Source organism: Cupressus sempervirens, chromosome 5 (assembly GCF_028749045.1).
Source record: "Cupressus sempervirens isolate cs-2001-9-10 chromosome 5, ASM2874904v1, whole genome shotgun sequence".
Classification (NCBI taxonomy): Eukaryota; Viridiplantae; Streptophyta; class Pinopsida; order Cupressales; family Cupressaceae; genus Cupressus; species Cupressus sempervirens.
In genome coordinates, this window is record NC_143122.1 from 318682911 (window position 1) to 318754999 (window position 72089).

The following is a 72089-nucleotide window of genomic DNA, read 5'->3' on the forward strand; positions in this document are numbered from 1 at the left end:
CTTAATAGAATTTGAATATTACTACAAAAAAAAATCTTGTTTAAATTTATTATGTTATATTAATAGACATTTTATTTCATTTTAATTTTAATTATCATTAAGATTATAGCTTTTGGTAGATTTGGGTATGTGCATAGGACATTGTTTTTTTAAAGTTTTTTCCATGACCCGTGTCTTAATATTTGTGAATTGAAAAAGCAGAAAAAAGTATTTAAATGTTTATTTACAAATTAGAATTTAGTAGACAACCAAAAAAGTTTATATTACAAATATTAGATTTAGTATTTTCACTTAAAAAATATAAATAGTGAACAATTATGTGATTTAGACTACTTTTAATCATAGGTATTTCAAATTACATTAGCTCACATTTTATGTTCCTCTATTTTTTGTTCGTTTTTCAATATGTTTAATTTTTCCCTTATTTTTCTTTTTCTTTTGTAGTTACTACTTTTTGATTTTTATGATTAGCTCTAAATCACTAAAAAACATGACCCAAAATAAAATAAAATAAAATAACATACTAAAACATAAATAAGAGCAAAACAAACCGTATATGATAAATTAAATTTTCACCATTAAAATATGGATCTTAAAATACTTTATAACCTTTATAACAAATTATTATACCCATCTAAATAACATATTGCCCCATATCTTTTAAATTTTCTTTCTAGAAAACATAAACTTAGCAAAAAACAAAAGAGTAGTATTGTCTGCGTTCATCGTGGACACGAGGCAAGGGCAGTTCTTTGACAGGCCTTCGCTAGAAGTTTTTTCTTTACAAAGACCTAGCTTATTCCTCCATATATTCAGAAGAAAAACTGCAGAGCCGAGCAACAACATAATTTATCGGCAATATTTCTTCCATACCCAAATCAATTTAGCTCATTGACAAATCGAGTGTAAGCTTCAACTACCCCAAAAATGGTGAGTTCATGCCCTCTTTCAGATCTTTATAATACTTTTATCCTAAATCTATTCGTTATATAGATATCTAAATCTGCACATGTCTCTTTTCTATTTATTTTCATAATCTTTCTTTGTGTGTCTTTGGGTAGGACTAATTGTCGCTCGCTGTTATGGCGATCTGCAGGTATTGTTGGAGACAGATCCCTTTTTGACTGAACTCACAAAGATGTATGAAAGAACAAGGGAGAAAGGCTCTGTTTGGGTTACGCTCAAAAGATGTAAGCTATGTTTACTCTGGATTTCGCTATATGCTTCTACATCTTACATTGATTGGATAATTGCAGATTATTATATATAGTTTGTTTAATATGGCTAATTAAGCATTTTAGGTGAAGAAAGATTTTGGCCATGACCAAGTACACCAATTTAGTGTGTGCGATCAACTTTATACAAACATTGCTCACGGGGATTTTTTTTACATATTATTTGAAGCTCAACAAACCTATCTCCTTAAATTCGAACATGTGATTTTAATTATGGAGTGCACATGCCTTGATCAGCAGGCAAACTCAGGCTTTATCCTTTGAGTAAGATACACAATGTCCACCAAAAGACGTTTTCTTAATGTGGGTTATGTTCAAACATATGTCATATAAGTCATATAACAACCTTGTCCGAACTACGCTGAGCAATGCATGGTTTGTTTTAGGTTGGTCTAGGTCACACTCTTTCCGGCATATCTCATCGTCGGTGCAGTACAGGGCAACACTTATGAACTGTTTTTCAAAATTGAATGACACTTTCTCATAAAATGTGCAGTTTATACTACATTCGGGTTCAATATGATATCATCTTGAAGGCTGGCAACATGACGTGCACAACTTATTCGAGGAGGATAAGATCAACCATTTCTCATAAAATGTGCAGTTTATAGTACATTCGGGTTCAATATGATATCATCTTGAAGGCTGACAACATGACATGTACAACTTATTCGAGGAGGATAAGATCAACCAAACTGCTATTTTTTTGGTTATGATTTGTAAGAGAAGATTAAACATGGAGATAACTTAAGGCTGTGAGCTTTGTCTTGGTCCCTTAGACTGTTTGGTCAAGTGGATGTCATTAAAATCATTCAGTCATTTATTTTATCATTTGGACCAACTTTTTTATCTAGAATTTTATCATTTAGATTTTCCAACTAGCAAGTTTCTTCCAAAACGTACACATGTTAGTAGCAAACTCTATGTTTTTGATAAATTTGCCCGGCAATCCTTAGTTTTTATATTACTTGTTGAAGTAAGAAGCTTACATTCCGTGAAGTTTTAGAATTTCCATTTGTCTGAACAAGGTATTGGCCCCTTTTAACATACCAAGAATTTGAGCTTGAGTCATACTACTGCGAATGCTTTAGGGATCATCACACCACAACTAGCTTTATTATTATTATTATTCATTAGTGAAATTCTATGCTGCTTTCCATAGATGTAAAAATCGCCTGAGGAGATTAATCGCCTAGGCCTGAAAAAGTTTAATCGGGAAAAATCGGAAAAAAATCGGGGAAAAAATTGGGAACTAAAAAACCACTAAATTTTAATAAAAAAATGCGATTTTTTTACAGAATTCAATTTTTTTTGCATCTAATGACTTAATTACTAACAATACATAAGAAACAATCATGTTTAGATATATATCAATGCAAAAAGAGTTATTAATTGGTAAATTACTAACAAGTAAGTAGTGACAAGTTGTAAATTACTAACAACTAACAAGTTCACAACACATGAGAAGTATTCTCATAAATAAAGTGTCAAATGTAAAGAGTTCAAATAAGCACATCAACATGACTACAAATAAGTACAAATGTCAAATACAGGACTACATCTTCCTCTTCCCAGTCACTTTACTAGCGAGTGCGGGAGAGGGTAAAGCTCTAGAACTAGAACCCCGCAGGGTTTGTGCCCGTGTCTGTGTCTGTGCCAATGCAGGAGATGGTGTAGCTATAGAACTAGATGTCGGTATCTCCACATTCGCTGCGCGCAAGATGTCAAGGTCCTCTGCAGTAAGCTCAATGTCATCATCCTCATCATCGCCCTCCTCGATGTCATCCAAATCGATGTCATATCCAGTTCCACCCCCTTCCTCCTTCGCAGCCTCCTCCGCGGCCTCCCTCTCCAAATTGGAGATGTCCTCCTGTGTAAATAAGGGAGCCTGCTCTTGTGCCGTCCAATCATAATAAGGATCTATCTCATCCAAATCGATTGGCCCAGGCGGATCTTGTTGCGCCTTTTTCATGCGCAATTTAAGATTATATTGCACATAGACCATGTCATTCATCCTCTTTTGGGACAACCTGTTTCTCTTTTTTGTGTGGATGGCCTCAAACAAACTCCAGTTGCGCTCACAATGTGATGCGCTACAAGGCTGTGATAGGATTCTGAGAGCAAATTTTGCAAGATTTGGAGTGCTTGCACCCCAAGTGGTCCACCAAGCCACTGCATCACAAAAATTGTACAAGTTAGAAAATACTAATAGACAACAAAAAATGAAACATAAATATTAATTTAGCATTTGAGATTCAGAAGTTTGCAAATGTATTACCTGGGGTTTGTGTAAGCCTTGCTCTCTTGCAGAGAGAAGTGGAGAACACCTTGCCTCCTGCTGAAGTGAAGATCTCCTGCTCAGCGATGATTTTATCTCTTGTTTCCTCGCTGGTTACCATCTTTTCGACGCACTCACTTAGGCCTCTGATGACCTCTCCATCAGGATCTGCATATGTACCATCAGCCCTAAAACCAAAAACCAAAAACAAATAAGTCTTCCAATTTTAGTACACACCCAACACCCTACGAAAGCAAAATGAACTCAAGTCTTTGTTAACTTAAATTTGAGTAAGAATGAGCTTACAGTATACCTAAAACGTGGGTTGAGGAAATATCCTGTTGCATAAATGGGTTGGTGAAGCTGATTATTCCACCTTCTATCAATGATCTGCCAAATGGGTTCATATTTGATGCTTTCCCCCTTGTAGTAATTTTTGACAGATTCTTTGGCCTTGTCCATGGCCTCATATAGTTCACCCATTGGCGTTTGGTCTCCATCAACCAAACGCAAAACTCTGACTAAAGGCTCAGACACCTGCAATATAAATTTGAAATTAGTTGACAAGTTACAAAATTATTATTTACTTGAGTTACAAACTTAGTATGTTATAAAGTTGTAAAGTGCAAACTAAAACTTAAAGTTTTGTAGTTACCTTTACTATTTCATCAGCCTTATCTTCAAAATATTTATCAAACACAATCCGCACAACATTCTCTCCTTCACTCTTCTTTGAAAATGTGGAAGCAAGCCATTTTTTGGAAACAAACATTTGCTTCAAAGAAGCCAAATTATCGAGAATGCTTTGCAATGTCAAAAAAATCGTTGCAAACCTTGTGACGGCAGGCCTGACAATTTCTTTGCCATCAGTGTGCTCTTTCATCAGGCTAAGGACCCATGGGTGATTGTATATGTATTTTGTCACCCGCCTTGCATCCTCCACAATTGGAGTGACCCACTCAAGTTTGCCCATGTCCTCCAAAAGAAGGTCAAGGACATGTGCTGCACACGGGGTCCAAGAGAGAGTGGGGTGCCTCTGCTGTAGGAGTTTTCCTGCCAATTGTAAAAGCAAATACTAATTAGTTTCCAACTTTTCAAATATATCAAACTATTAAAAATTCTTGTTGTGAAATTCACAATGCACATGCAACATAAAATTACGGTTTACCTGCTGATACATATGCAGCAGCATTGTCTGTGATGATTTGCACCACATTTTCAATGCCAATCTCTAAGACCATATTCTCCAACATCAATGCTAATGTCTGAGCATTTTTTACCTTGTTGGAGGCATCGATTGATTTCAGGAACACCACATTATCATTACAGCAGGCCAAAAAATTAATTATGGTCCTGCTCTTCCCATCCGTCCACCCGTCAGAAAGAATGGTGCAACCAAATTTTGTCCATTCTTGTTTCTGTTCCTCAACAAATGCTTTGGCCCTCTCAACAACATTTCCAATAAGCCTACAAAAACAAAATTTAGTTATGTCTTAGATTCTTAGTAATTTAAAATTGATTTAGACTTTAGTAATCAACATTCTAATTTCTAGATAAATTAATTAAAATTTAGAACTAAGTAAAAAGTTAAAAATTAAAAGGAAATCGAGTGTAATAAAATTATTCGCTTACCTGCCACCCAACACAAAACGAGAAGGGGACTTGTACCCCTTTCCTGCAACTGTCAACCCTGTGGCCAAAGCCTCCCAATACGGACTGTCAACAACACTAATAGGAAGGTTGTTGAAAACCCAGAAATTTGCTAGTGCATTGTCCAACTGGTCATGGACCTCCTTATTCCATCTAGTGGCCTCTAATGAAGGTTGTGCACCAGGTGTGTGCCTCGTCACAAAATAGCTCCCTATCCCAGAAGCACCTGCTGATCCTGATGGTGCGGAAGTGCTAGGAGGTGTAGGAGTGGGAGTGGGAGTGGAACTCGTGAAAGAAAAAACACCCTATTTGCGGACACGCGGCCCACGATAAGAGCCAGCCATGCTCTCAATGGCTGCCTCCTCCTGAACATCAACGAAACTGCCCTGGGTCTCTGCTATGGCTGCCCTGACATGCAATTTATTCCGCTCTCTTTGCAATTTTTTTTGCTCTCCAGCTGCGAGCAAGGCATTTGCAAACCTTTTTATTTCTTCTGTTGTATTCTCACAAGGATTTGTATCATGTTTTGAGATCCCTGCGATGTGATATTTGAACCGGTAAATGCCCCCGGATATTACTTTTTCACATCGAATGCAAATCACTTTGGTTGGTTCATCAGGTGCTTCATAGGCATATTTCCATGCTTGATCTCTCGCATTCTTTGGCCTGGTGCCAATGTAGCCTGAGGGGCATGGAGTCAATGGCCATTTGTCTGCCATTTAAAACTGCTGCGGGCTGCCTACACATACAAACTTTAAAAAAAAACTATAAATAAATTATAACAAGATCAAAATTAACAGTTAAACAAAGAATTCAAGCAACATTCCAATAACAGCACCAATAAATTGAAATCCAAATAACATTCAAACAAACTAGCTGCTAGGGTTTCAAATTTTTTTAGAAAGGGCAAATTTTTAGCATAAATTCGATCTAGAATGGAAAAAAATGCAAATGAATGCATTTAATCTTGCTTACATTCATCAAATGCATTCCTAACTAATTAGGAATGTATTTTTATCCATTTACATGCAAGAAAAAAAAATACAATCTCTTGCAAAAACAAAAAACAAAGATTCAAATCACTTACCTAGTAACGAAGAAATCGAATCAAAAGGCCTCCAAATGCACTTGATTCTGCCTATTTCTTGCCAAGAACTCCTTCTCTATCCTCTCCTCTCCAAAACACCCTAAGCAATGTAAAAACATAATGAAAAAAACGTGTTTTTTCGTCACTTTATGTGACTGCCGGGCGCGAGCGATTTTTTGCAAAAAAATCGCGATTTTTAGGCGATTTTTTAGGTGATTAATCTGCGATTTTTTGGAAAAAATCTGCAAAAAAAAATCGCGATTTTTGGGGCGACTAAATCGCCGGCCCCAAAAAATCGCGATTTTATCTCGTATCGCCGATTAATCGGCGATACTCACATCTATGCTGCTTTCTATTAACTAAAAAGATAATAATACACTATTCACCAAAAAATTGTGGGCAGTATAAAGGCACGCCTTCGAAATCAAAGCAGGACCAAATTTAAACAGGATACAAAAGCTTACAAAGGGAAATATAATTAAAATTTAAATCCACTAAGTGGAAGAGCAGCACTTTTAGGAGGGGTATCATGTCCATCAGGTTTACCCCATACATCAGTGGGGTAGGCTTTTCATGAGTAGGCTCTCAGCTTGTCAGAGCAGCAGCCTCCTGGCCTTCAGCTGGAGATGACCAGCTGGAGATGACCGAACTTGTCCGAATTTGGCCGGTCAGGGCTACCACACTTCAGCAAAGATTTACAAAAAATAAATAATAGAAAATATTCTTAAAATCAAATTGCTGTCTTTTTGGATGTAATGTCCCCGGCTAGGGAATGCCTGTTTAACATGCGTCACTACACCTTATTATGCAGTATTGTGCCTTAATTAAAATTATTAGGCTAAAGATAGCGAATTTGTTCATAATATAGTCCACAATTATATTTAGATCTCATCCTTACTTCTTCCCTAACCCTAATCAAGGATGGAGATTTACTGTCATAGGGTGCTTGAATCCACCTCCATAGATAGGCCCAAGGGTTTCATGAATGCCCGTCAATACCACCACTTGGTCCAAGGGTTTCTTGAACAGCCATCAATACTACCACTTGGGTGTCGCCTAATTTGGGACATGATTACTCTGCCTCTCCCACAAATCAACCTATCCTTCTGTTGGCTCACTTTTCAGTGTACCCACTTTTGAATTTTCCCCGTGTCGACTAAATATCTTTTAACAAATTAATATGGATTAGGTGATGTTGTTATTCTTCTCGTAAGAGCTTGTCCAAAAAGAGCACAGCAAGTGGAGGTTATGCTTACTTTCTATGAATGCACTAAGAAGGAACAGATAAATGGTTTGACTCTTTTGGATACATACTCTTTATATCTTATTGAAAGTTGGGTACCTACTCATGCATATTCTAGTCTAGGCTTTGGAATGCCACTGGCACTTATTGAACCGATGACCACTTTTTGAAAGGACAAATTTTAATGGGGGTTAAGCTAATGACCTAGATACTTATTTGTTTTTCAGTCAAGCATGCCTAGAATTGATGCCAAAGACCAGCACTCAGCCAGACATTACCCATATTCATAAATGGCAGACTAATAGCTTATCTCTGCTTTACTGGGGTGTATACCACCACCTTTCAGTCAAGAAGCCAAGGATTTTTTGACAATACACAACACAGAGCATATTGGAGAATGCAAGAAGGGGAAATTAGCTGTGTGTGGGCTTGATTGGTCGGTGTATAGCAGCATTCAAAAGACACTTAAGGACAACCTGACCATTTGAGTTTATTAAAAGAAGGTGTTGTTTATAAATTTATAGTTTATACTTTATAGTAATGCAGTTCCAGTAGTATGAAGAACTGGAGGTTTTGCTGACTTGGTTTTTGATGTAAATCATCAACATAATAATGTTTAACAAGGAAATGGTCATGTATCACAACTGCAAGTAATGAAATGACAGGCTTCAAGTTCGGGTCAGCAGCATGGTTATTAAACCACCCCAAAGGCCTGATATGGCTCGAGAATCTGCAAAGTACCCGACAAACACTTCGTAAGGATATTTAACAAACTTTGAAACTTGGCGCAGTCAGTGGGTTGGGCCCTCCCCCGAACTCTGGAACCAATATAAAGTTATGAAAGTTCATAAAATTTTCTTACCACCCGACTTCATTCCAAAATTACTCTCAGGCCCGTTGGACATTTTCATATGAATTCATGAGGAAAGTATCAAAATTTATCAAGCAGATACAATCAGCAACGGTAGAGCCTGATTCCACAATCTTTTGGTGTTCCCCTCCGATTCATGCCAAAAACAGGAATGCTCCAATTGCTTGATTTCAAAAGCAAATTTGTCACGAGGAATATTTCTAAAGAAATTAATGAGTTGAATCTAAATTATTGACAAAGAATTCTGAAGTGTTGCCCAGTTACTGATTGGTGGACCCTTCCAGAAGAAAAGTTATCTACAGGGTAAATGGGTGATCTCATTCCTTGGCCTGAATACTGCTAAACAGCACAATCAGTGGAAATGTCTATTTGGAGGACTAGATTGGGAAGGGAACTTTCCCACATCTAATACAGATCCATAAACGATGGGCAAAGTAGGCATGTGCTTTCATCCTGATCGGGACCATATTGTTACAGTCAGGGGACATGCTCGTTCACAAGGTTTTTCCGACAGCCAAATATTTCTCCGTTTCTTTGTCAATCAAGAACTAATTCCCCCAAGACTGTTCATGAGTTCCGTTGTGCAGATCCTTGTCCTGGCATGAATAAAATTCTTGCAGCAGAGGCAATCTGCAACTAATTTGAAATGCCTTTACATAATCAGTAATGTACATTGTAGGTAACGTTAAAAAAAACCTACATTGTGCTTAGTGGCATACAAACAGTCCATGTACACCTACAAAGTAGCTTGTCAGATTTCTTACCGATTCATTGAGGAAGACACAAGGGTGATCTTAATACAGTTGAGGTCCTTGTTCAAGTTCAATATTGACACATTTGCCAATATTGGGAAAATAGGCTTTGAGTTGTGTATGGGGATATAGTTTGCAGATACAAGTCATATATTCTTTCCAATGAAGATCATCATGATGCTTGTTGTGGGATATTGAGGGCCTCCCTGGGAATAATGCAGGAGTTTTCAGAAAAGAGTTTGATGAGTAACCTAAGTTCATTAAAAATGGTGATGTTGGATTTGTTAAAATGCTTTCGTTGAAGTCTATGGTTGTGAAAATTCTCTCTGAACACCCACCAGTGTTCCATTTTTTCTGTGAATGATAACACTTCAACATACCAGTTTGATGATAGCAGGAATGTGTGCAGAAAGACAGATAATTATAAATGCCTATGTTCTGAAATAACAATCAGGTCAGACATAGTACTCTGGCTGGATAAAGAGAATCTTTAAAAGAAGACATGGAGGCCAACTTTATGGTTCAACATCAGATTTGATAAAGAACTGTTTATAAGCTCACTTTTCCAGGTGGAAACTATAATTTTTGCCTTGAGTGACGCTGTAGGTGATTGCAAACCAATTTTTTTCTTACAGTTGAATAATTCTTTTCAGCTTATACTCAGTAACTTATTTTCCTATTATAAAGTCCACCTGGATTTATCCTAGTGAAATGAGATATTCTAAAAAAATAGTTATAAAGGGACTCCCGGAAAGTAAGAAAGATATAGATGAAGAAATTGTGAAAAAAGGGGAGACCAAAAGACAGGTTTCAAAGAATCAGTTATGGGTGTGATCATTACAGGAATTTTGGGTTTTGAATTTCTGTTGATTTTCCCAATCTTTTTATGGGTGTTGGATGAATGGACTTTGTGTTATTTTTCTTTATTGCTTTCTAATTAAGAATCACATCTGTATCATAGCTATGTGCAGGTATTAGTTTCTTTTTCTGCATTCTGGCTAAAAGCATACCCCAAATCATAAGAGGGAGCTGTTCCTCTAAAATTCGGAGGACAATCATCCATTCAATGGAGATCTCTCCAACTGTAGGTTTCTAGTTTGTCTTTCATTTTGGGCAATAATAGTCACCTTTAAAGGTTATTTTTAAAAGGACCAATCTGCAAGCTAACACCTTCCAAAGGCATTGGAGAGGGATTAAGGAATTGGCTATTTATATATTAATAACAGATATATGATTCTCATTTCTCTTTTTATTATCTGGTACACAGTGATTCTTTATCTTAATAGAATGTAGATATAGTACTCTGTAAATCAGAATTTATATATATATATATATATATATATATATTTCAGCATACTTTTCTGTTGTATGATGCTTGTCAGCCTTATAATATAATTTATTCCCTGAGATGAATATAAACTGATCTATTTTTCTGGGATTGGTAGCCAATGTGTTTATATAAACTCCTATCCAAACCCAATGTGTTTATATAAACTCCTATCCAATGCCTCCCATAAATGATTCAGAATGCCCTCTTATATCTTTTATCTGGAGTGATGAATCCTGTCATATAATTCATGACTCTCCTTAATCACTTATCTTTCTTATGCTTAAAAGTTAAGTGCATTGTTTCATGACAATATTACTAATCGCTGCATATGTAATCCAGGTGGGTTTATTATCTCGATTACCATGCTTCATACCTTTTCATTTATTATCTCTATCAATTACCATGCTTCATAACTTTTCATAATTCAATCCGTAAATAATAAACTCTCATTGATAGGTTGAGCTGTAGCTGTCACTCATGGTATTATTAATCAATTCATTGCATATCTCTTTTAACTGTCAATTAGCTAGTCATCTCCACTAAAATTAATAGCCGTCTTCTATCCATAAGATCTTCGACATTCGCTGTATACAAAACACAGCTCTAGTAAGATCGATACTGCTGTTAATTAGTCTGCTTCTATTTTGAGCCTTTAGAATGGCAATGGCAGCTTTATATATTTTCCATCTCTGCCATGTGATTTATATTGTTTCCTTAAGACTATGTAGTCAATGCTAATATTCTGCCATAGTTGATTGTTTGTGGTATACTCCATATAGCCCGAAATAATGGATCTCCTAACAGATATTAATCTTTGTATTAGACTTTATACATATAAGCCTATGATTCTGACTTTTTCACTCCTTGACATATTTCCCAAACTTAATTAACTTCTAGTTATTTAATATATTATATTTTATTATTATTTATCTTTTTTTTTGGTATTTTAAACTGATTATTGTTATATATCTAAGTTACAGGTTTGGTTTTGGGTTCATGTTCGGGTTTGGGTTTGAAGAACTGGTTAGCTGATACAGTGGAAAATTGACATGGGGTTCAGGTTTGTTAGTACAATAAACATGTAAAAATTCTACATGCACACATGTATGCAGCCTAGAAGCCTGAATTAAGATTAGAATGCCACATAGTATCATAAAAACAACAAATAAACTATAGACATGTAATCATAGCGTCATATCTATTATCATCATCAAAATATCAAAATAATAATATTGAGTTCAAGTATCATTGTTTTGACTTTCAATAGTTGGAACTTTATATTAAGTTTCGATCATTTGATGGATTATCTAAATCTTCATCTTCTTCTTGCATTAGTTGATTCATAAACAGTGACAATGCTAATGGGATCAGCTGCACCAATAACATATTCGCTTTCTAAGTTGTGACTCATAGGTACTGACAATCCTATATCACAATACGATCTTGAGTTAAGATCTGCCAGTACACAGGATAAAATCCAGAGAATGATTAAATTATTCCTTTATTCAAGTTGTGACTCGTAGGCATAGAAATGTCTACATCACAGTGTGATCTTGAACTCATCCAAATCTGACAGTAGTTCTTTATTGTTCAATACATTATCTTAGAGATCGTTATCTCTCATAATGTCTTTTATACAAGTGTTCGTTATCTCAGAGATCATCACCTCGTAGATAATGAATACAAATGGTGAAGCCCATAAAGTCAATAGCCTGACAATAATAATTTTAACACAAACTAATTTTATTAATAATTAAAGAATACAAATGTATTATAATTCAACCATACCAAGTCTTTTTCTGAAGTGATCTATCTTCACTTGAGAGAGAGGTTTGGTAAGAATATCTATTGTCTGATCTGTAGTGCAAATGTATTCTAACTTGACAGTTTTCCTGTCCACCATATCTCTTACATAATGGTAAAGAATTTCAATATGCTTGGACCTGTCATGAAAAATTGGATTCACAGAAAGCTTGATGGAACTCTGATTATCACAATGAATAATAGTGGGATTCATGGGTTGACTAGATAATCCCACAAGTAACTTTCTAAGCCAAACTGCTTCTTGAGAGGCCGTTGCTGCTGCAATGTATTCAACTTCTGTGGAACTCTGTGCTATTGATGCCTACTTTTTGCATATCCATAATATCATCCCTGAGCCTAAACTGAAATAGCATCCAGAAGTGCTTTTTCTATCAGTAATACTTCTAGCCTAATTTGAGTCAGTGAACCCATTTTAGTCCAAGTCAACTTTCTCATACTTGAGCCCAAGGTTAAGAGTGCCTTGTAAGTATCTCATAATGTGTTTGATTGCAACTAGGTGAATTTCCTTTGGTTCACACATAAATTGACTTAAGGCATTAACAACATAGCAAATATCAGGTCTTTTATTTACCAAGTACATAAGAGACCCAATCATCTATTTGTAAAGAGTAGAATCTATGGAAAGTGATTTTACTGTTGCTTCCTTAAGTTTGTGTAGATTAGTCTCCCTTGGAGAAGACATTTTGCAATTCCACATTCCAAATCTCTTCAAGATGTCTAATGTATACTTTCCTTGATTAAGTATGATGTTGTTAGAGTTTTGACATACTTCCAGTCCTAGGAAGTAATGGAGTCCTAAATCTTTCATATCAAATTCTTTGATTAGATCTTTCTTGCATTGATCTATAAGATGATCATCACTTATTATTAGTAAATCATCAACATATAGTATCAAAGTTATCATATCATCTTTATTTCTTTTATAATAGAGATTTGAATCAACTTCATTCTTAGAGAATCCTAAACTAGTGAGATATGTATCAGTTCTTTCATACTATGCCCTGGGAGCTTGTTTAAGCCCATAGAGAGCTTTCTTGAATCTGCAAACAAAGATTTTAGGATTATGAGTTTCAAATCCTTCAGGTTGTTCCAAATATACCTCTTCTTTAATCTTTCCATTCGGAATTGCTGTTTTTACATCCATCCGATGTACTTTCCATCCCTTTGATGCTGCAATAGCTAGGATTGCTCTTACAGAGGTGTATCTAGTAATTGGAGCAAAGGTTTCTTCATAATTAATTCCCTCCTTCTGAGAGAATCCTCTGGCTACGAATTTGGCTTTATATTTTTTAATGCTACCGTCAGCAGCATGCTTGATTTGAAATATCCACTTAGAAGAAACAACAGATTTTCTTTCAGGCCTCGGAATAATTTCGCAAACATCATTCTTAATAACGGATTGGTATTCTTCCGTCATAGCATCCTTCCAAGCTGTATTTTTAATAGCATCTGAAACATTGGTTGGTTATGATTTAGATAAATCACTCATGTTTGCTGCATAGCTAGAAAATCTTTTGGGTCTTTTGCTTTCTCTGAAGGTTCTAGATGGTGCAGCAAAGTCTTGTGCTTCCTCTACAGTCTTAATAGCCCAAAGTGGTCTTTTCTTAGGATTTTGAGTTTCCTCAAGATTAAGATTTTGAATTTCACCTTCAATTTCTTCAATGTTCTCGCTCTGAAACTCAGAGTCATGATTTTCTTCAAAACTAGGTATATGTGTAGGATCTTCAGAACTTAGGGCTCATTTGAATGCTAAATCTTCTTCAAATATTACATCCCTACTAAGTTCAATGTTTTTCTGACCAGGTATGTAAATTCTATATGCTTCAAATGTTTGACTATACCCGACAAAAATACTTTTCCTCTCGGAGGGTTCTAACTTAGTTCTCTTTTCTTTCGGAACATGTATGTATACTAGGCACCCAAATATCCTAAGATGACTTATATTTGGTTTAACCTTAGAAAAGACTTCTTTAGGAGTGTTATCTCTAAGGTGGGAGTGAGGACTTCTGTTTTGAATATAGAGAATAGTACATGAGGCTTCTGTCCAAAGATAATATTCTAAATTTTGATCAAATATCATAGTGCTTGCTGTGTCTATAATTGTTCTATTCTTCCTTTCTACTACTCTGTTTTGCTGTGGGTTATAAGGAACAATATACTCCGTCTTAATTCCTGCTTCTTTACAAAAATCTTTAAACAAATTTGAAGTATATTCCCCTCCATTATCAGTCCTAAGAGTTTTAATTTTGTGTCCTGATAGGTTTTCAGTTAAGGATTTGAGTTCTTTAAATCTCTTAAGGATTTCTTCTGATTCTTTACATTTTGAGAAGTAAATCCATGTTTTCCCAGAGAAATCATCTATAAAAAGTATATAGTACCAGAATACTCCAAGAGAAGGAATAGACATAGGGCCACTTAAGTCTGAGTGGACTAATTCTAAAACATTGTTAGTTTTTCTAGTGCTATCTTGAAATGGACTTTTGGCGTTCTTACCTAGAGCGTGTAACGCCTCGCCAAGGGACCCAAAAGAATTAACCTAAAGTTTTACTAAGTTTGCTAAACATTTTTTAAAAAAAAAGTAATAATGTATAACATACACATCAAACACATAGTAGCGGAAGCAATAACATGTAATCATCAACAAACATACATCACAAGTTACATTCCTTAAGGATCCCAAGACGTTGAGTCACATTTAAATTTAATTAATTCTAAGTCTAACAACTACCACATACATATGAAAGAATAATCAGAAAGTCCAATGTCCATAATATACATTTGCTCCGAATGCCTCTTGGCAAATTAATTCAGAATGCTCAATCATCCATTGTACATGTCACAGGGTATGAAATGCTTAAAAGAATATACATATGTAAAGATAAAGATACATCATCCTCAATCCATGATACAAAGTACAGTAAAATAAATGAAATCATATACCATACATGATACATCCATCCATCATAAAAAATATAAACATCCAACATGAAATACAACTATCCATCTATCATAAAACACAACTAATCTAAGTGCGTGGTTCCTCCCAACCATCAATAACATCATTAGACCATCATGGGCCCTAGCCATCCCCCACGCGTAACATCCCAAGTCACCGAAGAGATCATCGGTAGTATAGTAATAGGGACATCACTCCTAAAACATACTACCTTATATGCATAAAGAAATCTAACATGCTACCACATACGCATAAAGAATTATATATAAACAGTGACAATATATATATTTATTTGTTTAAAATATTATTATTATTATTATTAAAAATAATAATAATAATATGCTTTTACACATTTTGAGAAGGCATTGTTTAAATGTTTTAATTAAATATAAATATCAATTTAAAAATATATTAGCATTGTCACTGTTTATATATAATTCTTTATGCGTATGTGGTAGCATGTTAGATTTCTTTATGCATATAAGGTAGTATGTTTTAGGAGTGATGTCCCTATTACTATACTACCGATGATCTCTTCGGTGACTTGGGATGTTACGCGTGGGGGATGGCTAGGGCCCATGATGGTCTAATGATGTTATTGATGGTTGGGAGGAACCACGCACTTAGATTAGTTGTGTTTTATGATAGATGGATAGTTGTATTTCATGTTGGATGTTTATATCTTTTATGATGGATGGATGTATCATGTATGGTATATGATTTCATTTATTTTACTGTACTTTGTATCATGGATTGAGGATGATGTATCTTTATCTTTACATATGTATATTCTTTTAAGCATTTCATACCCTGTGACATGTACAGTGGATGATTGAGCATTCCGAATTAATTTGCCAAGAGGCATTCGGAGCAAATGTATATTATGGACATTGGACTTTCTGATTATTCTTTCATATGTATGTGGTAGTTGTTAGACTTAGAATTAATTAAATTTAAATGTGACTCAACGTCTTGGGATCCTTAAGGAATGTAACTTGTGATGTATGTTTGTTGATGATTACATGTTATTGTTTCCACTACTATGTGTTTGATGTGTATGTTATACATTATTACTTTAAAAAAAAAAAATGTTTAGCAAACTTAGTAAAACTTTAGGTTAATTCTTTTGGGTCCCTTGGCGGGGCGTTGCATATGCTCGAATGATCTTTATTCAACTTAGGTAAACCAATAACCATCTTTTCCACAATCAATAAGGCTTTGAAGTTTAGATGTCCTAACCTTCTATGCCACATTTCGTTTATATCAGCAGCTTCATGAATTAAGGCTTGAATAGGTTCTATATTTAATTCATACAAGTATCTCTTTCTTTAACCAATCAATTTTGATTTCTTAAATAAAGAGTTCTTAGACCAGGTCATTACTTTATCGTCCATTAATTCAACCTTATGTCTATCATCTTCAAGTGCTGTAACAGAAATTAGATTCCTCTTGATTCTTAGTACATAGAGTACTCTTTTGAGATGAAGAGAAATCCTCGAATTCATTTTCAAGGTGCAGTTCCCAATTCCTTTGACAGAATGAGTGGAATTATCACCTATGGTAACTTCGTCATTAACTTCTTCTCATATTGAGTCTAGTACTTCTTTGTATCCTGTAATGTGTCCAGATGATCCACTATCAATACCCATGCTTTGCTTGATACTTCATTTGAAATTGCCGAGTACAATACACATTTCTCATGATCATAGTTTTCCTAGTAATGTTTGTACAGTTTACTTGCTGCTTTGTATTCTCAGGGCAATTAGATTTATAGTGTCCAAATTTTTCACATTTGAATCATTTCATTTTGGATAAATCTTTCTTAGGTTTGTCTTTCTTTGATTACCCTTCTTCTTGCCTTTATAGGAATTTGTGTTGAGGACATGAAGTTTTTTATGTTCAGTTTTTAATTTCCCTCCTTTCTTGAGTTGCCTAGATTCTTCTTGAAGGCAATCTCCTTTAAGTCTATTGAAGTCTGAAAGTTTGTCTCTAGCACTTACTCCTTGTGAGAATGTTTCCTATGACTTCGGTAACCCATCTATAGCCATAAGTGATAGCTCTTTGTCTTCAATTATGGTCCTTATACTTGCAAGTTCATCTCTTAGACTAGCCACCCTTAGGAAGTATGAATTCATAGATTCTCCCTTCCTTATCTTTATATGATTTAGTTGCCTTTTTAGTGCAAGGGTTCTAGTTGCATTGTTAACCTCATATGCATTTAATAATGCACTCATCATATTAAATGCTGTCCGATGTTTCATTAGCGTAGGTAGTATTTCATTTTTAACTCCATCTAATATGATTTGCATGGCTTTCTTGTTTCCTTTAATCCAGATAGTTTTATGAGGATTAACATTAGGTTGCTTGGATTCCTTATCAACAAACTGTATTACATCATTATCTTCAAGAATCATCATAATTTTGAATTTCCAAGTAACCAAGTGTTCTTTTCCATCAAACCTGTCTCTGGGTCTAATTGCGCTAGCCATTGAAGGCAGAAGGATGTTGCTAGATATTTTAAATCTGATTGTCAATTTGTAGAGCCTAGGTTTGACTACCAGAGCTCTAATACCATGTAAGTTTTCTACAAATTATGATCAACCAAAACTGATATAATGCCTTTAATCTTGCTGAAGATGGTCTTTAACTATACTAGACCGTATATAAACTATTCTTGGAGTATGATGTATTGTTCTGAAAATATTTTTATCCCTGCTATAAATCGCATAAAGCAGCAATGCTAGAGGAGCAGACTTATTGTATTTCGCGTGTCCTTTATCGACATTCTTACCTCATATATATATAGCACCCAAGAGGCATGTCCTTAGAAAGGACATGACTCTTCCCAAGTCGGCCCTATATATAAACTAATAATTATATTGCCAAGATCGGTGTCTCCCAGGATTTACAATTAGTTAGTAATTATACAAAATATAACTATGCAAATAGAACATTATTAAATGCTCCCAAGGAAGGCGCCGATTAGGTTAATCATATAAGGTTATTAAGAGGCCAATCATTTGTAAGGATCTTCATGTTTTACTAGATCTGTACGATCTGCAGTTCAGATTAGTATGATATCAGAGTTATATAGAATTAACAAGCTGATACAGCGAAAAACTGAAATGGGGTTTGGGTTTGTTAGTACAAACAAATTGTAAAAATTCTACATACACACATGTATGCAGCCTAGAAGCCTAAACTAAGATTAGAATGCCACATAGTATCATAAAATCAACAAATAAACTATAAACTTGTAATCATAGCATCATATCTATTATCATCATCAAAATATCAAAATAATAATATTGAGTTCAAGTATCATTTTTTTGACTTTCAACAGTTAGAACTTTATATTAAGTTTCAATCATTTGATGGATTATCTAAATCTTCATCTTCGTCTTGCATTAGTTGATTCACAAACAGTGACAATGTCAATGGAATCAGCTGCACCAATAACATATTCGCTTTCTAAGTCCTTAGATGCTTATTACTTGCTCACTGTACAGAGAGCTTGTTTGTTTGTAATTAACGTCCTCCTTGAAAACTGTTATAAAAGAGCTTCCAACTCCCTTCACCTATTGAAGATATTGTTTAATGTTTAAATTATGATTTATCACTATAGAGAATTTTCAATTAATCAGACATGAGTCATTATCAGCAATTGAACATAAAAATTTTATTGGAAGAAAACTTGAGGTCTATTTTAATTTGATATAATAAATAACTTCAACAAATCTTGTTTTGTAATGTTAAAGATCTTATTCAAATTCTGTAATAATTGTTTTCTACACTATATTAGATAATGTTTCTAAGTGAACTGTACCTCGCTTGCACTTGGTCTGCCTAGGTTTGCCCCGGTTTGACCTATGTTTGGCCTAGACGAACCAGCCTTCCTGGGTTCAAACAGCTTGCTTATATTCCAATCATGTAGTGAACTTGAAATTTGGTAATTTGTTCTTAAAATTGTTTCTTCACTTTGTTATGTAGCTTCTTTACAAAGAAAAAAGAAACGGAAGCTTCAAGGTGGAGCTGGAGTTGAGCAACATACGTCAGATTATCGGTGCCTTGTAAGGGCCACTGATGGGAAAAAGACTATCAGTGCAACGGTCAGTTTGTTAATGCCCTTGCCTTGCACTTGTGATCATCATCATGTTTTTCAATTTCAATTTATTGAATTATGGGCAGCATATTCCTATGACTGGGATTCCATTCATCCTTATATAGTAACACTTCATCTTGCTGTTTCTTTTCCTTTTTTTGTTTCTGTCTTCTCTCTCTAGTGACAATTTCCTATAACTGATGTTAAATTAGACAAGCCCTGGCAAAGGAAACAGATATATGATTATTTATTTTACTACGTTTTACTTTTCACGTTAATAAACTTATTTTGTTTTTAATGGGTGACTTGACTATATGTTTAACAAATAGTCAGGTAAACTTTATGCATCCAATATCAGTTTGAGCCTTTGTCTCTCTCTTTTCTTACCAGAGCACATATTAGAGCATGACCGTACATTAATGTTTGCATCTTATCATGTTCTGTATCTGAAGTAGAGTAAGGAATAACCTGAATTAGAGAAGAATACAGAGAGCTGATCTTGTACAGTTGGAGCAAGTCATCAAATGAACTTTTCTTGTTCTGAACATCTACGCTGCTATACACTTCTGAATGATGGCAATGGAAACCAGATTCTGTGCCAGTATATTTGTTTCTAAAATATTAAATTACCCAAAACAGGAGTAGTGGTGACCAAATTGTCTGTCTATAATAACTATGTAGAAAGGAGCAGTGAAGTATTATAAACGGCCCATTCTAAGCTATACTATAATTATGGAATCCTAATAAACTAATTATTATAAAGAGCCCAGTAGCCAATCCAAGAAAGGCATTAGCTTTAGGAAGATCAAAGCATGTCTAAATTTTGAGCCGAGTGAAGTTACATGATTGATTTTCCTTCTTAGAGATATGTAGAAAGGAACTTTTAACGTTGACACCCTCAAAGCTACGTCCAGTCCAAATCCAACTCTCTCTCTCTCTGTCTCTCACACAGACACACATATACATCATTAGACTGGGATAGGTCATTTATGTAACCAAATATTCAACTAGGAATCAAAGTCTTTAAAAAATGTTCTTGAATAGCTTTCCATTGATGAATATTGTTCTCATCCTCCTAATAGCCACAGACTGGACTTCCTCAAGCTCTAGTAAAATGATCTGCCAATCCTCTAAAAGCATTTGCTAGTGGAAGTCTATCTTTCTTGCAAAAACTCTGCTATATACCTTTTTTCACTGGTCCGTCATAAATTGTTTACATTAGGAACCAACGGTAAAATTTCAAAAATTCCAAATGGTAGAATCCCATGGCAAGGTCTCTTGAAAGAAAACCTAACCAACTTGCAACTTGTCCACATATTTAGAGGGCGATGTAGAAGCTTTATGCGTAGTTGTACAATTTCTTAATCTATTGCCACTGTTAGTATTATGGATGTTATGGTAAATTGATGTTGTTGTATTAAACAAAGGAGATGAAAGCTCCTTATATAGATTTACAAAGACAATGTTTCTAAAAGAAATAGTTGAGCTAAAGACGAAAATAGAAACTACCTAATAAACTAAAGACTAGCTAAGATGACCACTAAAGAAACATTACACTATTCTAATGTTAATGGTCATTGTCTAACTGCCTTGCATAAGGCTTTACATGTCTTGTGGTTATGAATTCTTCAAATGTGTCATTGTTGCTGAGACCCTCCTTGGATCTGCAGAATGTTAGTGACCAAGAAGCCATCCAATCTGATGTTGGCTAACAAAGGTATTATTGCCTGCAACTAGAGACACCGAGAAGAAATTGAAATTGCGATTTTCCTCAAAATCGCCAAACCTTTTTTTTGTAGATGAGCACTATGCCCCAAACAAATTGCAAGGTGATTCACCAAGAACTTTTGTAGAAGAGCACTATGACTCAAAATAGATTGCGAAAACCAATGATTTTTTAGGAGGAAAATTGAAAAAACGAGACAATTTTTGAGGTGAAAAATCAATCAAAACCATACAATGAAATCTGAGACATGAATTAGAGAATACAACGTTTTATTTTTTTTGGGGAAAATGGCTACCAACAAATAGATTTTGAGGAAAAAAACCATTAAAATGTAAGAGATAATTTTTGAGGAAATGTTGTCTTCAATTTTGGCTTCACAAAATTGAGGCAACCCTATGGATTATTCTTATGGATTCGTAGGCGCATCCTCTTTGTTTTAACGCATCGATAAAGTATTATAAAGACAAATCCGTTTTCCCTTAATTGTGTTGTGTTGCTCTATCTATGCATTTCTTTTAAAGGTTTTTGTCAAGTTGAATCCCAAATTGTTTGAGAGTTTTTCTTCTTTGACAACAAACACTCGATTTTTGGCAAACCTCCGTGTCCTTTCTCCATTTTTCTTTGTGCTGTAAATATTTCTTAGTCTTGTTTTTGCCTTAGGTGGATAGCCCTTGGAATTCTGCTCGGAGCCAATTTAGGTCAAAATCGGAGTTGTCTAGCTCAAGTTATTAGGGAAAAAGTGGGGTTTATCAGAACAACTGCATATCTAGGTTAGAAAACCTCATAAAAGTGGGCTTTTTATTGACAATTGCATGATATAAAATTATATTTAATATCTAAAGTGGACTTTGTTATCCATTTTGAAATTTTAACTCATTATGAGTTGATTTGACTATACTTTTTAATTTTTAATTAAAATAGTCTATTTCAAGTCTATTTTTCATGTTACTTTATTGAAAAGTATAGTTAAATATTAAATTTAATTACATGAAATGTCTTAAATGCATTTAAGTAGGATTTTTATTATTTATTGCATATATCAACGTGCAAATCATTATATGAAAACCCACTTCCAATAAATTATAAGTCTCAACATCATTTGAGTGCACTTTTTAAATGCAATAACACATTTTAATGTGTATAATGGGTTTTTAATATGCTTCTCCATATTTAAAACTTATTAAATCAATATAAGTGGAGATCTTGAATCCATTTATAGATGTAGTTGCACATATAAATTCATTTTAATGTTTTAATGCATTTAAGTAGAGTTTTTCAAACCTATTACATATGCATTTTTAAAATTGCCACTTAAGTGGACTTCAAAGATCAATTTACATGTTATTATAACATGCAAATACATGTTTTAAGTGAGTTTTCACTAAAGTACACCAAAAGTGGTGTTTTTTGTCCCTATTGCATATGTTTTTGGTAAAAGAAAACCCATTTCTATAAGCCAAAACTAGAAGTGGCGAATTTTGACCTCATTACATGTTTTTTCAATGCTAAAAGAACATGTATATGCATTGAAAAACCCCATTTTTCACTTAAAGATCATAAGTGGTGATTTTTCATGCAATAACATGTAGTTATAAACATGTTTTTCACTTCTAAAAATACGTTTAAGCAAGAGTGGCTATTTTAGACCCATTTGCATATCATTTAAACATGCAAATGGCTTCTAAAAACCTGTTTTTATGGCTTGTAGTGCATTAAAATCTAATGTGGCAATTTTCCAGCCATTGCATATGTTTTGAACATTCAAATGCGACCACGTTTTACTTCATAATATGAGGTTTTATGATCAAACACCTTAAAGTGGTGATTTGTAGCCCAAAAACAAAAGTTTTTGGCTATCAAAACTTCACCTTTTGGTTGTTTTTCTCCAAAAACGGGTTTTTTCAGCCTTCAAATGCTCATATCTTGAGCATTTCTTGGTCATTTTTGATGATTTACAGGTTGTTTTTGCTTAAAATCACCCAAAGAACACATTGGGCTACTAAAAAAGAGAGTTTGTCAAGTGTTTTCTTTATTTCTCAACCCATCTAGGGCACATTTTTGCTCAAAAAATGCCCTAGGTTTCAGCAATTTGCACCATTAAAAAAGCAAGTGTTTGGATCAAAGTAAGTTTGAAAGCATTAGTTATCCTTCCTAGCTTGCATTCAAGTCTTTTAAATCACTTATATGCTTTGGATGCCATTTTCCAAATTCTTTGCATGTTGCACATTGCTTGGTCCAAATGGTTGCTAAAATGATGCAATTTTTTGCTCTAACTTCCTACACTTGGCAAGCTACGCATTTTGATTCATCTCTTGCAAGGATTAAGTCAAGATTTGAAGTCTATTTAACACCTCATCTTGCAATCTTTCTAAATTCAAGAAATTTCTTTGATTGCATTTTCAGATTTTCCATGAGTGTTTAAAACAACTTCTTCTCTTGCCTCTTGATAAAAAGTCTGATTCCTTGTTATTTTTCTTAAAGTTTTTGTTGTATATATTTGTTATGTTGTGTATATTTGTTATGTTGTGTTTTCTCATCATTTCCATTTGTTTTGTATGTCAAGTTGTAACATGTAATCAAGTTGCAATTGCATTAGGCATGCAACTTTGAATAAGTCAAATTAGTTAGTTAGAAGTTTGTTAGAGAATAAGTCAAGGTGGTTGAGGATTTCCCTTTTTTCCTCCACCTTCCTCTCTCCCATTTTCCTATATAAAGGAGGGAGCTCGTTATAAATAATCATCTTTTGGCAAGGCGAGAAAATTCTACCAATTTGTATTGTGCACTCTAAGACTTTGTGCTTGGATGTAAATCAAATTGCTTTCAATAAAAAAGGCAACTTGTTTTCAAACTTTGTGTTGATTCAAGGTGTTATGTGATGACTTTTTCTGGATATTGATTGCGAGTTTTGGATTTTTGCTCAAGAGGGATTTGAATTTAATTGTGCAGATTTTGAGCTGCCTATTGCATTCAGAGCCAATTTGAACTTTTGAAAACTTTGTGCTGCAGGAGGACAAATTGTTATATATAGTAGTGGTTGTAATCACTTAGATTTGAAGACTTTTGGCCTCAATTGTAAGTGTTTTTTTTGAATTTGAGGGTATCCATTAGGAGACTTTGTGCCTTACTGGTCATTCTGCTTGAGTTTTCATTTGAGACAAATGCATGAGACTTTGACTTCTTGTTTTGTTTCACAAAATATAAAAATTAAATTGCTGCCCCTGGTGTTGTTCTTATGTCGATTCCAGGGTCACCGGTATCATCGTAGCAATAAGATACTTTTTGTTAAGTTGGAAAGTTATAGTTGTATGCAAATCACTCTTGAAAAAAAAATTGATCGAAAGAACGATCTTTTTTGTAATTTCAGTTAAGTTTTGTAATGACCTGTACCAACACTGCAATAAAAACCAGCACTATACTGTCCTGAGCCGTAGTTTTTCAATTTTCCCTTTAATGTAAATCTCAGAATACAAACCCACTTAACAAATAACCAGCAATATGAATAACAGATGATAACCCAGATAGATATTTGCTCAAACTCCTCAAATAATATATTCAGAAATACATCCACATGCAGATGAAAATACAAACAACAAATAAAACCTGAATTCTCTCCAATTAATTTGCCTTTTTTCAAAATGATATTAAAGACTCAAGCATATGAAAACATAGTACAAATCAAAAGCATTAAACCAGCAACTTTTCAACAATCCGGAAGCACGTATTGCATTATACAACAACAATATCATAACCAGATAACTTCTAAAATGTTATTGTATTATACAACAACAATACAATAACCAGCTAACCACAATCCAACCTTATACATAGATTTTACAATCAGATTGGAAAACAAGAGAAGAACTTGTAAGCACAAACGAAACACCTGAAATGATATCTCCACGGACAATGGAGTCCACTGCCCTGCTTGCACGAGAGGCGTCCTCACACTGGCTGAAAGCTGAAGCTTTCGAAATGACTCTCACAAGAGAACTGAAAATCAGAATAATAATCAAGCATACCAAAAGGAAGGGGCCTCTTCACCTTTTATTCTTGCAATGGTGACCCTTCGACTTCCTTTTTGGGTTTTTCGTCTTCTCTCTCCTCGCCCTCTTGTGACAGCTAGGAATATTAATTTGACCTTTAATAATAAATTCCAGCTCACATAGTCAAATTTAATATTGTAAATACGCCCCTTAATATTTCTAATGTCTCCAAAAAGAAGGGACATTACAAATCTCCCCTCCTTGAGATTGCTTGCCCTCAAGCAATATGTACTAGGATCCCATATAAATCTGTAATTAACCTAGTAGCCTAAACTGACAACAAACCCGACCAAACTGTGAAGCACGGTACCACTCTACAAACCACCTGTCAACCTTATCCCTGGATCCCATATTACTCTACGAAGAAACGTTGCGACTGTAAACTGATCAACACTGATCATCACCATATTTAACCTCAAACTGAAGAAGACCACAATAAAATCCTCGTCCAACCATAGATCAATTTGCCAACACTTGGATCCCAAACTTTGTTACGCTGCCTCGCTGATATGGTGAGACAAAAATATATCTAGGGTCCATGTATAATCCAGTAGAATGTGAAGAGCCGAACTAAATGGATGATGTAAGAAATGAGTTGCTCATAAGCTGAAACCACCATCCCATGGACATCAAAATTCATACTATCGGCATAAACTTAGAGAATTCCCAAGTGCATAGGTGCTATGAATATGAAAGATGCTAAGAATCTAACCACAAACCTCACATAAATACTCCACCGAGAACTATTCAGAGGCTGATGAAGAAAATTCACCCAACTCTGAATGGGGTGAAATCAAAAAATATGTTGGGGCTGATCAAATGATAAGCAACAGAAGTTGATTCATTATTCCCATGCTGAGATCCGGATTCACTGCTAGGATCTGAGCCTGGATCCCAAAGTCTGAAATCAAACTCTTCCTCTTCATGGCACACAAGAGATGAGTCCTCATTTAACACAAAAAGAGGATTGTTGGACATCCAATCAGCAACAATTTCAAACAAAAGGTTGTCAACAAGCTGAACGTGTTATGAAGTTTTGCTACTTAACCGTTTGGGGCAGCTATCCAAGTCATACATCTGCTGAATGCTCTCAAGTTTGTCAATGACTTCCTGAAAGAACTCCTGCCTCATTCTATTCTCATGTTCCCGAGAGTGTTCCATGAGCTTGATTTGATTTTCTGCTCCCTGTAGAGATACTTGAGTTTCACTTGATGCCTCCCGAACATACTTAAGCGTCCTGCCGAGATCCTCAATCTCATCCTTTTCCCTATTAGACTGTGTTGCATAAATCTCAGCAACCTTAAGAATATAATCCCTATCGGACAACAGATATAAGTAATCTGATTTCATAGTCTCGAGGGCTGTTTTGACCTTCTATAAATTGGCCACATGCTAGTCACCTTCCCCTTCCCTTGGGACCTTCCTATAGAGCTCCTCAACCAACTCGTGGGTACTGTCATACTGTACCAAGGATGCCACAACCATGTTTTCACTAATCTTCAGTTGATTCTGTACGACATGTATTTCATTATCTACCTGCTGAAACTGTTCATTGTCTTATAGTGTCATCTTAGGTTGTTCCTCTAAATTCATGTTCTGAGTATCATGAATATATGGTTCATGATGCCAAGGCCCCAAATTGTTATTACCTTGTGTGCAATCCACTTCATTATTTTGCTTGACCAAGCTAACCTTCAAATCGCCAACGTAGAAACTTGCACCCTGTTTAACATCTTCTCCATGGTCACGGGACAACTGCAAATCAATAGTAGTTGACTAATCTTCCCTTTCAAGATCCTTTATTCGATGATTTTGGTTTGCTGGAAATTCTTCACACACACTTTTGCACTGGTCCTTTGCAAGGAGATCCTGAACCACATCCAAGTACTTTCTTTTTACCACATTAGTATTATTTTACTGCTGCAGATGAAAATCCACGTAATCACCGAATGGTAAAACATTCTGACTTCTGGTAGGAAGTTCTTTATACTCTCCATAAATGTCAAGTATTTATACTCTTATAATAGATTCTAAATCTTGGGTTAAGTGCTCTTGTGGTTTCATAGTACCTTTCAAGTTTGACTTGCTTCTTATCATTTCTTTAATATCCAGATAGATTCTCGTTTCTGAAACCTAAAAGTATCTGTCCGATTGTAATCTAGTAGTGACTAAAAAACTATGGCATTGCCTGTCTTCTTTCCTCTGTTAGTCATTCAAACCGTCAACCTTCATTCTATACTAAACTACCTTAATAACCTCCCATGATGCAATATCACCCACAATTACTGCAACACGTTGGATTTTAGAGACTTCACCTTTGTGTGCATGCATACTAGAGCATTTGCCATTACAACATATTTAGTTCAGGCAATTGCATCTGTTTGAAAGTTCGAAGAAATTTTGACCAAGCTGATCATGTATGTTTAAAACATCTCACGTGACTTGCACGGTTGCTTATATCTCAGTACAAAATTTCGTGTTCAACAGGAGGAAGCTTTGATATAAGAGGAGTAACTAATCAATCAGGTTGAAAACCTTCAAAAGTGAGTGTCATGCTATAAAATTTCAAGCCTGAATAAAGTGTCTAAGTTACAAGTGTTATAACCCCTTAAGACAATTTTAGTTTATGATACTTGTTGCAATGAGCTTGTAAGCATTTTTGAAGATGCCTGTTTTTTTCAGTTGCTCCCTCCTCAAACCCCTTGAATGTGAGACTTGATTGTTGTTTCCTTTTAGTCTTCTGTGTTTGTAAAAGGCTCAGCTCCCTCACCATCTACTGTGATCCCTATAATTGTATACCCTATAATTTCTTTCTATAAACATCCATTGAAACTGCATGCGCCAAAAGTTGATGATGTGCAGCCAACTATTGTTTTGTTGATGCTCATTAATTTATCAAAACATCTCCCAGGAGAAAATATACCAGTAGCATAACCATTAACTGCTGTTTGCAGAGGCTTATTGAATGCGATCCAATGCTTTACACGATCTCCAAATGCACTAAAGCAGGTTTCTTGTTCTAAGAGAGCATCAATAAATTTGTTGTAATATGATATCCCTTCCTGGTTTACTTCAGCTCCCAATCCATCTGGAAATATTCGGAACCAAGATATTGAGAAACGATACACTTTGAAACTTAATTTAGCTATCCAATCCACATCCTCCTGTAAGCGTAAACACTTCATTTTACATGAGCATTCATATCCTCTGTAACATCCCGTTTTCCTAGGTCTAAATTAACAACTAACATACTCAAAGAAAATACAATTATTACTTCATCTTCATTAGAAGTCAGTTAAATCAGTTTCGTTCATATGAAAAAGTTTGACAGTTAAAAGCAATTAAACAAAATTTGTTAACGAAGAGCTGAAATCACCATCAATGAAAATTACTTTAGAAGTTTAAAACCACATACCATGACATTTGAGATCGAAATCGAAACTAGGGATGCTTCTGCAACCACCCGGGTTAGTCCACAAATACCACTATAACAATATCACATAACGACTACCATCTAAAAACCACTATCTCAAAATCAAATGATGATTACGATTAAATACCACTATTTAAAATTAGGGCATCACATACCTCTGTATCAATTAGTGTATCGATTACCTTTGGTTCATTTGGGGCTTTCAATTACCGTAGTACCGCTTAGGGCTTTTGGTACCACTGATTCAATTAGGGCTTCCAAATCCGCTATATCATTTAGGATTCCAGTTACCACTGAATTCAATTAGGGCTTCCGATACCGCTGTATCATTTAGGGTTCCAGTTACCACTAAATTCAATTAAGGCTTCTGATTCCTTTCCTTCCGTTTACTTAATTGTTGCAGGAACTCAAGGTTAGAGGATATACTCATATAAATGGAAGTTTGATATATCAATTTATGAGATAAATCTATCCTTAGCAACTAATTGTATAAATAACTACAATGATGATATAACTCAATTATTCTTACCTTCATCTTACATGTACATAATAAAAGTAAAGATACTTGTTCCAATATAAACAATTGGATGCATAACTTATCTTTGTCCGATGCACGTCCAACATCTTATGGAGAGGTGAAACATTGTCAGGGGCTTAACCACCCAACCTCGGACCAAATCTTATCCCCACATGATCTCTAACAAGAAAGACCCTCCCTACTCGGAATAGCCAGGGGTCATCTTGTCATACACTGGGCATCCTGGTATTCACCATACTTCACGACTTGGTAGCAGAAGATTACAACAATAGGATCAAGCATGAGCTATTAATAATTCATTATTCAAATCTGATTTCTTGATTTTGTTTACAGGTTAAATCTTCACCTCTTCACCATTCATTGGCCTCTCTGCCAGGTGAATTCCTCAGTGTTCTGAATCCATGAGTATTCATAAATACATGGTCATTGATGTTGGTTCATTCACATTCAAGTTTTTACAGTTATCATTTGAATTTCCATAATTGATGTTAATCATAAGGATATTTGATGAAGATCTATAATGAACTCTATGTTAAGCTGGAAACCAACAGTAAGGTATTATAGACTAATCTCAACCTAGCAATAACCGGATATGGTTGAATATTCAATTCAGGAAAGAAAGAAGTTATGAATATGAAAACAGATTTGCATGATTATCATCTCTATCAATAGTATTCAACAACAATCAAGAAGAATGAACTATGAATCACAAATGCATATGATGTATTTCTTATAGCCGACTACAGTTGGGCATATGCACAGTAAAGGAGTTTCCTAAGAATTACTACAGCATTTAATCATGAAATTCAATTAAGTTCTCCATTCTTTTGAATCCTAATTCGAAACAATCTCAAGGTTACTTGATAGAAAAATCAGAAGACAAGATATCAATCCGTATGTAATCCCGACTAAAGAGTGAAAGTTATGTTTCTATAATACTCATTCTATTCTGTCCAGTATTTAAATTATACAGCAGCAACAATATCATTAATGATATATGTACCAAACAGTGCACTGACTTCTTGGTTTAGTATTCAAGAAAGAGAGAAATGAGAGCCGACTGAAATCGGTTTGGACTTAGCAAGAAATCACATGACCTGCAACAAAGCAATATCTTCCTCTCGTGGCCAGTTTTATTGATCACCCGCTGAATATTCTTTGCTCTGAATTCCTGTCGTTGATATATTAAAGAGAGAAGGGAATGAATCGGGATTAAGAACTTTGGAATAGTTATTGTTCTGAGAATGTACTCACTCGGCTTGTTATGAAGATGTAGCAGATGGAAAAAGAGGTAAAGGCAATGCCGAAGGAGAAGAAAGTTGTGTCCAAAGCAATTCATGATATTCTTTATAATGGTTGGCCTTGACTTCTTGGCTACCATCGGTTATCAAGATGGCCATTCGAATGCATCACAAATTTGAATGTAAAAAGGAGAGAAATAAAGAGGGAAAAGGAATAAGGAGTTGAAGAGTTATAAACTGTATTTTATTATTATAATATGTTCTTATATACGTTCACATAAGTATATTGGTGAGGTGACATCATTAAATTATATTATTATAATTTATTGGTGCCATTTCATTTTTATATTTATGTGTTTGTATTTAAGTGTTTATTATAATGATAAAATAAAATTTAATAAACAATCTCTAAAGGTATGTATTATATTTTAATTTATTTTATTTTATGTTTTTATTATTTTGTTTCCTTAATAGCTCATGTGGGTCCCACAAATGTATCCTATTTCAAGTTGCTAGGTCCTCAACCCATCTGCCCAGTAATGGTGATGCTCCTGCCTAATTCTTTTCTGACAATGCTTCCACCCCTTCGACATGCTTCTTATAAGGAAATTCTATGTACCATCCTCTTAGTGTGACAGGTGTTAAAAAAACAAAAAAAAAACTTATCACCGCAATAAGGAAGTTATTCACTATTTCAAACTCGACTTATAGGCAATTTGCGGACATAAGTCAATATCCATGTCACCATTTAATATTCCGTTAGTAGTTTAGTTTTGGTCGTCCTGACACCATACTGTCAATAGCTAGCCAACTACAATTTTTCATCTAAAATAGAATCAACCTTCCTAGTGTCCGCTTGAGCTTATGACAAGGTTCTCGTGGATTGAAGCTTAATATCAATGTAGTTGAGTAACTCCCAAATGGCTAATAAATGCTTTACCCAATGTGTCCTTCCACCGTCAGTCGTTACGAGAATTTAGGAAAACAAGAGCCCATCAGTTCCCTTCCCAATATGTAACAACAACAAAAATTATAACCTCCAAAATTGATGCTTCATCTTCCACTAAAATTCGTCATTATTATCTGAAATGGAAGGAAAGCATTTGTATTTGCTTCGACTTTCTTTTGTTTAGTGGAGCCACCATGGTGCAGAAGGAAGCTGTTATGAGCCTTTCTATTTCAACACGAAGTTGTGGTTGCTCGATTCTCCTCTTATGTCTATAGCAACTCTCCAATATCAAATCTCGGTCGATAATAATTTATGTGGCTCTTGTAAAGTCTATGCAATCACTTCTGCTAGGCTTCCACAACCTTGTTGCTGTCGACTAATAGCGAGGTTCCTTCTGTGGATAGGGAGGATGACTCATGGCATTGAAGAGTCCACACTTCCAAACGCTATCCTCTTGCAAAAATTAATATGGTTTCTCGTCACACACTTAGAAGAAAATGAATCATTTATTGTTACTGTTCAGCAGTAATTTCATGAACTCATACAAAATTGCCACAGGACTATTCTTTAATAGATAACATCCCATTAATCAAACACTGCATACAATTCAAGTTTTCAATATGCCACTGTTACCATAAGCCAAGATCATCTAATATGTTTTGGTTCTATCGCACTGTCCATTCTCATTTTCCCTAGGATTGGTTATTTCATTAGGAATCAGTCTAGACTCTTGATCAAATGGAGATAACTTGTAACTTTTACAATCTTCACTAATACTAGTGATTTTATCAAGACTAGTTGCATTGGACAACTCTTTTATGGTCTCATTTGTAATTTCACCATTTAATTCAACCCTTGATGCTTGAGAGGATTTATTATTTCTATTTGTGTCTGTTTGTGTTTTATGTAATGATATTAACTTTCTTGTTTTGCAACTTGTGCCAAGGAATTCTGAAAGAGTTTTTTATCCCCTTGAAGTACGATTGTTTTTCATTTGCCCAAAATGCACATTTGAACATTTTGCATTTCTTGTCCCCTATGTTCACCAGGGATATCGAATACTTGGCGATAAAACATTCAAAACATCTACTATCCTGTAATAATATATCCAGAAGATAAAGCTTTATCTCTTCCGAAAAGTAATTTAATGTGACCCTTTTCCAAAAATCTAACCAGGCTGTTATAAATACCACTGTTATTGGGCCTCACAAGCTGGTAAGACCTTTGGCTCTGATACCACTATAATGACCCGTACTAGCACTGTAATAAACCCAACCAGCACTGTACTGTCTCGCACTATAGTTTTCCCGTCTTCCCTTTAATGTAAATCTCAGAATGCAAACCCACTTAACAAATAACCAATAATATGAATAATAGATAATAACCCAGATAGATATTTGCTCAAACTCCTTAAATAATATATTAAAAAATGCATCCACATGCAGATGAAAATACAAACTACAAATAAAACCCAAATTCTCTCCAATTAATCTACCTTTTTTCAAAATGATATTAAAGACTCAAGCATATGAAAATGCAGTACAAATCAAAAGCACTAAACCAACAACTTTTCAACAATCTGGAAGCACGTATTGCATTATACAGCAGCAATATCATAACCAGTAACTTCCAAATAACTTCTAAAATGTTATTGTATTATAGAACAGCAATACAGTAACCAGCTAACCACAATTCAATCTTATACACAAATTCTACAGTCAGATTGGAAAACAAGAGAAGAACCTGTAAGCACAAACGAGACACCTGAAATGATATCTCCATGGACAATGGGTTTGCGTCCACTGCCTGCCTGGACGAGAGGCTACGTCCTCACACTGGCTGAAAGCTGAACCTTTTGGAATGACTCTCACAAGAGAGAACTAGAAATCAGAATAATAAATCAAGCATACCAAAAGGAAGGGGCCTCTTCTCCTTTTATTCTCGCAACGGTGACCCTTTGACTTCCTTTTTGGGTTTTTCGTCTTATCTCTCCTCGTCCTCTTGTGACCACAAGTAATATTAATTTGACCTTTAATAATGAATTCCAGCTCACATAGTCAAACTTAATATTGTAAATACGCCCCTTCTTAATATTTCTAATGTCCCCAAAAAGAAGGGATATTACCAGTTCCTATTGAAGCCACCTATGATATGAAGGGAGCCTCCCCTTTTGGTGAGAGGAGAGAGAAATCTCAGGAAATGTTGCCTAAAGTCACAATTTTGTAAGTTGTAATCAGTGATGTACAAAACTTTTAGCCAATAGGAAAAAATTATTAAAACCACTCATAAATTTTCTAGGAGAAAATTATGAAAATCCACTAGATAGTTTTTGAGGGAAAAAATTATTAAAACCCACACATAACTTTTTAAGGGAAAAATATGAAAGCCACCAGATAATTTTGGAGGAAAAATTATTAAAACCTTTTAGAAATTTTTCGGAGAACAAAAATTATGAAAATCCATTAGAGAAACTTTCATGTGGCAGAGCATGCGACTTTGTGTGGTAAAACAACACATGCAAGCAACATGCAACTCACAAATCAAGGACATGCAACCTTTGAAAATGTAATGTCCCCTTTTTGGCTAGCATATAGTTTGAGGGATTAGCCTATTATTGTGATCCTCATAGGCTAATTATTTTGGATAGAGGGCCTTTTGAGGCAGAAGTTCGGTTATGGGAGGGTCTTGTTTTCTTCACAATTTAGTATGTTCTAGTTTGGTCCTTGTTTGAATCAGATTGGACTTCATTCGGGCTTAATTTCATGTGCCTATTATATATGGAAAGTCAAGTGATGGTTGAGAGGGACCCTTTCTATTTTAGGAAAGTGAATTGGTCACATGGGGAAATAATAGGTGTGACTCCTATTTCGAACGACATATTTAAAGGATACAAGTATTTCGAGACTTATGATTATTTTAGTGGCCAAATTATTATTAAATAATTAAATACTTATTATAGAGTTATAATTTCACTTAAGTTGAGGGTTGAGTCATGATTGGAAGGGGCCATTTTATTTAATTAATTCATGGAAGCCTATGCTAAGGAATTAATTCAAGTTTTGGAGCAAATGATTATCATTTTATATTATTACAAATTTAAATATGCAACCCAAAGAAAAGTTTGCATTAAGCGAAAAGTGTATGGAAGAAGCTATTGGCCATTGGTGTGTTGAAGAAGATTTTGGCTTTATTTGTAATAAAAGCAAGCCTCTAGCTTTGATTTATTCATCTCTTGTTATTTTGTATTTCTATAAATTTGGTGAAGGTTTTGAGGGTTCCAGTGTTGGAAACTTGGAGAGAACTGATTCCTCCATTTGGGTTGCACTCTGAGCTGTTAAAGGATCCAGTGTATTGTGCCTAAGGTCTGAATTCAGATTGTAATTAAATTGGTGCTGTTGTAGACCAATTTGATTAACATTAATCTGCATTTTGGAAGCTGAGAAAAAAGGGTTTGTGAAGAATTGTTACTGCTGCAAATTAAGGAAGGAAGAGTCTGGCTGTTAGGTGTTGAACTGTGCATTTATTTCTGCAATCAATGTCACTTCCTTAGGTCTTGTTAGTGCTGCGATGTACCTGGTTAAGGTAGTGATTGACTACCTATCCTTGCGTGCGGTTTGTTGATACCTGCATTTAGTGTTTTGTTGATGTTAGTTTTGTACCACTACATAACATATAGCAATTAAACACTTGATAGGGAATATCAAGTCCTCAATTCCTCTCTTGAAAAGTTAATACTCATGAAGACATAAGCAAAACTCCAATGTTCCTTACACCTGTGGATGCTAACTCAGTATATTGATGTCATTTGCTGGTAATCACGTAGGTGGGCTTACGCTATTCATTTGAAGATAACTTGGTGGTACTTCGCTTGCTTGATTTGTTTTTTTTGCTTGATCACTTTCACTTTCAACTATTCCTACCACTAAATGCTTAATGCTCTACTACTCCTCCTATGGATGGTGAAATTAGGAAATGGATGGGGATCTAACCAAATGAAAGCTTGCCAGTGGCGCTACCTCTTAGGATTTTCACACTGACATTTATCTTCCAACCCAACTTGAAGTACAAGCGGAAAGATGATATGCAAGTAGAACTTAGGAGCGATTGGACTAGATTACCACACAAGGCTTCCTAACAAGCCGCTAGGATGCTAGTGGCCCAGTATATAGGTCCCTATCAAACATTCACTAATATCACCATACAATTAGCCATCTACTTCTACTCTAGCAACATGAAATGAAATCCTACTTTAATTTGAGAGATGAGAAGAACTATGCAATACACCAAAATGATCATGTATATCCACCATGCAAGCCACAACAATGAATAGAGAACAATTTTGATAGTATTTTGGCAACAATTCTCCAACATAACTCCCTTACAAATGAGAGCAAAATGGCCTTAAATAGAAGCTCCAAATTACAATGAATGGCTGAGATTAAGAGGCAAAACCAAGGGCCAAGATTATATCTTAGAAACCCTAACTAGGGTTACCATTATCCAACCAATTACATGAGGGCACCAACTTTGTGGGCCAATGAGAAAATTACAATAATTTGTCAATCAATGAGAGCATAGGACACTTGGCATGATTTGATTGCATGCACATGAAAGTGCCACCTCATCAACCTTATCTTATAAATTTATTCAATCCTTGAGATAAGGTGAAGCCTTGGATGCTTGAGCTTGTCCTTAGAAACTTTCTCATCACCACTCGAACTTGCTCATACTTGATGTCCTGACGCTGAAAGGACGAGGTCTTCATACACTTGGGGTAATCTTGCCTTGGCCTCGATGGCTTCTCTGGATATGAACTTCTTTGCAACTTGAGAGCCTTGCTCTTGGCCACTACCTTGAAATCGAACTTAACCTCCCCCATTATCCTTGCCTTCCTTAACCTTCTTGGTCTTCCAACCTTCCCATTCAAATCCAACCAAGCTAGCTTGCACGAATAGCCAAGCCTTGCCTAGCCTCAAATATTTTTAAATCTCTTCTACTAATCCGCTCTTTCTTGAAATTGTGGGGCTTCTTGAATCTCAATCTTCAATCAAACTCGCCCTTCACCCGATTTCATTCTTCACCAAAGCTCGCACTCCAACCTTTGCCGACTTGCAATCAAATGGAAGGGCTAGGACCCCATGTGGAATTGCTTCTAGTTTTGCACTGTCCTAAGCTTTAATTCTAGATTTTTACTTATAATTCTAGCCCAATCAAATTTGCCCTTTTCATTTACAATTTCATCAATAAAGTAATACATCCAATTCTCGAATTGCATACCTTGTGAGACGCCCATGACTCAGTTGAGCAACACAATGAGGTTGCCATACTCTGATTTGAAGTCTGATCGAGTGAACCTTGACGCCTTGGTGACTCCCTTCTTGCCTTCATGTATCCAATTTTGTTTTAGGAGAGTGAAGTAGGCATCTTGATTATCTTGGTGGAACTTGGCAGCCCGATCCATCGTTTGTCTCTCAACTGTATCATGTTTACAGTGCCACTGTTTGTGTCACAGACTTGCTTCAATTTCGAGAAGAAGGCAGTCTTTGACATCATGTCTTCCTTGTCTTTTTTGGTATTCGTTCCCTTAGGGTTCTTGCTTGCACTAACATCTACTATCCTAAACACTTATTTCAACCCTTTCGTTCTAAGTGATATGGACTACCCTTATTGATCTCAAACCTTCTTTCTATCGATGGATTCTAACTTATTTCTGCCTCGCCAAGTCCTATCGCTACACTTATCAATCTCCGATCTTCAACCTAGGGGTGGGACTACCACTTATTTCTGTCTCTTCTTTACCTTAGGATGGACTACACTCATATCTTCCAACTTCATTCCTAGGGTGGTCTAGCTTATTTTTGCCTCGCCAAATGTCCTATCATGGAATCTACACTTATCTCTTCAATTCCAACCTATCAATGGGATGATGAAGTGGTGGATGAAAAGTACAAGCAAGAGAAGAGGAACGAAACCAAGCAAGAACAAGAGAGAGACAACCTTGCCCTTAGAGCGGCCTCTAAACATGGAATGAAGTTTGTCCTTCTACCAACAAAGAACACGTTTGGAAATTTGTCCGTCATGTGAAAATTTAGTTCTCCAAGCAAGAATGTGAAGTTATGGCAAGTGAAATAAGACCTTGGAATTCTGTCCACCTTATACAAAATTGAAAATGGTTATTAAAATTCCTTGTCTAGGGCACCAAAATGTGTGAAAATCTGCCCTTATGTTGTCCAAATCAAACTTGATCAAATTCTGGAAATTGTGATTGAAATACTTGATCTAGGGTACAAAACAATGTCCTCAAATCTGCCTTCAATATCCTTCAAAAAAGTTGCCAATAGTAGAAGATGTCAATTGAAAATTGCTAGAGTTTGGTTATGGCCCAGCTAGGGCATGAAGTACTGCAATAAAACTTGTCAAATCAGGCCCTCAAATTTGTCATAAATGATATAGATTGGACCTTCAAAACACTATCCAAATTCTGTCCAAAATGGCCTAGAAGTTGCCGCCAATAATGCCCTAACATGCACATGCAAATTGCCCAGAATGAAGGTGCTCAAATGTGATGGATTTTGCTGTCTTATGAAGACTGGAATTGATGCCAAAGGATCAGATCTGAAAATGAATCAAATGCTGCCCAAAACCGTCCACAATGGAGGCACCAAAACCCTAAATGCTAACACATGCCTCAAAACCCTAGCTCGCTGCCCATGAATAGATTTGATATAAAATCGCAGCTCCTTTGCAAGAAAAAAAAAATCAATTCTCCACTAAATTTGCCCAAAAATCAGGCCTTCACAAAATTCGCCCAAGCAAGAAAAATTTGAATTTGCCTCAAAATTGCCTAGGGCAGAAATTCGCCCCAAGATGGAAGAAGAAAAAAAAATACCTCCAAGCAAGGAAAATCTATTCCAAGAAGAAAATTCCCTAGGCTGGAAATTGCCTCTCCACAAATTTCGCCCAATACATGAGGAGGAAGATGGAATGAGAAATGAAAGAGGGGAGAGCCTCTCTTATACCACCATTTCACTAATCCTCCAAGCTGGCCGACTTGCCCTTGGAGAGACAAAAAATTAAATTAGGCCACCATTCATGGTCCAAATTTAAATTCATCATTAAAATTACCTCTTTCATAGTGAAATTAGCATATTTAATTGCCGGTTAGGACCAAAATTGCAAAATAAAATTAAGAAAGCCTTAGAGATGTTAAAATTTTTTAGTAATTAAAATATCATTTAAAATCGGATTTAGCAAGCTAAAATCGATTTTCAACTTTAATTTACCATTTTTAAAATAATAATTTTAAAATCTTCAAGGCAAATTTAACCAATTTAATGCAAAATTTTGCAATTTAATCCATTTTCGATTTTGCAATGCAATTAAATTTTTTTTTTTTACCAAAATCAATCATTTTTTAAACATCCAAAATCAATTTTTTTTCAATTCAATTTTCTTTTCACCAAAAAAAAAATAAATTTTCCGAAACAATTAAATCTAAAGATTTTTTATTTTGAAAAAATACTCAAGATTATACAATTACATCCAATTTTCAAAATAAATCATCTAAGTCCAAAAATTTGTAAATTTATCCTACCGAATATTGTTCTAACCATCGAAAAAAAATGTCTTTGAAATTTGTTTGGCCTAAGGATAAAATTGTCAGTTTCGGAAAATCAAGTTGAGACCGAGTGAAAAATAAATTTAACCTCCTCCCTCTTGACCTGAAGGCGTCCAAGGCGTAAAATTTTCTAAAATCAGAAATTTTTGGACAATTTCAAAAATTATTGCCAAGGCGATCAAAAAAAGAAGGGGGTCCCCAAAAATTTTGGGGCGATGATGTGAAAACTTCACAACATCTAGCATTAACCCAAAGAAATATTCCTGAACATTTCAAGAAATCAATAACTTAGAACAAAACTCTCAGGATGGCCTATCCGAAAGAATCCACTTAAGGGCAAGCACTCAACAAGGGAAAGAACTTTCAAGTTGAACCTAAGCATCCTGACCATAAGTTACGTGTGTGTAAATGATTTATTCCCCGCTCGACTTAAACTTGGTGAGATCATTATATTGGGATTCAGTAGTGCATCCCTTGGTTGCCCAAGTCTTGGATATGAAAAGGTGCCCACCACTTTGTTGCTAGAAGAGAAGAATTTGCAAAGATATCATTGAAACCATTTAGAGATTCTTGGGTTGCATCGGAAGTTTCTATATTTCTAATGGAAGGAGATATTTCAACAAAAATCCATAAATAAATGTAATTGTTTTTTGAGTTTCCCCAAAAGGGGCAATGTTTTTGAGGGCAGTTGATTATGAGGGGTGAATCAAAGATGTAAAGTTCATTTTTAAAATTCTTATCGAGTCCATAGAGATCGTGGGCCATGAAATTGTTGTCCAAAATTCAAATCATTACTAACAATGCAAAAAAATTAGGGGTGCAAGTGCTTTGGTTGAGGAAAGATTTCAACCCATTTTTTGGACACTATTTATTGTGCACTCCCGTAACTTGGTGATGCAAGCAATTGACGCCCAAATAGATTGGGTGAGAAGAATATACCAAGAGGAGAAGATCCAAATGTTTGTGACAAACCACAAGTGTCACAAGGGCATTTTTAAGACTTTCTTGAGGTTTGGATTATTGAAGGTAGATTTGATTTATTTGTTTAATTTTATTTATGCCATGTTTAATATGTATATAATATATTTAGTGTGTGATTAATATATTTTTAATGTGTAATTATCACGATCCTATGTTGTTGAGACCTAATTTGCATCACATACAATCATTTTGAGACAAATTTTGAAGATGTGAAATTTTGGCAAAATGGTCAGCGTTCCCCTCGGGATTTGTGACAAAGGTTTAATCACCTCCTATGGATTCAATGAGTTTAGTGGTTGTATTAGGCATTGATAGGTCAATCTTTTGGTGCAACGACAACCACACTTGTAACAAGTGGTATTAGAGCTTTGTCATATGTTCGAATCCCCTCGGAAATGCTGAGGGGGAGATTGTTGGCAAAATAGTTAGCGCTCCTTTGGCATTCGTGGCAAGGGACTAATCGCTTCTTGTAGATTCTATAACTCTAGTGGTTGTATTAGGCATTGATAGGTCCATCTTTTGGTGCAACAACAACCACACTTATAACACGAGAGGCATTGGGTGCCATGGTTATTAGTAACCAATGGGGCATTTGGAAGTAGTCAAATTTGCAGAGGGCCCAAAAGGTCAAGTCAATGATCTTGGATGGCAATTGGTGGGCTTGTGTGGAATGTCTTGAATTTCACTAAGCTTATCATAAGTATGATTAAGTTTGTTGATATAGATACACCATGTTTGCGGGAAGTCTATGGTGGCATGGACACGATACTGGGCAAAATAAAAGTCAATGGCATGGACACCATAATGGACAAAATAAAAGTCATTGATCCTGGATGGCAATTAGTGGCTTGTGTGGAATGTCTTGAATTTCACCAAGCCTATCATAAGTATGATTAAGTTTGGTGATATAGATGCACCATGTTTGGGGAAAGTCTATGATGGCATGGACACGATAATGAACAAAATAAGAGTCAATAACACAAAAAGAGAATGACCCTAAAGAAATATTTTTAAAAGGGTGGAAAAAAATATTCATCAATGGAACACGATGAACACACCATTGCACCTCCTTGCATATGCATTCTCTCCCAAGTTTTTTTTTTCTTTTATTTAGCATTTGTATTGTAGACGTCAACGTAAATTACCATGGTACCTCCCCCCCCTGGACTAGGGAAAGTTCGAACTGGTCCACGGTTCTGGTCCGGTTCAAACTTGGTTAGGGCAGGGTTCTTTTTTTGCCCTATGGGTAAGATCAGGTTCGAGTTGGGTTTGAACTCAGCGAACCAACACCAAAAAGTTCTAACCCGCAGTGAACTAGGCCCCGTGGATGACTAGAAAGTGTTTTTTTGGGCAAAATTGAAATGTTTTTTGCCGTCCACAACCGTTAAAGTAGTTATGAATTACTTTTGGTGGCCTCTCATTGTCATTTTATTTTTCCAAACAAGTTATTTTGTCTCAAGGAAGAGCACATAACTTAGAATATTAACAATTTTTCTGTTTTTCATTCCATTAGTTGAACAATGAATTTGAAGCATGATTCTTGAACTTTATATTTATAATGTTTTGAATCTTTGATGTTGAAGTTGATTGAACTATATGATGGTATGATCACTTTGATTACAAGTTTAACTGTTTATGGTGTTTTTGTTTGTTAAATGTGTTTATGCTAGTATGCCACATTCTAATTTTAACTTTTGCTTATAAATATATAAATATATATAATAATAATTTTTACATGTTTTTGTACTAATGACCCCAAATCTCTTTCCAAAATTTTGACGAACTTGCGAATTGGTTATTGAACTTCGAACTTGGAACCGAACCCGAACCCGAACTGGCAACTTAATTTAAGCACTTGACGTTCTTTGATTTATCTTTATCGACTTAGTGAAGCATAACTGGTTGGCTGCAAAAAAACATATAAGACTTAGGTTTATATTCATTCCAATTTGCGCCTTTTATCACGTAAGGAACCCCATTACAAGAATGTGTCAACAAAGCATTGGCATGTAACCCTTAAATGTACTAACATGGATCGTGGATGGAACTATTGGGATAGTGATGAGATAGAAAACAATTATTATTTTGGATTGTCAATTTTATGATCATAATGATTCTCATTTGAATCATGACCTTAAACAAATAATATGCTATATGGCATAATATTGGAATTCTGAGCTATCAATTAACATTTGGAATTGATCAATGATGGGGTATCATACTATCTAATGTAGTTAGTTTTATTTTAATTATCTCTCTCTCTCTCTCTATCTATCTATATATGTTTCAGTTACTAGTTAAAACTTGTAAAACACAAGACCTGGTACTGGTATGAATTTGGGTATGGCTTGGGTTTTTCCTGGGTCCTTGGGTTCATTGTGAGTCCTTAACAAAAGAACCCACAAGGAACTCGAGCACTGACAAAGTACCCAAGGGCCATAGCCAAGCAAACATACCAAAATATGTGCATGCATATGAAATAAAATATACATTACTTTTAAATTCTCATCAAATCTCTATATGAATATACCAAGCAAATCTTTGTATTAAGCCTTAAAATGTTTAGAAGCAAAATATCAAAAACCAAGGACTGTGTATGGCACTTCTGATGAAGAGAACATGAATATGATATGTGGTATTATATTTTTATTTTTATTGGCAATTATGGATTAACGAGTGTCACTCTCCTTTTTATATCTATAACTGGTGTTTGAACACACACATAAGGACACACCTGTACTGAAGTTTAAAAAAGGTTTGTTGTACCCATACCCGAATTGGTAGCATACACATGTACATGTACATATACATATACAGACACACACACACACACACATTTATGGACTTATCCAAACCAATGTACCCATCTACCAGGTTCTCGTAGCCGTACCCATGCCAGTAACTTAGGTTTCAACAATTAAATTTGAAAAGGAGAGATACAGTTTTAAGAACATAGGAATCAAAAGAAAATAGTGTTTGTTTGAAGCATTTTCTTCTCAATATCATATGTTTATGGATTTTTCACTGTGTGGAAATAGTATATAGGTTTCTTTTAAGCCTAGTCTTATCACAATTTTGCAGTCGAAGTCTGCAATATACAATGTTAGTCATTTGAATTGTGAAAAAGGATTTAATGTAGACCCTTCTTATTAGAACAGGGAGTGATGGGACTGTTTAGAGATAAATCAATTTTTCTGTAACAAAAATTCTTGTTTTACTGTTGTTCCATTTAATAAAACTGATTCTTATTTTCTGAAATATTCAATAATTTTATCAAGCTGTGTGTTGCACAGTTCATCTTAATTTATTTTCTGGAAAATGTCTCTTAAATTTATTTTCTGGAAAATGTCTCTTAAATTTATTTTCTAGGCAGCGTTGCTCAAGCATTTCTGTAATTATTTCTAGTAATATATGATGTAAATGTTCCTGAAATTATTTCCAATAGAACTTATTGATTGGTTTTTTTAGTTTGCAGCTATCAGCTAAGGATCATCAACGTTTCCAAGCTGCTTATGCAACAGTGTTGAAAGCCCACATGGATGCTTTGAAGAAGAGGGAAAGAAAAGATAGGAAGGATAAGAAGACTGCTGAAAATGATGAGAAAAGTATGCAAAGTGGAAAGAAGGCAGCCCAAAGCAAGAAACCGACACCAAAGGCGTCTACGTGAAATTACTTTCTGAAAAATTATTTTGAATCAATCACCACTAGGCAGCTAAATCTCTGAACTTTTTGTTGGACTGGCTTCTTGTCAGTATAATGCAATATTTGTATTTGCTAGTTGGAATCAAATTCATGGATTGCAGCAATATAAATGACCTGGATTTTTCTGTTGATGACCTGGAATTTTTCTGTTGTCGACTTGGAATTCGCAAGTTCAGTACAATAATTTAGATGATTCAATGTTGAGCATTGCTGATTTGATGACAAAAATGAAGCTGTTGCCAATATTCTGCCATTTGCCTCCTATTGTGTAGAAATGATCGCAGTTATTATCGTGTGCTTACAGTTTATCTATTAAGTTTTCCTAATTTACTAGTGATCATTGAGACAGTTTTTGAAGTGAGAAAATAATTATATTTTTGTTGTCTCACATCTTCTCTACTGAGAAGAGAATTAGCATGATTAACTAATCTGATGTTTGACTGCCTGTGCAAGCAATCTAGGTTGGCACCAATGCCATTAATTCCCTGAATATGTGAATAATCAGACTTTGGCATTATATTAATGTATATTGTTAAATATACTGTCAAACTGCAGTATAAAGTGACATCTGTTACAAACCGCTTGATAGATAATGCTACGCCCTTAGTATTGGTGTATATAGGGGTATGAATAGTCGACTTGTGGCTATCTTAATCCTTAATTGAGTCATGTTATCATTATTATATTATTATTTAGATAGGTGTTATGTAGAGTTGTGTCTATTCAACCTTAAGCATAATTAGATATATATAGGAGGTTGTGAGTCTTATTTCAAGATCCTATTGTGAAGTGTGTTCTCACTGGAGATATTTGGAGGTTGCCCCCTCGAGGTGGCCTATTACTTTTAGTTATTATCAAGTATTTATATAATATTTTATCTTATTTATTCTATTGTGCAAGTTATTTCATTACAAGTGATATCAAAGCATGATCTTGGCACCATAGAGGCAAGAGTTTTTCTCAACATTGGGGCAATTTTAAGAAGAGCATAACTTTCAGATTTTAGCAAATTTTTCAAATATTTTTAAAAGGGTTTTTGAAGACTATATTAGAGAAGCTATAGTCCAAAAGTCAAAGGAATTGGAGCAAATTTGAGAAAACTATTGCAGAATTACTATTTCTACACAATTTATTGAGATCTACCTATCTCTCACATCTTGCCGAATTGGAGTATAACTTGTATTGGGTTTTTGAATACATAGTAGAGGGGACTACATTTCAAATCTTGGAGGAATTAAAACAAAAATAAGCAGAGTTTTTTTTGGGAAGGGCTAAAAGGTGATGGTCAAAAATTTGTGGTTGAATGTTTAGTTTGTCAAAGAAATAAGGGGGAAACAATTAAGACACCGGGTCTCTTGCAGTCTTTATCTATTCCTAGCCAATGTTGGGAAGAAGTATCCATGGACTTAATCAGAGGGCTTCTCAAATCCAAAGGTCATAATGTCATCATGGTAGTAGTTGATTACCTCACTAAATATGCATATTTCATTGCATTATCACATCCTTTTAGGACAAGTATAGTGGCAAAAGTTTTCTTGGAGAATATCAAAAGCTACATGGTACACCTAAGGTTATTGTTAGTGATCGTGATCCTATCTTTATTAGTCACTTGAAATATTTATTCTCATGTTTGGGTAATCAATTGGCTCATAGTTCTTCATACCATTCTCAATTAGATGGGCAAATTGAGGTTGTTAATAAATGTTTGGAAGGGTATCTATGTTGTTTCACTTCAGAAAAATAATCTCAATGGGTAGATTGGCTACCTCTTGCAGAATGGTGGCACAATATTTTTTTTCATAGCTCATCAAAAATGCCTCCATTTTTGACACTTTATGGATATCATCCTCCTTCCATCACATCATCATTAAAGGTGTCACCAAGAGTTCAAGCAGTAGAGGACCACTTGCTTCATCAACAACAAGTACTTTCAGGAGTCAAGGAGAATTTAGCTATGACACAAAATTGAATGAAACAAGTGGACCAACATCGTAGTGAAAGAAATTTTGAAGTTGGGGATTGAGTCTTTTTGAGATTGCGGCCTTATAAAGAGATCTCAATGAAGCAACAAAAATAATAATAATAAGTTGTCTCCAAGATATGATGGACCATACCAAATCATGCAAAAGATTGATGGTGTTGCCTACAAGCTTGAGTTGCCACCAACAACAAAGATACATCTAGTTTTTCATGTTTCTTGTTTGAAGAAGGTAATTGGGCAAAATATTCCTACTCAAACAGTACTACTAGAGCTTGATGAAGAAGGAAAAATAATTTTGGAATTAGAGTGCATTCTTCAAACACGCACAAAGAAGCTGAGAAATAGAACCCTCACTCAATATCTCATTCAATGGAAGAGCTTACTAGTTGAAGAGGCTACATGGGAGGATGAGGAGTTCATTCAAAAGAATCCACACTTGGTTAGCATTGAGGACAATGCTTCTTTCAAGAGAGGGGGCATGCTACGCCCTTAATATTGGTGTATATAGGGTTATGAATTGTCACCTTGTGGCTATCTTAATCCTTAATTAAGTCATGTTATCATTATTATATTATTATTTAGGTAGGTAGGTTGGCCTAGGTGTTATGTAGGGCTGTGTCTATTCAACCTAATCACAATTAGGTATATATAGGAGGTTGTGAGTCTTATTTCAAGATCATATTGTGAGGTGTGTTCTCATTGGAGATATTTGGAGGTTGTCCCCTCAAAGTGGCCTATTACTTTAAGTTATTATCAAGTCTTTATATAATATTTCATATTATTATTTTTTATTGTGCAAGTTATTCCATTATAGATAAATACAATGCAGGACTAGTTTATGATTGAATTTTTAAATAAAAGATATGGGAAAATAATAATAGAATGGATCTCTTTGTAACATTATATATATGACAAGAACAAGTGACTATAGAGAATTTGATTATAACAAATTCTTTATGATGAAATGCAGGGAATGTTTCATGAAAAAAAAAACAAGTTTGAAGACAAGTTTGTGGAGGAGCTTGGGTTTTTAAAACAACGAAAACTATATTAGCTGAGGATAAGAACACTTCTAACTCTGAGATAGGTTATTGGGAACATATAAAACACTGAGCCAAAGTAAAACATTTGTATTTGTTAGTGTCTTGTTTGGTTAAGGATAATTTGAGTGAAATTTGATCATGTTACTTATGACGAGTTGTTAATCAATGCAATGAGCATTTAGTTGTGATGAGTTGTTAATCCCCTCGATCATGTCACTTATGATTAATAATGGTTTGTCTCAACTGCAATTAAATCTTATTAATGATGCTTTCTAAATCTTTTTATAAAGTACACACTTTTTCATAGAAGTGTATCCTCGGGGCAATAATGACAACTTTAATGACTAGCATATGGCCTCTATTAACATCTCCTTTCTTTTTTAGAGTCAATCCATGGTGACTTTGGAATCACCATGTTATAATATGCATGGAAACCATGATAGCAATTCAAGCCAACCAATGGAAGAATTGCAGGTATTGGGTAATAATCATTTCATTGAGGACCTTTACCCTAGAACCAACATGTAGGGACAATACCACATTGGTTCAATCTTCCAATTAGAACCTTTTAAGTGTTAATTTTACAGTTGAATCTAGAAGTATTCATCGATTTGAGAATGAGGATAATGAGCATTTAGTGCCCTTTTTTCCTTAGATAGTTTGCATAATAGGATCTGCTGAAATTGTCGACTGCCTTGTTATTTGTGCTGCATAAATATTTTAACATATCCATTTCTATTCATTTGTGATTGGAGATGCCTAGATAAGAAGCCCATAATAGATTATGCCTAGTAGATCTGTGCAATACTCAAAAGATGTTGTCGAGTGTCATACATGTGTATGAAATGGTCAAGTGCCATGGTGATGGATCTAGTTTGGCTATAAATTTAGCATCTTGCAAAAGGTTTGCTTGTAATTGTTGACTAACCTTTGTCGTAGGTAGATGCAATGGATAGAGATAAAGTCCAAAATGAACTCCAATATGACAAAAGATAGGATAAATTTATTAATGACCAACAGGAGAGCATCAAGGGTTTAAGGGATTGGAAACAATACAAAGGGAAAACACCAGCATGAGGGAGCACCAAACGGTGTCTGCAGAAAGAACATGAAAGAAAAACAACAAAAGAACCAAGAAAAGGAATAACATCAACAACTAAGAACTCTTCATAGGCGAGAAGTAGTCCATAATGGAAAGGTGGACATTAGAGCAATTAGGTACTTTGGAAGGTCGTTGCCTAGTGTGATCCCTGTGGGGTCTCATAGATCTAGTGTAACCCGAGATAGTACAGGGAGGCCACTTCAATCCTCGGGCATGGACTATAGGACTGAAGAAAGAGGCGATGAGTTGCATAGGGGTTGATGTTGAGCAAAGCTGGAGTTGTAATGTGTGCTCGCGAAGCCGCATGATCTCCTGAAGGTAGAGTGCAAGACAGTGCTGGTCAATATATCTGATGAAAGAGGGAAGAGATTGACACTTTGAAAAAATAGTAGAATCTCCCTTGGATCTCATAGTAAATGGGACAACAAAAAATAAAATGAGACTCGGCCTCAACCTCCCTGAGGTGACAAAGACGACATATCTTGTCCTCCCTGTTGATCTGGTGATAAGTTTGAATACGTAGCCGGTGAGATCCCACTCTAAAAGATCCCAAGGAGATGCAAAGAATGTGAGTCCAATGATGAGTGAGATACTAGGGCCATAAGATGATCCCGTCCTGGATATCAAGGAAGTGCTCAACTTATAAGGCCATACATGGGCAGAGCTCACCTAGGGGGTTCCTCCAGGTTGTGATAACATATTGTCTGTAGATGTCAGTCTAACATGCTCATTCACCTCCCGTTGAGATGGAAGAAGATGGACTAGAGCATCTAGAGAAAACTAAAAGGGGGGAAGATGATCTAAACTAATACCAACCAAGTGCAAGAGGGCAGAGGCCTAGGTGTACCAGCAACAAGACCTATGTCTAGAGTCTGAACTCGCAACATCCATAGAGGAATAGTAAACCAAGTAGGAATATCTGTGACGACCATTAGAGGAACCATCAAAGCTCCAGAGCTGGTAAAGAAGCCAAACTAAATCAAAGATGGTCCCCAATCTGAAAGGGTGAACACCAAACTCAGCTAGAACAATGCTATGTGGTGTGGACCAATGACATCTGATAGTGCTCCAAAGGAAAAGAGTTTGGACTCTCTCAACAGAAGCCTAGTCAGACTCCAAGGGGGAGGGGCCCCAAAAAGTAGACCCATAGAGGATAGTTGACTTGACTAGGGAGTCAAGAAGGGACATCTTAGTCATGTTGTCGAAAATACTATCGCTCGAGAATAGCGAGAGAACCGAGCCCCTTGTTGACTTTGGGTTGCATGGTTGGTCTCAGGCTAAACAGAGGTCCAAAAAACTTAACCCCCAAATAAGTATATGAAGATGCAATCTCGATCTCAATACCATGGAAGAAAAAATTGAGGTGTGATGTCTTCAAACAATTAAAGACCATAACCTGAGTCTTGCCCAAATTTACAACAAGCTCACATGAGTCGCATAAAGAGGCCAAGCCATCAAGGAGCCATTGAAGACCATCAGGGGAAGATGCTAGGAGAATCACATCATCAATAAATAGGAGAATAGAGATCAACACCTGATGCAACTAAAAACCATAGGGAGCGAGCAATCATGAAGAAATGCTTCAAGCTCGTCAATGTAGATGCCAAAGAGAGTAGGGGAGAGAGGGCAACCTTATTTCACCTTGATAGTGCTCTAGATAGGGTCAGAGAAGCCCTATGGAGTCCTGCATCTGCCTACAACACACTCGTATAACCTCATAATAGCTATCAGGAGAATCTCTGAGATCTCAACTTCTTTAAGGCATTGAAAGAGAGCTGCCCAAGGAAAATAGTCAAAGGCTTTGTGAAAGTCAACAAAATAATAGTAGACTTTCGCTGAGCAGTGGCGAGCCTCCTCAATGATGACCTATAAGGTCAAAATGTGATCAGTGGTTTGAAAATCTGTATGAAACCCAGCCTGACCTCTAGCTTGACAATGTCGCTGATCAAGCTCTCTGGACAAGATACCATTCAAAATAGTCGCATAGAGTTTGGCGAAGGTATACCCAACCAGGATGGTCCTATAGTTCTTGGGGTCGGAAGCTAACCCAGATTTATGGATCAAATAGATAATATGTCGTGACCAAGAGTTAGGAAAGCTAACACAAACCACTTGACTAAAGAGCACTGTAAGAAAGGGACCTGGGACAAAGATACCCAACTTGAAGAATTCAGCCTAGAATCCTTCCTCATCTAGAGTTTTGCTACTGTTCATAAATCTAACTACCTCATAAATGTGGGAAAAGGAGAAGAGGTGACAACGGGTAGGGGGGAGGATGAGATGGAGAGGGGGCTGGCCAGGAATATCATAGAGGGTAGAGGTGTGGGAGGCAAGGGAGTAAAGGTCTAAGGTGGAGGGAGTGGGGGTTGGCAAGGAAATATGGTATGCCAAAAGAGCTTTGGAGACTGGAAGAACATGACACAAAGAGATCTACACTACATCAAAGTGAACTTCTGTTTCTTGTGGCGAAGAAAGCAATAGTAGTTGAGCCTCAACTAAGAGGAAGGGGAGGAGGAAGTGAGTGGAGCAGAGTGAAGCGTACAACGATAGGATTTACAGTCCTCATTGAACCATTGCTTCATGGGGCGAGACCTGCAAGTGGGGTGAGGGGTGAGTGAGGAGGTGCAGTGGGGAATGGAGAGAAGGCTAGACTCCCACAAGGCAGACACAAGTGAGTGGAACATGGAGGTGATGTCCGTGGAGTCAGAGAAGGGGTCTTGGGGGAAAAGTCATCTGAGGTGATGGATGAAGAGCTCCACGTTGCCATCAGTGAAGCAAAAAGAAGTGCGAGCATGGGGGAGGTGCTAGAAGATGAGGGGCAAGAAGAAGTAGATAAGAAAGGGAGAGGAGGTGTCAGGGGTCCTCGAAGGGCGATGCTAAGGAGGGCATGGTCAGCCAAAGGAAGGAGAGAGATGGTAAAGTGGCAAATGAGATGGATTAAGGAGGCTGTAGAGAGAACATAGTCCACAACACTAGCACCACCACCATGTGGCCAACAAGTGAACAGTTCAGAGCCAGAAAAGCAAGAGAGCCCATTCAAAATCACTAAGTCAGATGATTCACAAAGCTAAAGTTGAAACTCCCAATTGCAACTAGTTGCCTTACATTTAACCATGACAACACTATTTAAGAATCTGTCATAATGAACATTGATTTAGTCTCAGGTTTTGTTGTAAATATTCTCAAGAAGAAATACGCCCTAACGGATTTTGAAGGTTGAGGTGGAACCAATAGAATTTCCAATTTGTTCTTTGGCTTAGGCAATGTTGCAAGGAATGCACAACTTAACATGCATCCCTTTCATTTCATGCACATGTGGTTAACAAAAGTTTGTCAAAGAATAGAAAATGTTTTGCTAATCAAGATGTCCAATTGTCAAAGAATAATGCAAATCCAAAATGCATTTTTTCCCAAGGTTCCATATTGAACAAGGTGGCATCCAAGTGTGAAGATAAAGCCATAGAAAATTAGAAATTTGAGGCCTGGTGAGAACATTGCAGTTTTGCAAAATCAGTGTCTAGCTTTTTTTTCTTTCCAATGTTTATGCTCGATTATATAATGGAATTGCTGGAGTACGTCATCCATTTCACATTACCATGCCTTGTTTAGGCAAAGCATATTACCAATGTACTGCCATTGTATTTCCTATTCCCAAACACCTAAGTAATCACTAGCTGGAGTTTTGAGCCGTCTATTACCATATTCATGTGTATTTCTAGTTTTGCCTTCTCTTTTTCCAGAGACTTGAGGGATTGCTTTGCAGACTTGACTGAAAGGAGGAAGGTTCATCTCCCAATCCATCCATAGAGATCAGCACATAGTCCTACTCTTCAGAGACTCGGGCTTCACCAAAGACTAGTGATTGCATCGGCACCAATCACCCATTGATAGAGATGCTAGGTTAAAATTGACTCTGCTTCCTCCACTGCTAGTTTCTGGAACTTCCTCTGTGCACGTAGGTTGCCAAGCAAGTGTTTGAAAAAATGCTTCTGTAAACCACAGTAACCTCAGCATTATCATTGCATTAACATCTTGTTGTCGGTCCACCTTTCTTAGATGTGGGACTTGTGATCGGTGGTCCCTTGTGTATCATGGACCCCCCAATTGATTTAGTCACACTCTAATAGCTTGCTGATCACTTGTCAATAGTGGAGACGAATAATGCAACCCTGAAATATGCAACTCTTTCGTCATCCACACTCTTAAACTCTTTGATTGGTTGAGAAAGGTCGAGGCTGAGAATCAAACTCTTCGAGATACTGTGCAGTACCTAGTCGCCAAAAGTGTAGGCCTCAGATCAGATCTAGACTCTGTTATCAAGCAACTCAATAAACTGGAAACTATCAAAGAGAAACAATCAAAGACTATAGAGAGATATTCCTCTCTGCTAACTGAAACTGAAGACAAGGTGAAGAATACTTGGGCCTCCTTGTGCAACTCTGTTTCTGTTGCACCCCTTGCTAGTGTTGAGATGCTAGTTCAAGAGAAGATGGTTGATGAGCATGTGAGGCAAAATTGTGAATTCAACCTATGGGTTCATGGTCTCCCCCCCAATTAGACCCATCAACAACTGGGTACTCCTTCCTAATGGACCAACTTGGTATCTCATACATCATGCTTGATAAGTGTTGGTTAGGCTCTAATGACACTCTCTTTTTTCGATTTCTCTCCCTCTTGGATAGGCTGTGGGCTCTTAGGGCTAAGAAGAAGTTATTCCCTCTTCCCACCAAGATCTACTTGGATGAGGACCTTACAAAATCCCAGATGACCAAGCCAAAGCATTCTAGGAACCTCATGGCTAGGGCTAGGTGCAATGGTAAGTGGGCAGTCATCCGTAGCCTTAGGGTAGATATTCATGATTATCCTCCTAGAAATTGGGTTTCGAGACAAGCCCCCAAGGCCACTTAACATTCTCACTACTGGCTGGTCAAGGGTGGACCCTACTCTGACTCTCTTCTTGTCAATTGCTGGAACGATAATGGCTCTTTGTGGTACCTCCCAGGTCTCCTACAGATATCCAAGTGCATGAGAGTCTTGTTCGTCCTCTTTCGAGTGTTGTTGGGTATCAGTGGCTATCTACTCATAGGGAGGATGTGTAGGTCTCTAGTAGTGTTTGGGGCTCTGGTGGTGTGTGTTGTTTGGTTAGAGATGATCTCTTCAGTGCTACCTCTTTGGTCCACACTGACGTCCATGCTAGATTCATGTGGATCAGTATTAGTCCCACAAGCTAGCATCAGAGGGACATATTTATCACTGTTTGCTACTTCCCACTTGCTTCTTCCCTGTATGCCATTCATAGTGCAAAGGATGAGGGGCCATTCCCTGACTTGTATGAATGCATCTACAAGTTTGCGTCTATGGGAAGCAACATTTTACTAGGGGATTTTAATTCTCAAACTAGAGATTTGCAGACTCCCATGCATGACCACTACTCCAATTGGAATCGTACTTCTAAGACAGATCATGCTATCCTGGGCCTTCAGCGTACCTCGAAGGATTGTTAGGGGCCACTCTCTATTTATGGTCATCATCTCCTCTAGCTCTATGTGTCCTTCGACTTGGTGATTCTAAATGGCCTCCCTTGCTTTGCAAGCCCCACGTTTGGGGTACTAGTGTTGTGGATTATGCCCTCACTTGTGCCCCCTTCATCCCCTTCGTTGCTTCATCGTCACCCACCTTCCCCTGGAAGACGAGGCTCTTCTCAGTCTCTTGCTTCCCTTCTCTCACCGCTGTTCACATCCTCTCCTCTTCTAACCCCCCTCCTATGCCCAACAGGTCCCTGTTCGCACCCCTATTTGTTTATGCTTCCTTGAGAGTGATGGTGACCTTTTCCTCTTCCATATCAGATCACTCCTTCCCCTGGTTGGTTCCCTCTTGTCTTACGAGGTCTCCTCCATGTTTGACATTTTGGCCACTATGATTTGGGAGTCTGCTCTCCTCTCCATCCCCCACCACCCTCGTCATCATGCTTTCCATCATAGAACTTGCCCCATGAACCGCTGGTTCAATGATGACTATAAGTCTTTCCATCATTTCCCATGCTCTATGTTCTTGCGGTACTCTGATGATTTCATTGGTATTCACCATTCCTATAGTCGTTTCCTTGGCTATAAGAAGTGTTTGTTCATTTCTTCCCAGTGTTGTTCCCTTTGTGACACTTTATCCTACAACCCAAAGCTTTTCTGGCATACTTTGCTCCCCTACTGCTCCTCCCCACCCTCCACCCTCAACCTCCGCTCCCTCACTACCCATGCATCCACTCTCTACAACATCCCTGGTCAATGTCCTCTCCTATTTACCCTGCCTCCCAACTATCACCTCTTCACCCCATCCATCATTCATGAGGCCATCAGATTCATGAGCTCCAATAGAGCTGCAAATGAGGGTGGTTTTCAGGCTGAGCTCCTCAAGATTGACATCCCTGTCTTGGTTTCCTTTCTTCTCGTGCTCTTCAATAGTGTTGTTCGTACCGGTTTCCTCGACTCATGGTCAAGGCACATCATGTATCCGATTCTCAAGACCAACTTAGCTTTAGATCGAGGTTACTACAGAACTATCATGATTGGACAAGAGAGCTTGCAAAGCTAGGGGTTAGGCTAGTTTTCAGGCTGATTACCAAACCATGGTCAATATTTTGACATTGCAAGCCATCATCGAGGAGGCTCATCATCGCTTAGAGAAAGTCTATTGTTGCTTTGTGGACTTTTGTAAGGCCTTTGATACTATCCTGTGAGTTTCCCTTTTCCAGAGACTGAGAGACATTGGTATTTCAAATATTTTTTTGACTACCATTATGAGATTATATGAGAGTGTTACCGGTAGATTCAGGACGCTGGAGGGTTTCTCAGCCCCTATTCAGAGCATTATTGGGGTGAATTGGGGTTGTCCTCTTTCCCCCCACCTTGTTTGGTATTTATATTGATGAGCTGGAGACCTTCCTCAAAGACTCCTCACTCCCTGTGGATGGTTGCTACCTGTATCAGGTCTTGATCTCCATTCTCTTGTTCGTTAATGACATGATCCTTCTAGCCTCCTCTCTAGTGAGTCTTTAGAGACTTCTTGATGGCTTGGCCTCCTTTTTTGACCTTCGTCAACTCTCAGTGAACTTGAGCAAGACTCAGGTTATGGTTTTCAACTACTCGAAGACCTCTCATTTGCACTTCTACTTCCAAGGTCATGGGATCAAGATCACCACATCATATGTGTAACTTGGGGTCAAGTTCTCTGGACCTCACTTTAGTTTGAGACCCACCATCTAGCCTAGGGTTAGTAAGGGTTTGGGCTCCCTTGCCATGCTTGAGAGATAGTGCTTCAGACATCACTTCCAGGACACTTCATCAAAGTTGTCCCTCCTGGATTCCTTGGTCAAACTGATGATTCTTTATGGCTTAGTGGTTTGGGGGCCCTCTCTCCTTGATTCTGACCGAGCTTTCAAGCAATGCCCCACCTGACGATCCTTGGAAAACAAGGATAAAACAAGTCCAACATATATATATATATATATATATATATATATATATATATATATATATATATATATATATATATATATATATATATATATATATATATATATATATATATTGTTAAAGTACGATAACATCAATATGCGACAACATAAGCAACAAAAGACTAACAACATATAATCATACCAAGAACCCCAAGTGACATAACTAATAAACATGCTCAGTTACTGAAACATAAACTATCTAAGTGTGCTTAACCTACAATGTTCATTTCATCTCTAACATCAGATTACGAGATTAATTTAAAAAGCACAAGATTAATTCCTACACATGCTTAAATGACTTAAGACTAAACTACGTTATCAGCATAAAGTAATACTGAAACATTAACCTCTACATTGGGGAGTACCAAAATAATAATGACGAGGCTAAGAAACTTGAAAGCATAAATGCATCCAAGATAGAACTAACAAGACTAAATCATTAAAGTAAAACATCTAATCTCAACATCTACATATGTGCATTTATAAACCAATAAGAGCATAAGAATAGTACTCAAATAACATTGCAATGATATATAACATGAACTAACAAGAAATCCACACAACCTATCTAAGTCCACATTTCCACCCAACACAATCACAACTTCATAAGACATTAGGTCCTCGGCTGACCCCCATGCACAAGATATTCCATACCACCCAATTTGTGGCCCTAAGCTGGAATTCTCATTGTACTAATTTAGTGATCAAAAGAACCCTACATGTTTAATATACTACAATAATACAAATGCATCTATGAAAGTGTGTGTACAATATCACTACGGTGTAACATACATCATAATGAAACATACTCCAACGACACACCTCTCAAGTGGGGCATCACGTAGAACAAGCAATCTACCAAGCAAGAAACCACATGCAACCAAGTAGATAAGCAATAATCATGAGAGAACTCACAGTGCCTAAACACAAGGTATCAAGTGAATAAACAACACCAAATAAAACCTATACATTGGTCCAATGCAGTAATGAGGATAACTACGTGCTGAAGGGGCAGAGATCCAATCAAGTAGAGAATTTTTAAAAATGGGTTACACACATGCCAAGCAGTAACAAGGACTAAAAACAATCTGAGACGATGCAATAGATTAGGTCTTGGTCAAAACCTTTAAGATACTATGATGGGGTTGTAGTGGAGTGTGGGCACATAACATGCCAAATGACACTCTGAACATCCCTGGGCACGATAACATGCCAAATGACAATATGAACATCCCAAATATATTGTGTGTTGATTAACCATATTTTACTTAGTTTGATCTTATTAAGTAAACACCTCATGTATGTAGTTGTCCCAACTACTTTGTACTCGTTCCTGCAGCAACGTCCACTCCACATCTTTACCCATACATACCCAACTATCTCATCAAGTGATGAGTGTCCAAAGACATGAAATTCCCACCCCAACCCTCACGATAAACCAACACTCACTAGAGCACATCTCGGTGGTAAGAATATCTCAAGATTCAATAGGCATGTGTAAAGGAACTGTGCACATGACAAGGCACGCCATGCTCATGAATATAAAACTAGGGTTGGACGAGAAAGCAAAGACTTAAGGGTGAAAAAAAGAGGCAGAAGAGATTGGATTGGGTAATCAAACAATTAACCTACTCCAACTCCATTTGGTGCTTAAAACGTCCAAAATCTGGACAACACTAAAAATTTCAGCGAAGTAAATTTCCACCCAAAACCAAAGTTTAACCAAAAACTATAAGATTGAAAACCCATTGAGCAAACAAGCTCAAACAAACAGAAATCCAATAAAAAATTACTTTTGGGAAAACCTAGAAAAATGACCAGCATTTTTTTTCATAAATTTGCATTCAAAACCTCCAAAAATAGGAAAATGCATGTGGAATCCCAACTGGGATAACCCACTGAAGAAAAACAAGCTCTAAGCCTAATCAAGCAAGAGCTAAATCTAAAACTTTCAAAACAAAATTTTAAACGCAAACCCTATCTCACAAACGAACAAGAAACTCCAAGAATTTGAAGAAGAAAGGAAGAAAAACAAACAAGCTGTCAAATTTGCCAAGAATCTCAGCAAACAACGACCTACCCACTGCCAACACTTTGCAATATACCTTGCTGAACTTTGTCAGACAGAATTCCCAGATCTAGCAAAACAATAATCCTCGGGAAGAGGGTTTCAAAAACTTCCAAACTTGCTCTCCAAAAATAAAATTCACCCAAGAATACATAGTGCAATTTACAAAGGCAAAAATTTTATTTATAGAGAAAAATTTCCCAAAAGATTTGGGGAAATTTAATATAATTTCTAAAAATTAGAAACTTTATTAAAACCCATCACTTGAATCTGCCAAAACAGACTTAAGTGATTAAAGACGGATGAATTGGGTCCCGCCGTCAGAACTACACAAATGAATAAACAATCTACTCAATGAAATATAATAATAACTAAATCATTTTAAAATAAAATAAATAAATAAATTAAAAATAATATTTAATTAATTAAGACCCGAAAATCCCAAAAATTTGAATGATCCAAAAGACTTGGAAAATCCATCCATAGCCAACTAGCCGAAAACCAAAAAGGTTAAATCAAGCAAAAATCTCACAGAGACAAATGCAAGATCCTAAGAAAATCTAGAAACACAAACAAAATCTAAAGGACTGGTCTAAACACAAGGAAAATTGAGTTATCTCTAAGAACCAAAAGATAATCTAATCTATAAAAAGAAGATACGTTGCCCATACCGAAGGCAACATTGGCTAAAGGGAATGGTTAAATCACTATCCCCAATCTCGTTGTCAAAGCTAGAAATCCTGCACACTTTACACAACCCATCAAGTGCAATGGTACAAATATCAAAGCTGAAGCAACATGTAGAATCAACATAGATATCCATGCAAAACATATCTACTAAACCACCTATGCATAAACTCCATTACACAACATCTCAAATGTTGTCAACACTCACATCAAGTAGGTAAAATGATAAACAATATATCAAACTGAATCTAATATACCACAACATATTTACAAGATGAATCTAGATATCTAAACAACATAATCCACTAGATACATAACATGAAATAAGGTACATAATGAATAAACCATCATATAACAATATCCAAATACTGAACTATAAAGTAAATGTCATCCACATATGAAATAATAATATAATGATCATCACTAGAGTGTCTCAGGTATCTCCAAGAACAAAATGGAATACTACAGCAGAATGAAAACATGAGAGACACTACTAAAGGCACTTAAAATCGATAAGTTAACATGGTCAAACACATTACTAACCACTTCTACAGGAACCTAGTCGAGTGTAGCAAGATAATAATACACAATGCAATCTTTGCACACATCTCAGGGTGATCACGAAACAATATCATGACACCACATAAATCCTAGTAACCACTGGCACAAACCTCAGTGAAACCATCTAACACATCATAAACTCATAAATCAACCATAAGAAATCAAAACAATTGATACAGTAATATAAATCTAATCACCTCAAGGGTGTAGACCACTCATGGTCCCAAACACAATCTCTTCACAAAGAAAGATCATCAAGGTTTCATCCATCAAGATGACTTACAAAAATCAAATGGGAAAGACACTACATTAGGCTTATTCTTGGAAGCCTACAGTCCAAGAATAGAAACCAAACACACCAAAAGAAAAATCAAAACCAAATAATATGAATGACTCAACAACCTCTCCACAAGTGAAACTCAAATCACTCCAACATTCACAAACCTTTTTGTTCACCCCCAAATAGGTTAACCACAAGAGAAAATGAGTCACATTGATGCAAGGTCGTTCAACATGGAACTACCCATGTGCTAGGAAAATCCATCTAGCCATAAAGTGAACACTACAAGGTAAGGAAAAATCCACTCCACCTCATCAACAAGTGCCCAACTACAACATGCACCTTCGAAATGACCACAAAACAAGGTCAAAATACTACACTCTTACAACAAGAGTTGGAATCATGGGGAATAACCATCCCAATTTCCTAAGTATACTATCATGCTACACATGAGCATCCTTGAATCCATCTAAACTCACCCTTTTGATCATAGAGGATGACGATTTACTAACAAAATTTGCTAACTCCAAAGGATACCTTCCACAACTAACCACCAAACATAGGAGCACTTAAACTCTATGATACAAAAAGCTCAACTATCGTTGGGAACTAGGGTTACTTAACCCAAATAGACAAGATATCTCCTTTCAAAAAGGTTGCAAAGATTTCATCTGTGGACAAAATCATGTAATAACTTCATACGAACTCATAAGATGGTAGCATGTGTCCAACAATACCATGTCCCTCCCACAACATGTTGGGAATACTACACCCAACCTACTACTAAACTCAATCTCCAACCTCAAGTCAACTATAAATGAACAACTTGACTGAGACAATCATTTTGAAGATACAACATTAGGGAGAAAGAAACTACAGAGTATTAGGACTGAGAGGGAGGCTCTCTCAACCTCTTCTCTAATTCAGCCCAAGATGTGTTAGGGAAACTCTCAATTCCACCATCAACATACTCAATCAACACTAATAGAGCTAATGGCATAACCATGCTAGCCTACTTTCTCAAGAAAGGAAAGGATACAGAGATGCACCAAAGCCAACATCCAAAAAGTGAATCTAGACTCACCAACAGAACCAAGTCATTCCTAAATGACAAGGACAACACCAACCTCAAGAAAGGAACAGTAGTAGTCTATGCTTCACCTCACAGCAGTGGATTGGTGTTATAGGGAACACACAAACCCAAGCACGAATCCCAACTAAGTACCTAGTAGATTATGAAGGTTGTTAACTTCTCTTTTAATAATAACATGAAGGTTTAAACTTCTCCAATGACCATAAATATGATATGTCATGATTGAATTGGCCTCTACTCGATAAAGGGTACTCGAAACATCAATTTGCATCTTCTGAAGTGTGAAAGAGTGCATGTTGTTCCCTAGATTACAGTTTGCATTAGCACACTCTTGTGCAAGGTTTCTCACATAACTAGGCGAGATAATGCAAAGTCCTAGGTGAGCAGATGCATGACAAAATGTTTACTCACACGAAAGTCCACATCAACACAAAAATTGCCTTCACTCTGGAGGCCATAACTATCATGTCTAAACTCTGATTGACTCCATTCGAAATATGTCAAAAAAATACTAACAAGGCCTACAACAAGATGAAGATTAGAGAGTCCTAAGACCTAAGAGTTGAGTCACCAATCAAGATAAAACATCAAATGCGAACTTAGACAGTTTTGGTTACTAAGACAAGCAACGAACGCAATGTCCAAAACAACCAAGGAGCACACATGCCCAAATCAACATAAAGCATGAGATGAAAGATAATTCACCCATTGAAACCAATATTACTTCTCTTTCATTATTTGAATAGTTAACAATAACACAAGCATTAATGCACAATGAAACTGAAAGGTTTTTGAGCAAGGGTTTAAGAGTCACTCACCACAAACAAGTGCATATATTTTCAAATTTCTTTCCAGAATTACATTACATTTAATCATCATTTAAACCATCCAATTAAATTAACAACTTTACATCTATCACAAACACACTAGTATGTTCTCTATGATATTATCCCTTGCACATACTACCAGAGGTTCAAGATGAACATGATAGAGTCACAACACAAGACTTGGGCAGTAGTAAAACACATGTAGAATAGTCACTATGAAACCAAAATCAAAAAGCCCAAATGGGGAAGTGATCAATTCCAATAGTAAATCACAAAAGAGATCATTTCAAGAATAAGTCAAGTATGACAACAACCACAAAGAGAGTGATAGAGAAATTTTGATGACCAACAAAAATATCGAAAACCAATGCTAGCCCAACAACATGAGGAAAGTACCTCCAGCCAAATAAAATAAGGCATTAGTCACATCACATTACATGTGATGACTAAGAATAGTCACAGAAGAGAGATAAATCACCACCCAATGCTAAGGAATACATTATGCTAGCAATGTTAGAGAACACACTCACACACATCAAGCAATATACCTTCAATAACCTCATGCATATGCAAACTACAATAATTTCCTTAACTATTTTCTATGCAACGCAACAATTAAATACCCATCAATTTTTAATATAATTTTCATAAGCTTAAGAAGCAATCAGTTTGGGGACAAGTCATTCACCCAAAGGATTTTAATAGAACACCTACTTCTTTGCAATGATTCCCAATAAACACTTATTTATTAATGAAAGAAAACATTTCATTGCTATTGATATAATAGAGAGTCACAAATAAGATTCATTTATTTACTTACAAAAAGGAGAAAACAGGAAAAACAATGTAGCTTACTCCAGAAGGAGAAACAAAAAGAGGCACTCAAACCCAACACATGGACACCAATTAACGGTTCCATCCAATAGGACCACACAAGTAACCAACCATACTAAGGCACATCGATTCCATCTACAAATAAGGAAAGACTCACTTCCTTCTCCTCAAATTGCTTAAGTTACATCTACTGGACAAGCAAGTCCATCCCAAGTAGATACCTAAGCAACAAGCTCTCACAGAGAAACTCACACTCACACAATTGCAACATCAACCATATGGGAAACATATACATAGAGATTTCAATGTTTGAACATGTGCTCTGATACTAGATGTAATGCCCCGCTTGACTATCCTTGGAAAACAAGGCTATTACAAGTTCAACATTTTTGTTTGTTAAAGTAAACTATGATAACATCAATATGTGACAACATAAGCAACGAAAGACTAACAACATATAACAATACCAAGACCCCCAAGTGTCATAACTAACAAACACACTCAATTACCGAAACATGAACTATCTAAGTGTGCTTAACTTGCAATGTTCATTTCATCTCTAACATCAGATTACAAGATTCATTTAAAAAGCACAAGATTAATTCCTACACATGTTGAAATGATGAAAGATTAAACTACATTATGAGCATAAAGGAATATTGAAACATTAACCTCCACATTGGGGAGTATCGAAATAATAATGACAAGGCTAAGACACTTGTAAGAATAAATGCATCCAAGATAAAACTAACAGGACTAAATCATTGAAGTAAAACATTAATCTCAACATCTACATAAATGATTTTATAAACTAATAAGAGCATAAGAAATAGTATTGAAATACCATTGCAATGATATATAGCATGAACTAACAGGCAATCCACACAACCTATCTAAGTGCACGTTTCCACCCAACACAGTCACAACTTCATAAGACATTAGGTCCTCAGCCAGTCCTCACACACAAGATATTCCATACCACCCAATCTGTGACCCTAAGCTAGAATTCTCATTATACTAATGTAGTGATCAAAAGAACCCTACAGGTTTAATATACTACAATAATACAAAAGCATCTATGAAAGTGTGTGTACAATATCGCTACAATGTAACATGCATCATAATGAAACATACTCCTACAACACACCTCTCAAGTGGTGCATCACATAAAACAAGCAACATCTACTAAGAAAGAAACCACATGGAACCAAGTAGATAAGCAATAATCACGAGAGAACTCATAGTGCCCAAACACAAGGTATCAAGTGAACAAACAACACCAAAGAAAACCTATACATCGGTCCAATGCAATAATGAAGATATCTGCATGCTGAAGGGATACAGATCTGACCAAGTAGAGAATAGTCACAAATAGCTTACACACAGGCCAAGTAGTAACAAAGACTGAAAGCAATCTGAGACAATGCAACAGATCAGGTCCTGGTCAAAACCTCTAAGATACTATGATGAGGTTGTAGTGGAGTGTGGGCACGTAACATGCCAAACGACACTCCGAACATCCCTAGGCACAGTAACATGCCAAATGATGATCCAAACATCCCAAATATATTGTGTGTTGATTAAGTAACCATATTTTATTTATTTTGATCTTATTAAGTAAACACCTCATTTATGCAGTCGTCCCAGCCGCTTTGTGTTAGTTCTTGCAGCAAAGGCCACTCCACATCTTTACCCATACATACCCAACTATCTCACCAAGTGATGAGTGTCTAAAGACATGCAATTCCCACCCCAACCATCATGATAAGAAAACACTCATCGGAGAATGTCTCGATGGTAAGAATCTTTCAAGATTTGGTAGGCACATATAAAGGAACTACACTTATGAATATAGAACTAGGGTTGGATGAGAAAGAAAAGACTCAAGGGTGAAATAAAAAGGTAGAAGAGATTGGATAGGGTAATCAAACAATTAACGAAATCCAACCCCATTCAGTGCTTAAAAAATCCAAAATCTGGACAACACTAAAAATTTCAGTGAAGTAAATTTCCACCCAAAACCAAAGTTTAACAAAAAACTATAAGATTGAAAACCCATTAAGAAAATTAGCTCAAATAAGCAGAGATTCAAAAAAAAAAAACTTTTGGGAAAACCCAGAAAGAATGGCCAACATTTCTGTTCATAAACTTGCATTTAAAACCCTCCAAAAATAGGAAAATGCATGTGGAATCCCAACTGAGATAACCCATTAAACAAAAACAAGCTCTAAGCCTAATCGAGCAAGAATTGAAATTGAAACCTTCAACATAGAATTTTAAACACAAACCCTACCTCACAAATGAACAAGCAACTCCAATAAATTGAAGAAGAAGGGAAGAAAAACAAACACGCTATCGAATCTGCTAAGAAGCTCGGCAAACAATGGCCTATCCACTACCAACACTTTGCAATAGACCTTGCTAAATTCTATCAAACAAAACTCCTAGATCTAGCAAAGCAGTAATCCTCGAGAAGAGGGTTTCAAAAACCTCCAAACTTGCTCCCCAAAAATAAAATTCACCCAAGTATGCATAATCCAATTTACAAAGGCAAAATTTTTCTTTATAGAGAAAATTTTCCCAAAAGGATAGAATTTGGAGAAATTTAATATAATTTTTAAAAATTAGAAACTTTATTAAAACCCATCACTTAAATCTACCAAAATAGATTTAAGTGATTGAAGACGGATGAATTGGGTCCTGCAGTCAAAACTGCGCAAATGAATAAACCATCTACTCACTAAAATATAATAATAAATAAATTAAGTTAAAATAAAATTAATTAATTAATTAAAAATAATATTTATTTAATTAAGACCCAAAAATCCCAAAAATTCAAATGATCTAAAAGACTTGGAAAATCCATCCACAACCAACTGGCCAAAAACCAAAAAGGTTAAACGAAACAAAAAGCCCACAGGGACATAAATGTAGAGATCCTAAGCAAATCTAGAAACATGAAAAAAATCTAGATGATTGGTCTAAACACAAGGAAAATTGAGTTATCTTTGAGAACTGGAAGATAATCTAATCTATAAAAAGAAAGATACGTTGCCCATACTAGAGGCAAAATTGGCTCAAGTGAATGGTCAAATCACTATCCCTAATGTTGTTGTCAAAGCTAGAAATCCTGCACACTTTACACAACCCGTTAAGTGCAATGGTACAAATATCAAAGTTGAAGCAACATGTAGAATCAACATAGATATCCATGTAGAGAATATCTACTAAACCACCTATTGATAAACTCCATAACACAACATCTCAAATGTTGTCAGCACTCACATCAAGTAGGTAAACCAATAAACAATATATCAAATTGAACCTAATGTACCACAACATATTTTCAAGATGAATCCAAATATCTAAACAACATAATCCACTAGATACATAACATGAAATAAGGTACATAACACATAAGCCATCATTTAGCAATATCCAAATTCTAAACTATAAAGTAAATGTCATCCACATATGAAATAATAACATAATGATAATCACTAGAGTGTCTCAAGTATCTCCAAGAACAAAATGGAATATTGTAGCAGAATGACAACATGAGAAACACTACTAAAGGTACTTAAAATAGATATGTTAACATGGTCAAACACATTACTAACCATTGCTACAGGAACCTAGTCCAATGTAGCAAGATAATAATACACAATGCAATCTCTGCACACATCTCAGGGTGATCATGAAACAATATCATGATACCACATCAATCTTGCTAAGTATTGGCACAAACCTCAATGAAACCATCTAACACATCATAAACTCATAAATCAACCATAAGCATAATCAAAGAAATTGATATTGTAATAGAAATCTAGTCACCTCAAGGGTGTAGACTACTCATGGTCCCAAACACGATCTCTTCACAAAGAAAGATCAACAAGGTTTCATCCATTAGGATGACTTATAAAAATAAAATGGGAGAGGCACTACATTCCATCGAGCATGTTCAAACTCTATTTCTTCGACGTATTATTAGATGTTATCGGCTCACCCCCCACAGTATTGTTCTGGCCAAGTTTGGGGCCCATCCCTTTTGATTGGCAGCCATTTTCAACATGATTTGGTTTCTTCATCATCTTTGTGGTTTTTCTAAGTCTACAGGTGACCGTTTTAGATACTCTTAGTTTATTGCTCCTATTTCATTGTGGCATATTCCAATCTGACCCCCCGGGCCTGTTGCTAGTTCACACAAGCTTCGTCTTTGTTGAGCTTGATTAAGATTGATATTGACCACCTCCTTCCCTTCTAATTCTCTCTTGATGCTCTTGCCCACCTCTCCCCTCAATATAGGAGTTAAACTAGCATGTCAGACTCGACATTTATAGATGGTATATCACCACAACTTGGTGTAACCTTGTAGGTGGGTTATGCCCAAAGATGGTCTTTTATGCTGAGCACTTTTTGGTTATCAGAGATGATATTATTGCGCTCCCTAGCTACTTGTCTCAATGCTGGTCTCATGCCTTATGTATCTCTCTAGGCTCCTTTAGGGTTGGCTCCCATTAGCTTCAGATTCAGACATATCACCACATGGATAGAGAGGACCTGACTTGTCACTTGTGTACCTTGGGTACAACTGAGATGGAGATCCATTTCATTTTTCATTGTCTGGCCTACTATGAGATTCACGGGAGATTCTATTGCTTATTTAGGGAGTGCAACTCACTCACAACCTTTTTCAGCTACATAGACCAGAGATGCCTTGCACTATACCTTAGGGAGACTATGCAGCTCCATGAACACACTTTACAACTCTACTTTCTACAGAGAGTGACCCCAGTTCAGCTTATCACCACTTTCTTCTCTCTGCCATCTCTTGCACAAGGGGATAGAGTAGCCTTCCAGTGCCACCATCGCCAACCACTCTAGATCTATGAGACCTCGTAGTTGTTATACTCGTCAGCATCACCCTCCCAATTTTTCTTGATGGTGGTTTAGGGCACCTGATCGCCCTAGTTCATACCCTTTGATGCTTGGCTTCTTTTTATCAAGGACCCTTAGTCCTTGCCTCGTCTTGTGCTCTTTGCTTCTTCTTGTATCTCTTTTTTCTTTTTCTTGTTTTCTTTCTTTCCTTGGCACCATTTGGTGCTCTTGTTGCTAGCAGTCTTGTATCTTGGATGCTTTTCAGTCCCATAAACCCTTGGGATCTCTTGTTGGACATTAATAAATTTATCTTATCTTCTCTGCAAAAGGTGTAATGCTACTTTTTTTTCACTTTGATAGCCTCTAAGATGTCCAATCCAAGTGAGCTTGCCTAAAGTGCATGGATTGATGTACTAGTCTCATTTGAAACTTCAAGTTTATGTCAAACATGGTGGGGAAAAGTGGAAAATATGGGGCCACTCAAGCTCATTAAAAGGTGCAGTGTTTTGATGTTCACAAATTTTTTTACTTGGTATACGAAGTGTGATTCAATGGCAAAGAAGTGCAAAGATCCCAAAAATTTTCCTAGCTTTGAGAGTGCATGAAATTGCAATGTGTTGACTTTGATCTTCTCTAGATCTATCAATACAGTTGTGTAGTTATTGTTAATCTTGATATTAAAGATGAATGAAAGCAGCACATATATATTTTATGTTTACATTTGGCGCATTGTGGTTAAGGTGCATGGGTTAAGCCTTGTATGTTCTTATTATGACCCTATTATAGATGTGAATGTTGTCTAAATACACAATGATGGACAAGCTTGTTGGGGACCTCAATATGCTATTCATTGAGGGTATTGATTAGAGAAGAACACATCATCAACCTTTCATAGTTCTTTCTAGATGTAATGTGGGGCAACGACTACCCAGCCAGTTAATTCGATGGCTGGATGCCATGCCGCCCATGTCTCCATACCCATGTGATATAAACCATCGTACATTTTTTCACTGTAGGATATTGTCTTGTTCAATTTGATTATTGCACGAAATAGTACTAATTGAAACATGTAGCATAGACCTTTTTCTTTTCTTTTTACTGTTGACTATTTTACTTTGTTCATATTTATTTACATCCTAGTAAATTTTACCTCTAATTTGGTTATTTGTCATTTGTGAAATTTTTGTTGCCCAACACTATGCTGACCCCAACTATGTACATCTTTTAACGAGTACTTGATTTTGTACATTATTATTTTTAAATATAATTTGGTTAGAAACTATTTTTAAGTAAACTAGTGTTTTAAAAAATATATATTTAACTATTTGAAATATTATTTGAAATGTATTTATAATAGATTTAAAAAGTAGTTGTATATGAATATACATGGATATAGATTTAAAAAATATAAATACATATATAATATTCTTACAATTAACTTTAAGAAAAAAATTATTCATAAAAAAGAGTCATGTTTTTAAAAATATATCTTTTTTTTAATAAATATTATGTAATTAAAAAATTAAATTTTAAATCTAGACTCTTGATCATATTTTTAAATTGGATTTTATAACTAAGGAGAAATAACATAATGATGATCATAAAATGTTGAGTTTGATTTTAAATAAATAAATACAAATTATAGAATTTGGGAGGAACAAATACATTTTATGTTCATTTTTTACATTATATCTTAAATTTCAAAGAACCAACACATTTTTATTTAATTTTTACTTTGAATTTGACAACACATTTGTCTTCATATTTTTACATTAAGTTCACATTATTTTTATTTTAAACATAATATTAATTTTATATTAAATTTTATTTTTATGACCAAAATAATTTAGGTGTATATTTTGTCGGTAATTTTATTTCATCATATTTTTATATTAGATTTTATTCTAAATATAATTTGGGTAAGTTTTTGGAGTAACAATAAATTTATGTTCGTATAGTTGCATTGCATTTTACTCTAAACATAATATAGGTAAGTTTGAGCAAGACTAAATATATTTATAATAATATTTTACGTTGAATATTATTTTAAACACATTTACTTAATTTTTAGGTGGAATTAAGACATCTATGATCATATTTTTACATCAAATATTCTTTTAAGCATAATTTACATAAATTTTAGAAAGAACTAACACATTTTTGAAATTAGATTTTATTCTAAACACATTTATACATCTACAATCATATTTATATATTGTTTAATGTAGATTTTAGAAGAAACTTATATATTTATGATCATTTTTCTACACTAGATTTAATTCTAAACATGGTATAGATAAATTTGAGGAGCAACACATTTCCTTTTTATCATATTTGTACATTAGATTTTATTCTAAATACTTATTGTACTATGCATTCATCAAAAGAATTATATATATATATATATATTCATTTATTTAAAAAAATAAAATAAAATGAAAATACATATTTCAAAAAAAAAAATATTATTCAGTTTTTTATTATCCATCATTTAAAAAGTAAATTTATATCATTGTATAAAAATATTAAATAATTATGCCGAGAGGCGTTCTATACAATGGCAGTACAAATGCCCAGCACAGGAATATGTGAAGATTCCTTGTCAATAAAAAAGAAAATGGAGTTACATTCCCGAAATAATAGGTGGCCAACAATAAAGACAATAAAAAAAATTCCCGAAATAATAGGTGGCAAAAATAAGAAGAAGCCAAATGGAGCCCAAAATAATAGGGTCTGAAAAGATAGGCTCCCATAAATTTTAATAAATCAACAATTATTATTTTAAATAAATAAATAATTGTTTGAAAAAAATAGAAATTAGCATTACCATATGATAATGCTTTTCTTTTAAAATTGCGGTTTTTTTTTTTGTAAAGATTACATATATTGTTTTTTTAAATATGAAAATAAATTATACAAAAATAATTTTTATAAAATTGAAAAAAAAATTTAAAAATTAAAAAATAAAATTAAAATAAAATATAATTTTTTTAAAAAGCGAAAAACAAAAAATGAAACAACATTGTTAAAAAGGCCGCAGCCTGCGACAGTTATAGCCGCTGCTGTCAGCGGCAGTAACTGCCGTCACTGACACATGTCAGTGATGGCAGTTACTGTCGCTGACAACAGTGGCTATAACTGCCGCAGAACGAAAGGATGGGGTGGCGGGGGTGGTGGCCCGTCACCTCATTTAATTTTTTAAATTTTTTTTTGAAAAATGAAATGCATGCTAAACGCATAGCGTTATAAAAAATAATTTAATTTTATTATGAAAACTGATTTCGACGTGTAGACATTTTATATGTCTATTTTTTAAAAATTAAATTTTACAGACTTATTTTGAATTTTGAATTTGAGTGGAGTAGTGGAAATTGAAAGGTTTTTTTTACTGGAAATTGAAGAGTCTCTTAATGGGAGATGAAGAGTTTTTTTCGTGAGAGATGAAGAGTTATCTCTCTCATTATAAATCACTCATCTCTTCTCATTTTTGCTCATCATTTGTAGAAGAATACATTTGCAGAAGACAAGTTTTGAGTAAAGCTTTCATTGTTTTTGTTGAGAGGTAGACTGCAGTTTGTTTACGAAGAAGAGTGGGAGACAAGTCATTTGGAAAAGCATTCTACATTTGAAGATCAACAAGGAGATAAAAAAAAAAGTAAGTTTTTTCTTTATTTTTTATTTCTATTAAGTTTTATTTTGCATTTTGATTATTATCTGCATTAAGAATTTTAGTTACACTATTTACATATAGTTCTAATTTATTTTTTAAAATAGTTTTTAGTGATTGCTATTTTCATAGTGATTACTATAGTTTTTAATGATTACTATTATTTTTTAAAATATTTTTTTTTAATAGTGATTTATAAATTTAATGATTACTATTTTCATTTACTAAAGTAGTTTGATTTATAATAGTTTTTTAATTAAGCTTAATATATTGATTTATATTAATATTCTGAATTAGATTACTATTTCAATTAAAATAGTTTTGTACTAAACATTTAGATTATAATTAATTGTTACATATTAATATTTGAAAAATGGATGGCAATGCCGCCATTTTTCAAATATTTTATGAAAGTACCGATTTATTTATTTTTAAATATGAAAAATCAAATTTATACTTTTAATTTTGTTACTTGAAAATTAAACTAACCATATATTTATTTTAATTAATGGTTATTTTTTATATGCAATTTTAAAATGATAAATATTAACTTTTAGGCATCAATCTTTAAAAAGTGGAAGACAATGTCGCCATTTTTAAAATATTATAATAGTAACCAGTCTATTATAATGTTAGCCATATCTAAAAATATTTCTAATGTTTCAAAAGTGGACGATAATGCCACCATATATTTTCATTAAAATATCAATTTATTTGTTTCTAAATAAAATTAAAAAATTAAAAAATTTATACTTTCAATTTTGATATTTCAAAATTAGACTAACTATATATTCATTTAATTTATGTTTATTTTTTATGTGCAATTTTAAAAGAATCAAAATTCATTTTTAAGCATCAATCTTTGAAAAGTGGAAGGCAATGCCGCCATTTTTTAAATATTATAATAGTAAGCAATTTTAACATTATATGGTTTCTATGGAAAAATATTTAGTGTCATGAAAAATATAGCTTAATTCACTAATATTAGTTTTCTACTAGCTATGGTGAGACCTGGGTTAAATTTTGAATTAGAGGAGGCAAGAAGAGAATACCAAAGGCAATATCAAAGAGAATATCGTAGAGAATACCGTAGATGTCAACAACAACAACAACAACAAATAGAAAATGAAACAGAACAACAAAGAATAACATTAAATCAAGGAAATAGTCAAAGTTATGGTAGAAGAAGGTCTGAAGTGTTAGTTGCAGAACTAGAAAATGATGAAAGAGACAACAGAAATGTACAGAGAAATAATCGTCAACGTACTTCTCAGAGGGTCCTTCCAGATACACAAAGGTGTGGAGTCCAACATGTTGAAGTGCAAGCAAGTGACATACATGAACATCCTATAGATGCAAACAATCAACGAAATGTTCAGTATGAAGGGTCTCTATCTATAGAACGTGTCCCAGAAACACCACAACATCAAAGTCAAATCCATGTGAATGATGAATTAGAAGGTGATCATCATGTGATCATCATCATCAACTATTATGTTGTTATTCTTATTATGCACATTCATAGTTCATATTCCACAGTTAATGAAAAGTATAATTTGATATGCTCAATCTCACATGATAACCTTTTTATTTGCACATTTTAATGCTTGCAAGTACCATTATGCTGAAATTTTATTATACTAATTCTCTAATTTGTAAATTTAACTATGATCATCAATTGGGTCCACAAATTAAGTTTATAATATTATTTCAAATTATAAAGGCATTCTTCAATTCAAATAAATCATAATGTTTTTGCTTCATTACTTTCAACCAATACATTGCTACTCAATGTTTGAAGTCTATGTTTGTCTATTCTTCACTATCCATGAATGGTCATAATATTACCATGTTTCAATACCCAAAGTTTCATTACAAATTTTAATACAATTTGGTTTTATATTCATTTTCTCCACAATTGATTGTACTAAGTGACCTGTTCTATTTTTTCAAGACCATTATTGATATAAAATATTTATCCCTCTTATTAAGTATA

The 72089-nt window shown here is 35.4% G+C and overlaps 2 protein-coding genes across 2 annotated transcripts; one reads left to right on the forward strand and one right to left on the reverse strand.

The window, feature by feature from the left end:
• The first annotated feature begins 660 nt into the window (after nt 1-660).
• LOC149555938 (Signal recognition particle, SRP9/SRP14 subunit) lies at nt 661-43812 on the forward strand. The gene is made up of 4 exons (XM_089830047.1): nt 661-930; nt 1097-1190; nt 19217-19335; nt 43333-43812. The coding sequence occupies exons 1-4, from the start codon at nt 928-930 to the stop codon at nt 43522-43524; spliced, it is 408 nt and encodes a 135-aa protein (XP_089686173.1). The 5' UTR covers nt 661-927; the 3' UTR covers nt 43525-43812.
• On the reverse strand, nt 2684-5882 carry LOC149555939 (uncharacterized). Its single transcript, XM_089785813.1, has 8 exons — nt 5644-5882; nt 5505-5571; nt 5146-5468; nt 4682-4980; nt 4169-4566; nt 3827-4050; nt 3514-3701; nt 2684-3407 (listed from the first exon to the last, which is right to left on the reverse strand). Exons 1-8 carry the CDS (start codon nt 5880-5882, stop codon nt 2791-2793), a joined length of 2355 nt encoding a protein of 784 aa, XP_089641939.1. The 3' UTR covers nt 2684-2790.
• Nucleotides 43813-72089: the final 28277 nt, after the last annotated feature.

Coding starts and splice junctions, on each gene's coding strand:
- LOC149555939 (XM_089785813.1), bottom strand. CDS start 5,882: ATGGCAGACAAATGGCCATTGACTCCATGCCCCTCAGGCTACATTGGC. Junction 3,702..3,826: donor TTCCTCAACCCACGTTTTAG/GTATACTGTAAG, acceptor TTTTGGTTTTAG/GGCTGATGGTACATATGCAG. Junction 3,408..3,513: donor AAGGCTTACACAAACCCCAG/GTAATACATTTG, acceptor TTTGTGATGCAG/TGGCTTGGTGGACCACTTGG.
- LOC149555938 (XM_089830047.1), top strand. Junction 1,191..19,216: donor TTGGGTTACGCTCAAAAGAT/GTAAGCTATGTT, acceptor TTTGTTATGTAG/CTTCTTTACAAAGAAAAAAG. Junction 19,336..43,332: donor AAAAGACTATCAGTGCAACG/GTCAGTTTGTTA, acceptor TTTAGTTTGCAG/CTATCAGCTAAGGATCATCA.